This window comes from Cryptomeria japonica, chromosome 9, assembly GCF_030272615.1.
Source record: "Cryptomeria japonica chromosome 9, Sugi_1.0, whole genome shotgun sequence".
NCBI classification, from domain to species: domain Eukaryota; kingdom Viridiplantae; phylum Streptophyta; class Pinopsida; order Cupressales; family Cupressaceae; genus Cryptomeria; species Cryptomeria japonica.
This window is the reverse complement of record NC_081413.1, coordinates 749,127,018-749,199,106: the sequence shown is the minus strand read 5'-3', so window position 1 is coordinate 749,199,106 and position 72,089 is coordinate 749,127,018. Positions and strand designations below refer to the sequence as shown.

The window sequence follows — 72,089 nt, the reverse complement described above, 5'->3', positions numbered from 1 at the left end:
TCCATCTTGCAACATAAGGCTGCAGGTTCATCTTTTTAAATTCCAATTCCAAATTTAGAGCATCAGATACAGATTTGCAGCTGTAGTATCCTAGTTCAGCAGGGAAGACAACTCTAGATTCACCTTTTTCTCCCAACCTTTTATCAATGTAAGCTAGTTGCCTGCTCACCACTATAAGCACGTAGTTGTCAAAGGCATACCTAGGTAGCTTGAATGTTGACCTTTGAAACCACCTACCCGAAGGTAGGTGAACCTGGGAAATTGAATAAAGAAGCCACCATATATACTTATAAATTCCATTGCTTCATCTGACATCCTCTTGTTCACATGACCCTGGAGCTCAAAAGCAAGTTTTCTTGCGAAGGCACCATTCCATCTATCAATTCGTTCTACATGTTTTTGGTGTTGTAACAAAGGATAATAATCATATATCTTAATGCCATCCACCCATGGTTCATTTAGCAAATGAGGCCAATCTCTTGTACAAGCTAATATGTAGAAAAGGTAAGAGGAAATATAAAAACTTAGCATTCCCACAAAGTTACTCAAGCCTTCATGAAGTTTCTCAACAATCACTTGAGCCCAATTGAGCCCAATCAAGGTATCTGTCACCAGATAACAACACCTAAATGTAAAAAATACATCCAATATTCCCAGTAAAAGGAGTGTGAATTTTCCTTCAGCCTATTCAAAAGTATCACAATGTCTCGCACTTTTGTGATGAAGTGCTCTCTAGTTAGGGGCTTTGGCAGCTCTGACCCTCCTTTTTGAACTTTGGGGAGCCAATTCCTAGCAATTACACTCTTGTACATACTCTTTTTCTCTGAGAAGTAGGTGTATGAGGTCCCAATAGTCCAATCCTCATATAGTTCCTTCTATGGGATTCCTATCGCCGCCATTACTATTTCTCTATTGATACTAACTAGTGGCTCACCATCACTGGTTCTTATACATCTATTCTCTGCATCATACCTATTCATGCAAGCAATCACCAAATCTGGACATGATGCAACAAGTGGAAATGCAGCTGCTTCAACAAGACCACTTTTCACTATTTTCTCCATCATTGAACCAGTTTGAGGGTTCTTGGTCCTTTCTAGGAAATCCCCTAAATCAACGTGAGCCAAAGAAGTATCTTCTAGCTTTGGAAACATGCTCACTAGACACAAGGTCCGACCAAGCTTCAACAATACCGGCCTCATACTGCCTATCTATATTTCTAACCAAGCAATTCTAAAATAGGGAAGCATTTTATTCCAACAAGCTAAAGATTTTCTTCCTACACTGATATATCTTCAGAACTAAAGAAACACAACATAGGGGAATCGTCTGAACTTACCCATTACCACCATGAAACTAGAAACCTTCACAGGAAATTAGAGCTGAATTTACCTTTGGTGCCTCCAATTTTCTCAATTATAGCAACTGCGACCCTTACAAATTATGGAGATGAATTCATATATTCCTTTTGAACAGACGAGAAAATATCAAGGAAACCACACATGCTTCATAATGACTCACTTATGCATGTGAAGTAACAGTTAAATGACTAGAAATCTGACACCTTCTTAATTATCCATCACTTCTGCACAAACAGTTGATGCTCTCATGATTGCTTTTTCATGTTTAAAATTTTAAACTATTAGGTATTGGGAATATTCCTCTATGTTGTGCCACTTTCAGTATTACAAAAGCCTCAAAATCAGTTTTCAAGCGAAACTTATGAACCTTGAACCATCTCACGAAGAGTTCAATGGTTCAAGTTCAACCAAAAGTACAATAATGAACTAGCGGCACAAAACAATACCAGGAATGAGAAATAATTATGATTATCAAACAAAAAATTTGAACCTTTGAACCATTGAACCGAAAAGCCAAATGGTTCACGGGTTCAAAGTTCAAAACCGACTTAACACATATTGACATCCGCTCATTAAGCAACATCACATAGTTGTGACTCACAAAGACATTTTAAACCTTTTGAACATTTGAACTAAAAAAACAAATGGTTCACGGGTTCAAAGTTCAAAACACACAACAATAATGCGCTTGCTTTAGTGGAGACAAAGATCGCTGATGACCTTTGTTCTAAAATACGCCTTGAACCCTGAACCTTTGAACTATTTTTTAAAGAGTTCAACAGCTTAAGTTCAATATGAAGGAGTACAAAAAGACCCAAAAGAAATAAAGACACCATAAGGCAACCCGTGGGCTTGATCATTAAAAATGGAAAATTGTAGGGGGGGCTAACACCAGCATAAACCAATTGAAGGTGCAAAACTGGAGATATCCTTATGAAATGAAGGCGTTACTTTTAGGTGAAATTCTAGATTTGAAAATCAATCATTATCAAATCTTCATCAACATTCATCAACCATGGAAGCTTCAAGAGATGTTGGATGATAATAGAGGATTATCTACTGATGATTGTCTTGTACCTCTTCCTAAGGGAATTTGTATTATTTCATGTTATTCTCATATTTCTATGATTGAGCTTCAAATTTGGTATTTTACCATTCCTTATGTGATTTATGCATTAGTATATGTTGCATTTAATTAGACCATTTTAGGGTTTTTCTCTAACACAATTGAGTAGGACTCTAGTTTGCATTTATGCACTTTAGCTCATAGCAATCTTAGACACCCTTAAGCTTCAAGATCACACACTTTATTACAATTTCTATATCGACTATTTGTGGAGGTGGAAATCACGAAAATAGGGGGTTGACTAAGGAAAACCCCTATATAGCTACGATCCTATCCTCTTTCTATTTTTGGGTGAAACTATAGGTTCCCGATAGAGACAAGAAGATCATAAGTCATTTAGGAATGCAAAATTAGAGCACCACACCAAGCCGAGACAAAGACACCCTAGACAAGGGTATCCTAGGCAACCTTGTCCTCAAGAAATAACTTCATATTTGAAATACATGTACTTCTTTGTCTCAAGATATTAGTTCTAAGTTGGTGTGCATTAGTCGAAAGATTGAGATGCTTTGAGCGACCCTATCCATTGGAATTAGCTTTAAATTCTAGACACAAGTGTACCTATATACTTTGTGTTCATTTCTAAACCCGCTGTCAAGTTTTCCTTTATACATCAGTCAAATGTAGTGTGTCAATCTTTCATTATCTCATACTTAGATCCTAGTTCAATATCATTCCAAACTCATTCACTTTCCAAATAAATAAAGGAATAGAAGCCCTAAGGTATCAATTGAATCTCTTTGACAAGAGTTAGTCAAATAAAATCACCCCTTTTGTCACTTTGTATTCCAATGTTTTAGTGAGAGTGGGTCTTGATCCTAGTTTTTCCTTGTTTCTTTCATCCTAAACAACAAGATCCATGGAAATTAGACAAGGATGCTCAAGAACTTTCAGGCATCTAAACAAAGAGGGTATGAGAAGAGATGCAGTGGTATAAAATTTAATCAAAGATGGGTCTCCACATGGACTTGTATTGAGAGGATCTAATAAAGATTTTAATATACCTTTTGATCCCCTAAGAAATTCAAAATACAGAGAAGTCAAGGAGATGAGAGATAAAACAAGTGAAGCATCCCCAACTAAGGAAGGGATAGGAGAGGAGAATTTTATAGAGTAAATTAATGAAGGTATAATAAAAGAAAACTTATCTACATATGATAGAACCCTAGTATAATTGAAATAGAGACAAATGGTGATGCAATCTATTTGATTGAAGATCTCTTCGAGATTGTTAATTTACATTGTCTTAGTATGGGAGAGGAATACATTGGTGTAGACCCCTCAATAGAGGATGAAGTTTTGGATCCTTTGGAGGAAGGGGAAGCTAGAGAAAAAAAGGAAACCTTGTAAACCCAAGAGAAAGTGGGAGAGGAGCTTGTGATTGATTTTGTAGTGGAAAATTTGGGAATAAGCTTGAAAAAAGCAAATAAAGTATCTACAAATGGTAGAGAAAGGAATAAAGTAAGAATAAAATATCTCCAAGAGGTGGATGGAGATGCAGAGGGCTAGGTGAATATCACAAGATTCCTAAGATTAGGGAAGGGAATCACCCTTCCCAAGGAGCCATGAGGCTCATACAATGAAATGTTAAGGGCATAAACAAGCAATAATTGGTCAAGTGACAACTGGAGAGAGAAGAGGTGGATTTAGTAATGTTACAAGAAACCAAATTGAGCACTAAAGAGAGCAACCATTTTAAGAAGAAGCTAATGGAAAGGAGGTGACCCTTTGGAGACCCTAAGTGGTGCTAGTAGAGAAGATTATTGAGGGTAGATAATGGATAAGTTACAAAGTCAAAAATTTGACTTTAAATCTTCAATTTAAATTGGCAAATGCCTACATGTTATTTTTTTGCATTGGAAAAAGAGAGACTTGGACATAAATTGACCAAATATTGTCCTCTTAGCCCTTAGAATTTCACTTCATTGGTGGAGGCTTTAATGCAATCTTACACATTTTTGAAAAATAAGGAGTGGTGAAAGGAAATCTCAGTCCCAATCAAACTTTGAAGAGTGGGTTGAAAGAAGTATGCTGATGGAAATGCAATTTTTCAATGACATTTATACTTGGTCTAATAGACGAATAGGTTTTAGTAACATAACAAAAACTTTAGATAGATTCTTTTGTAAAGGGAATTTGAGAGACTTCCCATTTGGCATGGAGAGTAACATTTAACCATGGTTTTGATCAAATAATTTCCCAATTCAATTAAGTATTCTTGGAGACAAAAGGCCTTACTGATACCCTTTCAAATTCAAAAATATGTGGATGGAGCATCCATATTTGTTTAGTCTAGTTGAGAAGTGGTGGAAAGAAATTTGTGTGGATGGCTTGAAGATGTTATAGGTGGCAACAAAATTAGCATATGTCAGACAACACCTAAAGGAGTGGAATAGGCATCATTTCAAGAACATTTTTGAGTCCAAGAAAATTGTTGAAGAAGAGATGGAGAACCTCAACAATAAAGTTTTTCTTTTAGGCATGAATTAAGTGTTGCAAATATGAGTTCTTGTTGCCATTTATGGCAAACTTATTGGTTTAGATGTGTAACTTGGTTAAATTCCTTCATCCGGATGTGGTTTGATATAGTACAATTACAGTGGGATGGTAATGTAATCATGTAGATGTATGGAATATATTTTTAGTTGTGTCAAAAGGCTTATAATGTTGTATCTTAAATTTTTCAAAGCTTTGGTGTTGGTTTCTAGGATTTGTAGTTGGTGTTTAGTCAAGTATGACTATTTTGGTGCTAGTGTTTAGGAATGTGTTGCATTCATATACTTGCCAATATTTTGGTGATGTGGTTCAATTATTCGGTGTTATGGATATTTTTTGATGCTATCTTGGGCACCTGCAAGTACTCTTAGTGGTCTACATTCAAGTTTGTGCAAAGTTGTGGTAGTGTATTTTGATAATTGTATCTTTCCCATGTAACCCATAATGTTTTGGTTTGTGTGGTTGTGTGTGGATCTATGGGCGATGTTTTGGAATGGACAAGAAGGTGCACCAACTTGGTGTGATGTATCACATGTCTCATTTTCCCTTCTGCATTGTATTGGAGTTTGTTTTTGGTCTGATAGCTATGTATTTGCACATTACATCTAATTAGGCCAACCTAATTGATGTCATTGAGGTTGTGGTTGATATATAAATGATGGACTCATTATGTAAAGGGTTATAGTATTTGTGTGAGTTGTGTGAAGCATATGTAAAGCAATATAGTGGTCTAGAAATATTTCAGAGTAGTGATGAAGATAGTTTCTAATATGTTTTGAATTGTGAACTGTGAATAACATTTCAATGGATGGATTCTTTATAGTTCAACCCTATTGATGTCTTTTTATCTGGAGTATTTTATCTTGCCTTAAAAAATGTTTAGTGTGTGCAAGTATCTTTTGTATCTTTCCCTAAGGTTGTGTGCCTTAGCTTTGCAAGTTATCTCAAGGGCAGTGAGCTCCTTGGCCTCTAGCCTAAACATTGTAACTCAGTTATCCATATAGTGAGATAGTTATCACCATGGTTTTTCCCAATTTGGGTTTTCCATGTAAAAACCTTGGTGTTATTGTGTGGTTGTTTTTGTGGTTTCAATTGTTTACTTTCATGCATAAAGTATCAGTTGTTTACTTTCATGCATAAAGTATATAGAATGAATGATAAGTTAAAAGGTTAATTTAGATTAAGTTTTTGTATATGTTGATTCACCCCAATCCCTCCCTCTACACATATGATAGTGTTCAATATGAAGAGATATTTTTTCATGAGAAAAGGTTGATGGGAGAATATGAGGTGTCATTGGTAAGAGAGTTTGGAGACAAAATTTGAGAGAGGTTGAAGAACACAAATGGACACTGAGAGGGAGGGTGAATCAGTGTATTTTAAAACTTTAACTTTAGTGTGCATATTTTAAAGATGTAATGCAAACATAAAAACTCACACACAAGAGCACATCACGTAAAACCATATGTACGAGGAAAACCCAATATGGGAAAATATCGGTGAGAATAGTTGTTGGAGTCTACTGCTCCAATCCATCCTCACAATGAATAATAGATTACAATGTTTAGGGCACCAACCTAAGGACCACCAACCCCTAAAACTTTAGGGCACCAACCTAAGGACCACCAACCCCTAAAACTTTAGGGCACCAACCCCTAATTTTATGAGCATCTACTCAAAGGAGCACCTAACCCTGCTCTGGGAACCCACTCAAAGATTTGCAGTGATTGTTCAAGTTTACAATGCAATGATAAAGCCTTGTTACAAAAGAGTTTTGTAACACTTACAAATTTCTCATATCATGAGAATGAATTTCTTTGCCTTTTGAAGTTTTTCCTCTATTTCTCCCCCTTCCTCTATCTAGTTATCTTCTTCTCTCTGCTACAACATTACTCTCCAAAATGCTATGTTCTTGCTCTATTTTCTCTTGGCAGCTACACCCTCTATCTCTCTCTCAAAATAACAACACACCTCTATTCAACACTTCATATATACTCTCTACCTCTATCACACCTACCAAAGTCAAATCACATTTACAGTTACTGCTGGATTAGATCAATTTTGTACCTATCAGATTTTTCTTCTACTGCAATCTTGAATATTTTATTCAAGTTGGTTGTCTTGGAGGTCTGCAACTCAAGAGAATTTATTCTCTATCCTAAATAAGATCTCAGATCAACTGCTTGAATTAAATGCAGTATGTCTATCTTCAGATCATTCTCTGTACTTGGATTACTAAGTTTAGTAATCTTCCTCTGCCCATAATGATCTACAATCCTTCCTCAAGCCGCACACCCTGCCTACAACTCAGTCGCCATTAATGCATCTTTCATCCTCTTTGAAAAGTTTGACAACTACCATACTGAAATCCACCATCACCGACTTTTGTGTATCAAATATCTTCTTCGACTAGGCAGGGAGCTATATGTCTCCATTTCCTTTGTCCAGATCATTCGGTCAAGGTTGGTCGACCACCATGTAGATCATTTTGCCTATCGACATGTAGACATATTCTTATTTAGTGTTCAAGTCACTTGGTCAATCCTGGTCAATTGTCCACGTAGATCTTTGAGTCTATCAGCTTGTAGACATGGCCACAAAGTTGGTCACAATTTTCAATTTTCTCGACAAAATACCCTTTCATATTTTTGACAAGTGTTCTTAGGTTTTCTCTATACATGCCAAAGTCGTCAGGTCAAACTTGGTCAACACCCATGTGGACTATTGGGTTGCTCAGATCCATTGAAATTCATACTGTGGCTAACCTTCATGTTATACGCATCGCATTTATGTTCTACTCATGTGGGATAGGATTCTGTCATTCTCAATAAGCCTTCATCTTTCTTTGTTAGCCTGCACTACATTAGCATAGTCTCTTAACCCACATGGGATAAGACTTAGTCTTTTGCCTTATTTCTTTCTTATCCCATGACCTTCTCCTTATCATCGCGGCAACACACGGGATAAGCTTTGTCTTTGCTTTTCCTTATCCCGTGAGTCTCTTCTCATCCCTGCTAGGTCACACGGGATAAGCAAACCCTTCAATGCCTACTTCTCTTTTCCTTATCTCACGGGCTTCTTCAGATCCCATCTTGGTCATGCGGGATAAGCAGGCCCTTCACTTCCTTTTGTTTTTCTTATCCCGCGGGCCCACTAACATCATCCTCATCTCATGTAGGATAAGCTTCTTCAAGCAATCTCCCTTTGACTTCTTATCCCGCAAGACAATTTCTCTCCAAGTTTCACCATGCGAGATAAGGAGTCGCCTTTACTTTTGTTATCTTGCACAAAACTTGTGTAGCCTCTTACTTTATGTGAGATAAGGTTTTCTCTATTTTGTCTTCATTTTTCCTTGTCTCACGGGACCACCGCATAATCATCTGTCTTGTGCGGGATAAGGTTTTCTTCATGGCATGCTTTCACTTGTTATCCCGTGCAACATTTTGTGTGCATCTTAGCTTGTGCGGGATAAGGGAATCTGTAATCTTCCCTTTAGTTTCTTATCCCGGGTGAATTTTGTTGGTCACTTTTGATGTTGTGGGATAAGAGAGAGCATCTCTCCGCTTTAATCTCTTTTGACTATCTTATCCTGGACAACCATCGTTGATCACTTTTGATAATGCGGGATAAGAGGGACAACCTTGTTCAACAAATTTAAGTTACATCGCATGACCAACGGTGGTCACTTTTTGACAACGTGGGATAAAGTATAACACTATTCTCTTCACTTAAGTGTTATCTCGTAGGGTATTCAATGCTCGTCCAATATATTTCGGGATAAGAAGAAACATCATGTGCACCTCACAAGTGTTATCCCGTGAGGTCAACACTCTTTCTCAGGAATGCTGGGGGATAAGAGGATAGCCCGATTGATCCATCAACAATGTTATCCTGTAGGGTCATTTAACCCTCAACCAACATGTTGTGGGATAAGGGGAACACCATTTTTTTTCATCAGAGTTATCCTACACGATCTCTTCCCTACTCATGAACACAACATGGAGGCATTGATACACGTGAGCTAAATAACTGTTGCCATCTGGAAATCGACTCGTTGACTATTGCTAACATGACCGACATGTGAAGATGATGAATCTGGTTGAAACCCCTGTAGCATAACACGACGTGTTATGTGCGACTACTACCTGCATCACTACTGTAGCGTCCTAAAATTGTGACACTTGCAATTTCGACTGCATTTGGGTCTTCACAATGGCGATGCAACACTGAACCTGAATGGAGACCCCGAAACTTGTTCATGACATCAAAAACTGCATTTTTCAGCACCCTGGCCTGATCCTCCTTGCACCCTGCTGTCCCTGGAGGTGGGACCGTGGCACCCAGCGCCCTGGTCCTTCTGGACTAGGGTGCCCAGCGCCCTGGTCCCCCAGGACCATGGCGCCCAACGCCCTGGTCCCTGGCCCTATTTTGGGCTCGGTCTCTTATGGGGCTTCGGGTCTTTAAGTTTGCAAATTGGAAAATATTGTTTCCTGGTCGGCCCAAGGTCAGGAAAATCAGTCTATCAACCCTAATTGACAAGTATATAAACTACTTTTCCTCTCCTAGAAATAAAGGAAGGAAATAAGCAAGAACAAGGCATGGAAGCGATATTCAAACATTCAAACATTCAAGCATTCAAGCATTCAAGCATTCCTTCAAGCAATTGAGCATTATAAGTCTCCATTCAAGGCTAGGTGTTGCATTCAAGACAAGGATTCAACCATTCAAGAGGAGATCACATACAACATACAACATACTACATACATTACACCTTCGCATGTAAGAATACAAACATTCTTACAACAAGGTATCAACACTTGTTTACATTACAAACATTTACATTTACAGCATTCTCATTTCTTGGTTAATTCCAAAACCGGGGTTTGACCTAAAGGCAAACCCCTCATCCCTAACCCCCCAATCGTCCTCTCTTTTCTGTGTGTAGGTTGCAGGTACGCGGCTGTAATTGAAGATCTGGAATCCTTGTGCAGAGACAAACAGATCCCCTTCGTTTAGCAGATTTTTCGGAGGATCGTGTACACGTCGGGCGCCATCATCCCATAAACTTTTGCTCAAATTTGTAGAACAGCACTGTCTCAACATTTTACTACTAATTCCAGGTCCCCAGCTTCATCCCATATCCCTATCTCTGCTTATAAGCAAATCTTTCCTACTTTGCATGCATTCCTAGTTCAATCTTTCTATCTACATTCTTGACAAAAGAGGGTATCCTTGATGTCTTAACCCTTGAAACTCATATAGAATCCAATCTTGCATTGCATGGGATTGGATCTTGTGGGTTTCAACCCCTCTTTTGAATGTAAAGTCTCCCCTAAGTGAAAACCATCAACCCTAGTGACTCTCCCTTCTCTCTCCTTGGAGTTGGGGAGGGGAGAACGACTAGGGTTCGATTTTTCCGCTTTACAACTGCAACCTCCCTTAACATCCTTTTGACATCAATGAAAATAATACTAACAAAGGTATGGTTAAAGGATAAAGAAAAAAATACAAAATTCTTCCATAACAATACAAAGGACCAAAGGATAACAAACTAGATTTCAAAAAATAGTAGAGGGGATGGTTCATTTATGGAAGATGTGGAAGAGATCAGATCAATTGCAATGAACTATTTTAGAGGGTTTCTCAACAATTGGAATGACTCAAATTTGTTGGCTCAAAGGAAGATATTGGAGAACATTCCTAATTTGGTATATGAGGAATAAAATGTGATGTTGATGGTTAGATTCTCCAAAGAAGAGATCAAGGAAATGTTAAATTAGCTTCCCCCTGAAAAAGCTTTAGGCTTGGATGACTTACCAACTTCCTTCTTCCAAAAGTGTTGGGGTATTTATTTGCAAGGACATTTTCAAAGCAATTAAAGATTCAAGAGATTTAGGTAAGATCCTAAAAGAACTCAACAATACTTTTTTAGCTCTTATTCTCATGAAAGATCAAGATTCATCATTAGAAGATTGCAAACCTATTTCCCTTTAGAACACTTTTTATAAAACTCTAGCAAAAGAAGTAGCAAATAGGCTCAAGAGGATATTGATAGACACCATATTAGAAGAATGAACAAGGTTTGTTTTAGGAAAATCCATTTTAGATATAGTACTAATTACACAAGAGGCAATTCACTCAATACCAAAAAAAATTGAAAATGATAGTCAAACTTAACATTAAAAAGGTCTATGACTGAGTGGATTGATGATTTTTGCTTAAAGTAATGGAGGATTTTGGCTTTTTGAAATGTTGGCTTGATTATATTTTCAATTGGGTAGCAAGTCCCAGGTTCGTAGGGTTGATTAATGGTTCACCATAGGGTTTTTTATAAGCATCTAGGTGCATAAGGCAGAGATATCCATTGCCACTTTTCCTCTTTATCATCATGGAGGAGGCCTTAGTTAAAAATTTAAACCAAGATAGATTAAGGGGTAGTCTTGAAGGGATTAGATTGATCAACAAACTCCCACCCATTTCTCATCAACAATTTGTTGATGACACTCTACTCTTTGGGGCAACCAAGAGACAAGAGGAGAGGGTCCTTGAGGAAATACTAAATTTATACATTGTTGCTTTGGGAAAATAATTTGGGGAAAAAAAGAAGAAATTCTCTTCTTTTTCATAGCTACAAGGAAAGAGAAAGAGATCACCAGTCTTGGGTTTTAAGAAAGGTCTCCTATCATGCTCTTATCTTGGGATTCCCTTGGATAGAGGAATAAGAACAAACAAACTATGAGACAATATTTGTAAAAGAATTTTCAATAGAGTAGCCTCTTGGAAAGGTCATTGGTTGTCTTGGGCAGGAAGGATCATGATGTTAAAGGCAATAAACTCTACTATTTCCATACAACTAATATCTTGTGTTTGCTATATGTTGGAGCCAATCAAAGGATGAATCAACAAATGGAATTTTTCTTTTTTGGCAAGGAAATTAGGATAATGACAAAGTAGCATTGATAGGTTAGGAAAAAGTCTGTCAAACAAAAGCCTTAGGAGGTGTTGGGATAAGATAACAAAAGCTTCATAATTATGCTTTAGGAGTTGTGTTTATTTGGAGAATGTTTAAGGAGTCCCATTTCAAATTATCAAGAATTATTTAACACAAATATATAGAGGATTATGTGGGTTCCAACATTTTAACCACCTCTAATGCTCGTCAAGGATCTAGAATTTGGAACCTCATGCAAGAATGTAGGGCCCTAGTTTTTTATTAACTAGCTTAGGATATACATGGTGGACAATTTGCCTTGTTTGGGGAAGATTCATGCTATGGCTACACAAGCCTTGATAACACTGTGAATGTGGATGTCACAAAGAACTTCATCAAACAAATTTGGGGCCACTTTGTCAAGGTCTATTTGAATGTGGACTTGAAGGATGGCATGAGGGTATGGTCTTGGAAGGATATGGACTCTTTGAGGCTGCCTACAAGAGAGGTTGAGCAATTGAAGGAGGTCCTTGAAGAGAGATTTGTTGTCTTGTGGGATGGGTACAATAATGTTTTGTGGAATGGGTCCAAGTCTAGTCAATATAATGCAAAATATGGTTATATACTTCTTTAAAGGGAGCTAAATCAAGGAAAAATGGTAATTCCAATTGGATTATGTTGGCACAATACTTACCTGCTGAAAGATAACATCTTTACCTGGGATGCTCTCCAAAAGAATATTTTGATAATAGAGGAGTTAAAGAATATGGGCTATCAAGGCCCTTCTAGATGTGAGTTACATAGAGGCAATGAACAAAAAATAGATCACTTATTCCTTGATTGTCATTTTGTGCAAGAATGATGGTTGTGGCTTTGTGTGAAATTGGGATGGAAGATTTCCCTTCCAAGAGATATTTTGAGTTTGTTCAAATCTTGGCCTGTTTAAAAAAAAAAAGTAGCCTTCTCATGTTTGTGGGTAACTGTCCCTTCTATTCTAAGTTGGGAAGCTTGGAAAGAGATAAATATAGGGATCTTCTAGGACAAAGAAATGAAAATTGATTCTTTCCTAAATAAGGTTGAAGATTCAGTGGTAGAGGTAGTTAATAGTAGATTAAGGGATCAAACTCATAGTCTCTTTCAATGATTGGGATGCTTGTATGGAGAAGAATTGGCATGGATTGAGAAATCCCTCAATCGTAAGACCTGGATGTTTGGAAACCTAAAGACTAAGGGAGGAATTCAAATGGAAAGTGCCTCAGTTTAGGTGGGTAAAAATGAACTTTGATGGTTCCTCAAGGAGAAACCTCAAAAGATTTAGTGCAATATGTTTAATTAGAGATTGAGAAAGGTGTATAATCAATAAATTAGCCTCCCCCCTTCCAATAGGGATGAACAATGAAGCTAAATTTAAGGCCCTCATCTTGGGGCTCCAGAATTGTAGAGAAATCAATTGTAAGAAGGTCACAGTGGAGGGATTCCTCCATAGTAATAAATGTTGTGAGGAAAGGTTCAATGCCAAACTTAAGTTACAAGCCATGTTGGAAAGCTTTGGATATTGTAGGGTCATTTGAATCCTTCACAGCCAATTATGTTTATAGAGAAGCCAATGTTGAAGTAGACAAATTGGCTAACTAGGTTGTTGACGAAACTGAGTTAAGTTAAAGCTTTGTATGAGGTTGTGGCTAGTCTTTGTTGGTATAAGCCACTAGATTGGTGATTCTCTGGTGGATATTGGTGATGTCTGATGCATGACATTTCTTAGGAGTTGTCATTGATGGCAACTCAACCTATTGATCTTATCTGGTATGGAGTTTGGGATATCCAGTATGGAGTTTTTGTATGTCTGTCAGTGTTACTTTGTGAATAGTTTTGGTGAATAGTTCTCATTTCTGGTAATGTGTTTTTGGTTCCTGTAATCCGAGTTAAGTTGATTGAGTATGAGAAGTAGATTATCATGCAATATTTTCCTCCGTTGTTGATTTTTCAGCATGTTACAAGGTTTGGTATCCACTAGAATAGTAAAACAAGAATATCTTCATTACTGATGATGCATCACGTGGACCAAATTCCTTGAGGTGATTCTAGTGGTTATTTATAAAGTTCAAGGTAATTGAGTTAATGTATGGAAAGCATGTGATCATATATTTTAGATCTAAAATATTGTTTTGTGAAGATTTGATCTAACTTGAAGCTACACATTTCATATTTTTATATTATGTGAAGCCGACTTGTGGGAGATCAAATTCTCTAGTGCGGATATATAAGATTGACTTGGTTAATGCATTTGGGTGTGGATACTGTGTGTGAGATGATTTTGGAGTGATTGAGTGTAGTTTCACATGCACACCTTGAATTTTGTTCATCTGGTAATCAATAACAAGGCAGTTTAGAGTAGTTTATCAGAACAATGCAACTGATCACTTTGTTCCTAACCAAAAACTGTTATTTGGCATGGTCAGATGCTTTTATTCATTTCATTACTCATTGTAATAATTTTCTATTAGCCTGTAAGGCAGTGAGCCTTCCTCCGAGTTGTATCCCTTTTGTAATTGAGCAGTGAAATCTAGGCAGTGTACCTAAATGCATGTGCATTCCAACTCATGTAATATTGTTTTACTACTGGCCATAGTATAATAATATTGTGGGTTCAAATACTATCATGTTTTTTCCCTTTCTAGGTTTCCATGTCAAAATATTGATGTTATGGTTATGTTCTTGTTTGCTTTGTGTTTCTGCATATCAATTTCTTATTTGTGCATCCAGTTAATTAAGAATCGGATTAACAAGTTTATAAATACCGGAACACTGATTCACCCCCTCTTAGAGTTCATTGATTCCAACAATTGGTATCAAATCCTTGTGCCTCAAAAGAAGCCTAAAAGGTTGAGCAAGATCCAAAAGATTGAATCAATGGACTCCAGTTTGTTGAGATAACTTAGTGTGGGACTTGAAGATCTTGATGTAGCAATGAAGGAAAAGAATAACTTGAAAAGAAATCTAAATGCAGCTGAAGATTTCATTAAAACCTTGAAAGATTAGTTGAACAACTCTTGGGAAAAGAGAAAGGAGTTGATGGGCAAGCTAAAGGAGAAAGAAAAGTAAAGCATTGAAAATCAAGACAAGACTGATGAATGTGAGAAGTTGGCCAGGGAGAATGCAGTTTTGAAGAATGACATGCAATCTATTGTGATGAAGCTGACTAAGGAGATTGAAGACCGGAAGAAAAATGAAGAAAGCCTAAATCAATCCTTGAAGGGAAGATCTGATGAATGTTGTAGATTGACATATGAGAATGATCATTTGAAACTTGATTTGGTGTAGACAAAGAATGATGGACAATGACTTGAGAGACATATCATAATTCTTAGAGATGAGTTGACTACTGCTAATGAATACAAAGACAAGTTCAAAGCTATTTCAACTCGGTTGGATGAGATGCTAGAAAGTTAGAGACATGGAAAAAACATGCGAGAACTTGGATTTGAGAAAGGAGAATCCTCTGGTTCTGGTCAAAGCAATCATCAATAAAAGAACAAGAAACCTTCGGTAAGACAACCTAATGCCTATAAATTCAATGGTATATGCTTTACTTGCAATAAATTCAGTCATATTGCAGACCAATGCAGAAGTAGGATGAATAATGGGATGTTGAATAATGGTCCTACCTTTACCGGTCAATGTTTCAAATGCAACAATTTTGGACATAAGTCTAATATGTGCAGAATGATGATCAATTTTTAGAACAAAATATGTTTTTCATGTGGGATGTTTGGACATATATCTAACCAATGGAGGATGAGAACAAATTAGATGAAATTTAGACCTATGCAGAGAAATGTTGTGTGTCATGCATGTAACAAAGTAGGTCATATTGCAAGACATTGTAGAAGCAAGAATGCACTGGTGAACAAGAATAAATTTGATGAGAAAGGAAAAGAAAAAGTAGATAAAATGAGAGATCAACATAAGAAAATGTGGTTAAGGAAAGAAGATCATAATGTGAAGAATGGCTCCACACTTGAATCCGGTGATCGAACCTCATCCGGTAACTAGGGCTTTTTGGCCTTAGGGGGAGTTTTTCATGCAAATCAGTAAAACCCCCTTTTTGGAGATCGAGCATGTAGTTGATATCCAAAAGATTTTGTAGCAGTTTAACAATCCAATGGAAGAAATATTGAAAAACAGGGTAACTGAAAGCTTTAAGGTTGAGCATTTATTACAACTTGAACAATAGGTTAAAAGGGCACTTCAAAAGTTTGTTTCTCACAATGTGATCAAGAGAAAAGAGCATAGCTGAAGAGTGAAAGAGATTTGACAGCAAAACCAAGCTTGAAGCGATCATTCGGTGATTTCCTGCGCCAGGTTGTGAATCAAAGAGGTATTTATCTATTTACGAGCTATCGTTTAAAACCCTAGAATCATCATGGCATCTACATCCATAATTGCTACCCCTCTGGTTGTCAAGATTTCTAAAAGGGCAAGACTTGTTTTCAAGGGACATCCTTTCAAATCAGTTGAAGATGATCCAAAAGGAGCATTTTCTTCAGTTTCATACGATGTTATTCACAATGAAGATATAAGAGCATACATTCACTGCGACATTGAAGAACTTGGAAATGTAGATATGCTTACAGTCTACAACAAGCATATGGTGGATAGCCTTGGAAATCTGAAGCCAAAATACTAGATTCTTCATGACAAGGGCTTTGCTTAGTTTGTTCATTTTCCAATATTCAATGAAGCAGAATGGGTCCAGTACATTCTCAGAAGGGCTCATGATGAATTCATATGGTTGGATAGACCACATAAGATCACAAAGCAGACTATTCGGGCAGTCACATGATTGAGTGCAACCAGTAAAATCTTAGGCCTAAGAAAAGTGCAGAATGCCACTGTGGCAGTTGTTACCCATTCCAAATATGACAACCGGTCCAACCGATCCATGACAGTCAACGATATAGTTGAGAATGATGTGAGATTCGCCTCAATGTTGGTGGGCTATAAAGTATATCAATCCAATAAGAAGAACTTAGTCTTCGGTACTGCAATATTCACTGCATATCAGATGCTGAAGGAGAATAAAAGGTGTGATCTTTGTTCTATACTTCTGAGTGAATTATTGAGTAACTTGAAGAAAATAAAATAAGACAAGAAACATACTTTCAAGTATGGATCTTTAAATGTATACTTAGATCTCTATTTCTTGAATGAGATCCCTGGTATTGGAAAAGTCCAATGGCCTTATGACAAATTGGTGGTGAGCAAATTAAGAAAGAGTTGACGGGTATAGGTGACGATACAATGAGAATATCTACCTTATGGGGCTATTACAAGAACTTCCAAACCTCTATGAAAGATACATAAATAATTCCTAAGGAGATAGTTGAGAAATATGAGAAGACTATTTGTTTTATGGTTGATAAAGATCAATGCCATATGGAGGTTGTTGAGCCGAGAACAACCTGAATAATGCCCATGGGGTATGAGGTTTATTCTATCATGCTTGAAGCATATGCACAACACTTACTAAGTCAATCGGTAGATCAGAAGAAAGAAAGATTTGGAACTTTTATGGAAAAGGACCTTAACCTACATTAAAAAATCACTGAGGCCGGAAGGAAGAGGAAATTAAGAAAGGAGGTTGAGGAACTTGCAGAATAGATCGGTATTACCAGAGAAGCAGTGCAAAAGGAAAGGGAGAAGAACATTCTAAAGGAGGAAGATGCGGTTAAGAAACAAGCTAAACCGATTCCTCCCAAGCAGCCCAAGTCCAAGCCTATAAAATCTGCACTTGCCCCCAATGTGCAAAAGTTGGTACCTCCTCCACCTAAGTCTAAACCAACAATATCTATCGGTGGAGTAGAGAAAAGGAAGAAGGAAAAGCCTACAAGACAATATACTGCACCAGAAGAGGAAAAAAAGTTGGATGAAGAGGTAAGGTAAGTTAAGAAGACTGCCACCTATGCTCCTCTAACCAAGAAAGCTAAGCCTCAAATAGAGCCATCCAAAAAAGCTAGGGGAGGCAAAAAGAAAAAATCAGAGATAGAAGAAGCTCTTAAATCTGGTAAGATTGAAAGTCCATATGAAATAGTACCTCCTCTGACTTTGCAATATTTAATTGATGAGATTTTGAAGGATGGTAATTTGAAAAATCTTTTTGTATATTATGAAAATTTTGAGGATAAAGACCAACAGACAGTAGAAGAAGAAATTATAGAGTATATGGATAAATTCATAAGATCTTAATAGAATTATCTACTAGCAATTGACACTCTATTGGTTAGGTTTCATTATGTTGTCATTGATGGCAACATGATTTTGGGTCCCGACTTCATATGGTGTATCGATAGACACTTCACAGACTCTACACCGACAGGATAGAAGATTTCTTAAGTCACCGACAATGCAGGCTGACTTGGTATAGTAAAGGTTATCGGTATTGGAGGCTGACACATATTCGATCTGGCATCGACAACTTGTTTTAATGTTTATTCATTTTTATTATATGACCGACATGTAATCTGTTATTGTGTATATCTTTGTAAGCCGACGTAAGGCATAAATTTGTATAGGGTATATAGGGAGATTGATTAGATCATTTTGATATAATAAGGAATAAGGATAGAGACATGGTGATGGATATGTAATTGTAATATGATGCGAAATCATTCTGAGAGACTATGTATGTGAGGAATTCATTGTAAGGGTAATTCGAGTCCTGAGGTTTAGGGTTTAACTAGAACAAATAGAGCTTAAACCAGAACTGTATTCTAGCATAAAAGATGCTATCTTAGCAGTTCACTATTCTCTGGATTGTTGTCTGGATTGTTATGTACTCAGTGAGGCTCCTATTGTGATGAGCAGTGTGCTCTAGGTTGTAAGCCTTCCTACAAGTGCAAGCCCATCATATATTATAATATCTCTTCATATGGCCAGTGAATTGATATTGTGGGTCACAAATCCCACAGTGGTTTTTCCTCTTTGAGGTTTTCCATGTATAAATCTATGTGTTATGGTTCTAGTTTATATGTTTGGCTTATTGGTTGCATTACTTCTTTCAATTCTGTTTATACCAGTATACTGGTTGGTGAATGAATGTTTTGTTAAGGCTAAAATCTTACATTCTAGTATAACACTGATTCACCCACACCCCCCCCCTCTTAGTGTTATTGGTTTCCAACAATTGGTATCAAAGCCTTGTGCCTCAGAGGAAGTTTAACAGCTTGAGGAAGATCCCGAAACTGGAATCATTGAATATGGCTTCGGAGAAGCAGCTTGGGATGGCACTTGAAGATTATGATGCTGAAAGATTGAAGAAATTAAAGCTACAAGATGAGTTTAACTTTTCTAAAGAATTTATTCTTGTCCTACAAGAGAGGCTATCATCTATTCAAGCTAGGAGGAAGGAACTTTTGCAAAATTAAGATGATGAAGAGAAAATTGAACTGAAGGAACAATGTCAGAAATTGGGTCAAGAGAACATGGTTATGAAGAATAAAATGCAAGCTATGACTATGAGGATGTCTAAGGAGATTGAGGACAGAAAGAAAAAGAAATAAAATCTTGTTGTATCCCTAAAGAAACAAATTTGAAGAATGTGGTAGGTTGGTTCATGAAAATGATATGTTGAGAACTGATTTGGTACAATCTCAGAGCAATAGGACAGAGCTTGAGAGACAAATGTCAATACTAAGAGATGATTTAACTATTGCAAGTGAGTACAAAGAAAAATTCAAGATCAGCTCAACATAGCTTGATGAGTTACTGAAGAGACAGAGGCAGATTGGAGATTCCAGTGGACTTGGATTTGAGAAAGAACAGAGTTTCAGTATTGCTAATGAAGATCAAAGCCATAAGACACCGATAAGACAATTCAATGCTTATAATTCAATGGTAGATGTTTTATTTGCAATAAATTTGGACACATGGCTAGGCAATGTAGAAACAGAGCAAATCAGAACCCTGATTCTGCTCCCGGTAAATGTTCTAAATGCAATAAAGTTGGTCATAAGACAAAAGACTATAAAATGAACGTAAAATGCTATGCTTGTGGAAAATTTGGACATAGGGCTAATCAGTGGAGGTCAAGCAATTTCACCAGTTTTAGCAAGGCAATTCAGAAGAACAATGTTACATGTTATGCATGCAATGAAGTTGGACATATTGCTAAGTTTTGTAGAAGCAGAAATCCACCGGTTGGCAATGGAGGATCAAATGATAAAGGAAAAGAGAAGGTTAATGAAATCTGACAAGATCATACTCAAAGATGGGTGAGGAAGACTGAAGAGAAATCATCAAATGGGAATGTCTCGATTACCTATCTGGCAGAAGAGGCTGCTCCTGCACCAGCAGTGAGCTCATCCGGTAACTAAGGCAGATGCCTTAGGGTAGGAAAAATTTCATGGAAGATAATGCATATGCCCCTGGAGGAGATTCTGGAAGATGTTCCAGATATTGGAGAGGATTATCCGACATTGATATGTTCAGAGTGAGATCCGATATCTTTCACTGGCAGTCATTTATGTCAACAAAAGATTAGGGTTTTTCTTTCAAAGGATAAAAGGTCGATTACACTTCATTGTTATTCACCCAACATTTAGAGTGATTCAAAGCGACATAGTGCAATCAGAAGCTATTCAGAGGCGATCAAATTTCTTCTTGAGCAATCACGCTGGTGTATGGAAGGATTTGTTGAAGGTTTTCACTGACAACAATCTAAAGGTATTTTTCTTGAATCATGGAAGCGGGATCATCTTTTACTCCTATTTTTGTTGCAAATCCAACTGTAGTAGAGGTTAAGGACCGCCCCAGGCCAATTTTCAAATGTTATCCACATGTGGCTACCAAGGATGATTCGGTTGGAGAGTTTTCTTGCGTTCCGAAGGGAGTGGTATATGTAGAAGATGTTAGGGCAAACATTCATTATCATATAGAGGACTTAGGCACTTCGAAGATCAAGGGGGTGTATATGAATGAACTCATGGGAGAATCTGGTAAAATCAAACCGGCATATCAACACATCAAAGATCTAGGGTTCATAGATATTTTGGATATTCCGGAGTTCGAGGATGAAGTAGTCAGATATGTACTAAGAAGAGTACATGGGGAATTCATATGACTGGACATACCCTATAAAATTACTAAGAAAGCCATCCAGGCAATTATTGGTTTGCCATTGGCAGGGCAACATCTGGATAAGAAAGTGTCAAATGACTTTGGGAGGAAGATCACCGATGCTACATCAGACAAGAGATCGATGAAGGTGAGCACTATCACCGACATCGACATCAAATTTGGAAGCATGGTTATAGGCTACAAGGTAACTCAGTCTAACCGACTAAATTCAATTTCCAGTTCATGCATTTTCGATGCATATAAGATGATGAGAGAAAATATCAAGTTAGATCTTTGTGACTGGATGCTTGAAGAATTATTGATTAACTTAGGGAAAATTAAAGGTGAGAAGAAGGGCACCTTCCGGTATGGAAACCTGTTAGATTGCATAATGCTATACTTTTTGAATGATACTCCCGGTTTTGGAAGGAAGCAATGGGCTTTTGACATCCTGGTAGGAAGATAACTAAAGCAATCAATTGTTGCATTGGGAAGTCTGGGAGATGATAAGGTATGGGGTTACTTTATGGCTTTTCAAAAATCTATGAGGTCTAGGATTAGAATACCTAAGCACATAGAAGAGAAATACTCTACGGATATTTGTTTTATGGTGAAGAAGGATGTGAGGTAGTTGCACATATTCTTGATGCATATGCTAAAATGCTAATTGATGTAGAAATTGATGAGGCAGAGAAACCCTGTAGAGCTGCACAACAGAAGACTCTTGAGGTTGAAACTGAGTTCAACCGGAAGAGAATGGAAAAAAAGAGAAGGAAAGACAATTAAGTTTGTACAAGAGGTTTCAAAGGACATTAAAACACTCATTGATGTTGTCTCAGAGAAAGGAAGAAAGAGGAAGGATCCATTAGTTCACATTGAACCTATGACTATAGATTTTGAGTCTAAGGATGACACACCATTAGCATTCAAAAGGGTTGTGATGAAGAAACCGGAAGAACCTAAAGTGGAAGAAAAGAAAAAACTGGTTAGGAAGGTTACCATCAAATTACTGGTACAAAAGCAGGCACCTAAGGCCACAACATCTGTTGCATCCAATACTGCTAGAAGGAGGAAGAAGAGTGACATTGATTTGCAACTAGAAATTGATAATGTGAATATTATACCACCTATGATGTGCTGAAATTATTGATGAAAGTACTAAGGATGGGATGCTGAAAAATGTTAAGTTTTATTATGATACATTAGAAGTTGATGAACAAAGAGAAGTTGAGGAAGCATTTCTATTGTACTTAGATATTTATAAGAAAACATTAATAGAAATAGAAGATCAAATACTGACAGAGTTATATAACATGTTAGATGCTAGAAGGTTATCTGCAATGCAAGAAGACAAACATATTAAGATGCAAGAACTTTTAACTATCTGTGTTGCTATAACTCCAGATGAGATGGAAAAGATAATTGAGGCTACAAATAGGAAGGAATTCAATAGCAACCATAGAATAAATACCCTAATGTTAGGAAGGATGAATGAGATACTAAAGGAAATTCACAAGGCTTGGATTAAATTTTTGGGAGAGCACAAAGGATTCTTTACTTTACCGGAGACAAAAATAGAAACTATAGATACACTGGTTGAAGGGAAAGGAAAAGGGATTATGGGTACTCCACCCTCAGTTTTGAAGAATATCAGGATAGTGGAAATTGAGCCACTGGTTAACTCAAATGAACAGACAAATACTGAAACACCGGTTAATACAGAGAACATTGTACAAGCTACTAACATTGAGAACACTTGTCCTCCGGATACTAATGTACGGGTTGAGGATACTGTTCCTAGAGAGGAACTAGCAGTTGCACAGACTGCACCAAATGCTGAAGCCACCGGTGCAAGTGAGGAGGCAATAAAAGTTAAATCACTAGAGAAAACAAGGGAATCTGGTAGGGAACCAGTTGTTGGCACATTATTATTGACAATTGACACTTCTCTAGTGGAAAAGAAAACCATCACAAAGATGAGTCCCACAAAACTAATGATGATGGTTGCTCAGAAACTGATGAAGGGGGGAACCACAGACAAAGGGATTATAGATCAATCCATAACAGTTTTGCATAGATTGGTCTTGGATTGTAAGATTAAAAATGAAGTGAGCCCTTCCGGAAATCTTAAGGTAATAATTGAACACATATCAAAAGAGTTTCAATCCTTACAACAGATCTCTAACCGACAAGCACTTGAAAAATTCACTTTGGCTAAGAGAGACGCTTTTGATCAGATCATTGAGAGAGAGAAGAAAAATATTGAGAAGCTAATTTTGATAGAAAATTATTTAAAACAATATGTTGCAATACTGAGATACTTACAACAAAAGTAGATGAAAAGATAAAAGAGATACAGGAGAAAATTGCTAGTATTGCTAACTCTTTTGATGGACTAATTTCAGTGACAACATCTATTGATGGACAAATTGTGAATTTGGAGAACCAAATTTCTGCTCTTGAAAAGGAAAGAGATAAGATCATTCGGAGAGCCAGAAGTCTCAGAGGTTTGGTGAGTCCAAGATTGGATTCACTTGGTGTACACAAGAAGGAATGCATGGATATGTTGGGAAATCCCACACCAACATATGTTAATGAGAAAGAATCACTTGCATATTTACTGAGTGGACTTGTATCTATCTCCAACATATTCAAAACCAGATGGGATACTTATATGGAGTTACTGGAGAAAGCTTACCTGGAAATCTTGAAACTGGTCAAGCTCCAGTAAGACATTTTTGGAGGTATTCAATGTACAATACTTATTCTTTGACATATTTTTTTTGGGCATTGATGTCAAAGGGGGAGTAGTATACATGTGAAAAATAATGAACAGTTGCATACATTAGGGGGAGTTACAGAGTTTTTGGAATATTGGAGTACTTTGCATATTCAGCTCAGGGGGAGCAGGGCAGGATGAAATTGACAGTTGAAACCATGACCATTTTTCACATGAGTGATGCCATCAATGCCAAAGGGGGAGATTGTTGGCAATTGACACTCTATTGGTTAAGTTTAATTATGTTGTCATTGATGGCAACATGATTTTGGGTTCCGACTTCATATGGTGTACTGACAGGCACTTCACAGACTCTACACCGACACCAACACTGACACCGACACCGACAGGATAGAAGATTTCTTAAGTCACCAACAATGTAGGCCGACTTGGTATAGTAAAGGTTATCAGTATTAGAGGCCGACGCATCTTGGATCTAGCATCGACAACTTGTTTTAATGTTTATTCATTTTTTATTATATGGCCAACATGTAATCTGTTATTGTGTATATCTTTGTAAGCCGACATAAGGCATAAATTTGTATATGGTATATAGGGGAGATTGATTAGACATTTTGACATAATAAGGAATAAGGATAGAGACATGGTGATGGATATGTAAGTGTAATATGATGCGAAATCATTCTGAGAGACTATGTATGTGAGGAATTTATTGTAAGGGTTATTTTGGTACTAAGGTTTAGGGTTTTAACTAGAACAGATGGAGCTTAAACTGAAATTGTATTCTAGCATAAAAGATGTTATCTTAGTAGTTAACTATTCTTCGGATTGTTGTTTGGATTGTTATGTAGTCAGCGAGGCTCCTATTGTGATGAGCAGTGTGCTCTAGGCTGTAAGCCTTCCTGCGAGTGCAGGCCCATCATATATTGTAATATCTCTTCATATGGACAGTGAATTGATATTGTGCGTCACAAATCCCACCGTGGTTTTTCCTCTTTGAGGTTTTCCACGTATAAATCTGTGTGTTATGGTTCTCATTTATATGTTTGGCTTATTGGTTGCATTACTTCTTTCAATTCTGTTTATACTAGTATACCGGTTGGTGAATGAATGTTTTGTTAAGGCTAAAATATTATATTCTGGTATAACATTGATTCACCCCCCCTCTCTGTGTTATTGGTTTCCAACATTATCATCTATGATCCCCAAGAGCTTGTACAACATCTTGGATGCCCGAAGACACACTGCCATAATAGAAGATGAAAGATTGAAAGAATTAACATTAGTAAATCTATGTCTTAAAATAACTAGAGAAGAAATAAATAAGATTTTGGGACTTGCAAAGGAAAACTTCCGAAGCAAGCATAGAGTAAATAAAATAATGATCATAAGGGTATATGAAGTAGTGAAAGATACTGAAGGTATTTTGAGGAAAATTTTGAAAGAAAATGGCTATCAAGTTATTCCGGAGAAGAATGATACCCAATTAGAAGGACATTCAAGTAAAGACACTTCGAATCCGACAATCCATGTACAAACAGAAGTTCCACAGGATCAACTAACTGTACAAATTGATCAGGTTGAATAGTATGCTTCAGTTGATGCCTTCAAAAGTCAAGCAGTTGATAACTCCAACGATGCTACTTAGGATCCTCCTAAGATAGAAATAATTGCTGAGATGATAGAAAAGGATTTAGGTGAAGTGGGAAAGACTACAAATGATGACAAAGTTGATGAGAAAGGTGAAGAGGATGAAAAGGATAAAAAATGTAGAACCTGTGAAGGAGAAGAGTGAAGAGCAAATTGTTGAGCCTTCGACAACCATGACCAAAGCTACTGTCCCTGATAAGGGAAATAAGATTGTAGTTGAAGATGATCTTTCTCATGGTGTAGTAGATCTAAGCACCTTATCCCCTCTTCAAGCATTAAAGTTGGCCACTCTTGCGCTGATCAAGGCCAGTGAGGACTTACTCAAGTCCGTTTCGGAAGAGAAAGATGTAATATCTTTGGCCACTATAGTTTTGGAAAACGTTTTGATTGACCTTAAGCAGATTTTAAATGACTCAATCTTCAATAAGCTTAAGGATATGTTAAATAAAGTAGAGTTTGATTTTGTATCATTAGAGAAAGCGACAAATATAAAGTTTTTCAATAATCCAATGAGATGAGGCTTCAAACATATTTGAAGACAATTGAAACTGATGGAGAAGTTTTTGTTGGAATGCACTGATATCGACAATAAACTGAGAGGGGGGTTGAATCAATTTACTCAAAAGTACAACAATTAATTCAATTATAAACCTTATACTGGAGCACAACACAATGAAATATATATCATGAAAACACAACACACATAACACCAATATTTTGACGTGGAAAACCCGGAAAGGGAAAACCCACGTGTCATGCCCAAAATTTAGGGCAAGAACGAGATAAATTTAAAAAAACAAAAAAAAAACACAACTTAAAACATTAAATTAGCAAATATGGAATGCACTAACAAGTGTGGCTTATTTATGTGTGAGTGGATTCTAACCACTAACTCAAGTAAGTGATACTAATTTTAAATCAAATATGGAACACTTAAAAGAAGTATTTATTATCTCATCGATTTTAAATCAATAAATTAATTTAGTCAATTTAATTGACGTAGATTTAATGATTCCTCAAAAGTCTATAATGTTTAAAATTCATTCAAATCAATAATTAAAATGTGCTTAGATTGAATCGACTGAAGGGTCGAACTAAATCCACAACGAATATTTTCCTATAGAGTATAATCTCATCAAAATCTTTATTTAGGTGGACAGGAAAATATACTTTCCCTTAGCTAAAACCCTACTTTATTAATAAGTTTCTAAAAGATTAAACTTCCTAAGTAATTTAAAATTTAAACATTTTTTTTTTTTTTAAATTTATAATAGCTCCATATGTTTATTAAAACATATATAAGTTATAATCGCTTAATAAAATATTTAATCTACATTTTATCCTAACCAATCATAGTTATAAACTCTATATATATTCTTATATATATAAAGGTATATTTATAAATATAACTAAATATGCCTTTATATTATTATAAAATAACCTTGCAAAACCCTAAACTAGCAATATATATATTACAAAATACTCTACAATTTATAATCTATTTTTTTTCTCTTATTCCACCCTAACCCTACCCGGGCTAGGGTTTTACTTATCTCGTTGTATGTAGGGCAGAGGTCTCCATGCGGGAGTAGCAGCGGTCGAGCACAAGGGAGGGGTGGATTTCGTGTGCCGCCGCCGTTGTGTGTTCACACAGTGGCGACTGCGGGGCTGTCCACTGCGTGACCACATAGTGGCAGCCACGGGGTCGTCCACTATGTGACCACACAGTGGCGGCCACGGGGCCATCCACTGTGTGTACACACAGTGGATAGCCCTTCGGCTCCTCCCCCAAAACCCCCCCCCTCTATGCCCATTTTCGTTTTATTATATTTTTTTTTTGTTTTTAAATATTTCTTTTATAATATATTATTTCAGTATATATATATATATATATATATATATATATATATATATATATATATATATATATATATATATATATATATATATATATATATATATATATATATATATATATATATATTACATATACAAAATCTCCCCTTTTTTTTAAAAGGATAACTGTAGTATTTGTATATATATATATATATATTACATATACAAAATCTCCCCTTTTTTTTAAAAGGATAACTGTAGTATTTGTCTATATATATATATATATATATATAGGTGCATCTGAATCCCAGACTAACTCTGCCATACCAAAATAGATTTATTACAATGTATATATTTATATTTTTTTTTAAAAGGTAGATAGTCCATTTAATTCTAGATGTTAATTTCTGCAAAACAAGTAAAATGTCGGAATTAAATTAATTTATACAACACTATTTTTAGACTAGAAAATATTGAAATAAAACTTAGAGATGTTCATACTATTTTTTTTTTTATTTGTCTTCTTCAATTAATTCTCTAGCAGAATTAAATAAATTTGTACAACAACTATATAATAAGGTATTATTTAAAATAGATTGACCATTTAACTTTAGATTTGATTTTCTGTAACCAATTAATTTACAGAATTCAATAAATTAACCAGCATCTATATGAATGACAACAATTAAATGTTTTATTATTTAATTTTAACCTTAGAGGTAGATATAATATTTTTTTATTTTTTTTTCTGCAAATAATTTAAATAACAGATTTAAACAAACTAAGTTTAACATTTCCATGTATAGATCAGATGTTTTATTACCAACCTACTATATGCATGCAAATCTAATTTCCCAATTCCTTTCTAATAATTTGTTTTATATGCGTAACGGAAATAAACAATTTACTTTCTTTTCAAAATATTCAATACACAACAAATGTTATTATTATTTTTTTAGAACCATAGAAAATTAAAACCAAAAATTACTTATTCCTTTTCTGCAGTATAGCGTAATATAATATTTCATTTCTTTAAAGTACATTTAAAATACGATATAATCTTCAATGCAAATGGATCTCTCATTTCTATTAAATGAGGAACTTAAAAATATTTGATACATTTCTTTTCGAAAAATAGATACGACATAATTTCCTATTACATTGCTGCAACTTAAAAACATAATTTTTCCATTCCCAAATCTTTTCTATAAAAACAATAAAACCGGCAACCTCTTCTTGACCTCTTTCCTTTCTTCCAACAACCTGCAAATAAAACATAGGCTATCACCATGGAGTGCTCACCTCCCAGCCTAGGCTAACTAGTAGCCACCCCCAAGCTCGAAGAACCAAGCCCTAGACAGGTAACACATGCAAACACAAAAGACAAGGGAAAACACAATCTCAAACACAATCCTAGCCCAAGCTACACTGCACCACACATTTGTGATGTCTTTTCAAGGGTGGTAGTGGACCAAGTACCCTTAGGAGACTGCAAGTAGGGTAAAACATATAGCCACCTCATGGCAAACCAAAACATATAGCCACCTCATGGCAAACCAAATACCTCAAGTATAACAACCCCACATTCCTTATGCCCCCCAAGGCATTCATGCCTTATTTCCCTCCTTATGACCCCCAATGCATAAACAAGCCATGCAGCAAGGGTCACATAAAATCCCTTGTGATCACTCTCATAATGAGAGCCTCTCACTCGAGGGTTGTCACTTCTACCACCCGCAAGACCATCCTCTCTCCCAAGAGTAGGAGGTCTTGATTACTCCCAAAACACATACATTGCATAAGCACCAAACACCAAATAAATTTCCAAGAGATACATGCAAGAAAACTAGTCTTTTACACAAACATTTCTTTCAAAACAACATGCAATAAGAAGACGTTACAAGAAAGGTAGAACCAACCTTAAACTGCCCAAAGGTATGCTAGTTTTGTTGAGGATGAGCAACCCAATTCCACAAGTCTTTTATTTCTAGACTTAGCCAAATTCTAAATCCCAAATCTATCTTTTTCTTTTCAAAAATTCTTTTGTCTCCAAAAATGGAGAGTGGGTGATTACCCACTAATTTTCTAATTCTTGCTTAAGAAGCCCTTTGTGAGAGTCCTCACAAGTTTCTAAAAACTGAAACGGAAGGTAAGGTAAAATGGGAAAGGGAACTCTCATTCGAAAAGGAAGGTTCACAACTCAGTTCAAGTCTTCTAATTTCAATTTTCGCACAACTTAGAAAAGTCACTTTTTAGGGTGTCTAAAAGGTCACATGGGAGTATAAACTTGCCTAAAATTATCCCTAACCCTTAGGTATACCTTATGGGCTTTAGGAAACCCTATTAAACTACCTCTAGGTGTCCATTCAACCCTTTTTTAACCCCTCTGAAGTTTATTTTCGGGTCAAACCTATGTTGACCATCCCAAAGATTCTTTACTCAAGGCTTTTATGGAATCACATTGCATTAATTGAAAAAGCTATAGTTAAACAATTCCCTCCAAGAGACAAATTTTAAAACTCAAACATAAATCCACACATGTGTCAAGTGACACAAAGAAAATACTACAAAATTATACATGAAATCATGTCTCTTGTTGGATTTAAATAAATCAACTTAAATAACATTTAACACACATGCATCATTTACTATTACGAATAAAATACGACACAAACGGGGTGTTGTCTCTCCAAATAGACAGACCCTGGTTTTACGAACATACATAGGTCTAGGTTTGGTTCTCCATAATATTTCCATGGTCACATGGATAATCTTTCATACGCAACTCAATTACACATTAGTAATTTCAAATAACCTCATATAATATTAAAACACATGAATTAGAATTCACATCAAACACTCAGCATACACTTTACATTTGAACAAATCAATATATCTTACATCCAAATAAATCCACATAAGCAATTATCATAATCTCATAATTTTGATCCATACATACACATACATCCTATTTCTATTATCATAGTAAAATCCTGCAATTCCAATAGCAGCATTTATCATCTCAAATTTATCCTATTCTAGAATCATATTGAGTACTATATCATAAAGCATATAAATGAGGCATCAGCATTCATCAATGTTATCCAATTCATGGAAATCATATAAGTTCTAAATCCAGACATAGCTGACATACGTTAGATCAAGATTATCCAATCAATGGATCTTTTAGGATTTCAAATTCATAACACATCAAAATGTACACCACAAGGTGAAATATCTCTATAACTTGGTTCAACTTCTTTTCTCACAAATCTATCGGTCTAACACAGTCCATTCTATTGTAGTATATAGCATTTATTAATAGGGTCAAACATGTTCAACTAAGTTAATCAAAGCTTGGTTTGGGGAAGGCCTTACACCAAGGTGGGAAATCCTACCCACAATCGGATGAATATTCTGCAGTAGTATTATGAATAATTATAGTGGGGTATTGGTCATCACAAAGGGAAGTCTCATTGACTTACATAAACATCAGACTACAATCCAAAAAGAAATGAACTGTGAAAGTAGCATATACTAATGCCTGATATAGTTCTGGTTAAGCATTGATGTCTGCTTTGCAATACAAAACCTTTCCAACCTTCACTGGAATGATATAAATCTATTTGCACATAGTCCTTTCTCTGATAATGCAGACATAACCACCCATAATACTCGATCTTGAAACTACATGAACAAGTCACCTATAAATACAAATCATCAACCTTATTGACAAGGTCGACTAAACCCTAAACCCATAAACCCATAATTACAAAAATTACATCACACGATACCACCAGACCAATATTATGATTTACATTACATAGCTTGGACCTAAATCAAATAACCAAATAATTATATCCGTCGGGGATTCCGCAAAGACCAAAATCCAACACGCTTCACTTGCCGGTAGAAACCCTCAGTGAAAGTTTAACCAGATCCAAATAGGACCACCATAATAACAAGCCATCCAATGCAAAGTCACCAAATGCTCAGGATATGATCAAGAAGTACCAACAACATGAAAGAAACTGTTTCCATAAGCTGGATCCAAAATCCATTGACCAAGTCACTAAAACAACATATCGATAAAGCTAACTGGGAACACCAAAAGCTGGCAAAGCCAAGAACGAGGCGGTAAAGGCAAATACCAAAAGTGATAACCAAATTAAGAAACCACCAGAATATAGAAAGCATGACACCATCAAAATAAGCATCAAAACCGATTCCAGAGATCTGATCATACCAGATCAGAATCACAACCAAAACCAAGAAGATTACCAAGACTAACCGGGATTCAATGTTAAAATCAATGAAAACACTTAACCAAATCCAGCATATTGCCAACAGTTTTGAAGACTGCGGTGAAGAGTGTAGAGGATGCATTAGGTGAAGGCAGAAAATATTTAAATTATGTCTATTTTTGCCTATGTTTACTGCAAATATTGATAAGAAAATAAGAGATTTTGAAGGGAGGCTAGCTAGTATTGGTCATTCATTTTCCCCATTCAGTTTTTCCTTGTTCCCTTGAAGCCCAAATAATGGATTTTACTGACAAAATAAAGGGCTTGAATTAAAAAAAGAGCAACTTTTTAGCTGAGTGGGAGAACTGAAAAGTCTGATTACTCCCCGGATGGACATCTTACTCGGAGCTCAACAGGATGCAGTCAGTACCTTAGGTAAATAGGTGCCATCTGATCTCAAAGGAGTTGAAGTGCATGCATATATGTTTAGTTCTCTGATTAATGTCTTAGATTGTTTCTTGAGAGGATGAAATGGGTACTTACAGTCCTTGAAGGTTACCTATGCAGACATTTTTAAATTCATGTAAAATATTGCATTCATTTGTACATAAGTTTTGGCGGATCCCTACCCTTTTCAATTGATGTCAAAGGGGGAGAGAATTGGGAGAGTGTAGTGATAAATGATGCTTATTCTTAGGGGGAGTTAGTTGGAGTCAATTGAGTGTACAAATTTTAGAGTGTCAGATTGTTTGCAGTTTTTGGAGCTTTGGAACACTTAGCATTTTTCACAGTGTTGCCATCAATGCCAAAGGGGGAGATTGTTGGCATAAGACACTAGATCGATGATTCTCTAGTGAAGATTGGTGATGTCTAATGCATGATATTTCTTCAGAGTTATCATTGATGGCAACTCAACCTATTGATCTTATCTGGTATGGAGTTTTTGTATAAGTGTCAGTGATACTCTGTGAATAGTTCTCATTTTCGGTAATGTGTTTTTGCTTCCTATAATCTGAGTTTAGTTGATTGAGTATGAGAAGCAGATTATCATGCAATATTTTCCTTTGGTGTTGATTCTTCAGCATGTTTGAAGGTCTAGTATTTGGTAGAATATTAAAATAGGAATATCTTCATTACTGATGATGCATCATGTGGACAAGATTCCTTGAGGTGATTTTGGTGGTTGATTAGTAAGTTTGAGGTAATTAAGATGACTTATGGGAAGCATTTGATAATATATTTTAGATCCGGAATATTGTTTTGTGAAGATATGAGTTGACCTGAAGCTACACATTTCATATTTTGATATTTTGTGAAGCCGATTTGTAGGAGATCAAATTTGCTAGTGCAGATATATAAGATCAACTTGGTTAATTGATGGGATGGGGTTTGGGATAGACTAGCCTAGTCTATGCTCTTGGATCCTTTCCTTGGATCACCAGGTGTTCTAACCACATCCTAGGGTCTCTAGGACCCCCCATTCTTGTGGAATCCTCTGACCTTTCCCAGTCCACCCACCAACAAGTTGAAAAACTACTCCTAAGGTCTCACCTTCTCATGAGATTCAAGAAACCCTTACTTAGGCCAATAAGGGTTAGGCTTGTTCCACACCTTCCTAGGTCTTAGCAAGGTTAGGTAAGGTCTAATTCATGATTTTTCCACCCATTCATGTGCCCCCAAGAGGTTTCAAGCTTCCAACTCTTTACCGATTTCACTATTTTGTGTTTTGCCTACAAAATAGGGCTACAAGGATTATGACCAATTAGGCCTCCTACCCAGTCCTTTAGGGCTCCCTCTCACAAATGATGTGCTTGCTTGTGAAAATTCCCAAAATACTTGCTATTAATTTGGCAAGGACTCAAGGATTTTTTAGGTTTTAGGCCTCCAAGTGTCCGTACACTGCCCTAGGTAGATTTTAAGGTTTTTAAGGGTTTTTAGGAGGGTTTTTAGGCTTGCCAAGGTCACAGTGTAGGTTTGATGCTTTTTCCACCTTGTTTGGATTGGTGGAAGCTCCTTCTTCACACCAATGGTGCTTCACTCACCCCTCTACAACTCCTCTAGAGGGTACCTCCTCCTCTGACCTCCCTTGCTCTCCAAGACCTCTGCAACTTGACCCATTCCTAGTTGGGCACTATCCAGTCTCTCCTAGGAGTGGGTCTTCAAATGGCCTCCTTTCATTTTCAGGGCCCTTCTTGCATTGAACTATGGTACAAGGTCTGTACTCTAATTCCCCATGGTTTCATGGTGATTGTATAATGGGGAATGGAGTTATGAGCCCATTGACACAAACCAGTCCAAAACTGGACAGAGAAAAGACAATTTACAAAATATTTACAAACACACCTCACTTACAAATCAAAACCTATTCTAAATGCTCACAATGGAAGTAGATACACCATACAAGACAATCCACACATTTTTTCTTGCAAATCAATCCTTTAATGTTCTTTCTTTACTCCATTTGTGCCGACTGGCAACAAAATTGCAGTCACAGTCAAGTCACTTTGCTTGGGCTGTACAATATCTGACATCCAACCCATTAACTTAGGGTTTGCAACTACTTATATTAAATTTTCCTTGGTACGTGTGCCCACATTAGGTTTTTCCATGCTACATTAAATATTTTGACCTCATGGTGAAAAAGTTGCTTGACAACTTTCAAAAGTTGTCGTGCAACTTTTGAGCAACTTTCCCAATGTTGCTTTTCTTGACTCCTAGACCCACATTGGGCAAACCTAAGGACACCACCATGCTAAAAAGGACCCCTAAACACCTCAAAGGCACACATACCCTCTATTTCCAAGAAATTCTCAATTTTGACTCATGACCCTAAGACCTCAACTAGGACCCTAACTTGGACCAATGAGCACATGGCTCTTTATTTTATATACAATGGCTTCATAAAGAAGCAAGAACACAATCAAACACAAATGGTGGGAGTCCTTTGAAGGGTGATCTTGCACCAATAATGCATTTGGGTGTAGATATTAAATGTGAGATGATTTTGGAGCGATTGAGTGCAGTTTCATGTGTACACCTTGAATTTTGCTGATCTGGTAATCAGTAACACAACAGAACAGAGCAATTTATTCCTAACAGCGCAATGGATCACTTTGTGCCTAACTGGAGTTGTTATTTGGCATGGTTTGATGCTTTTATTCATTTCATTACTCATTGTAATCATTTCCTATTAGCCTGTAAGGCTGTGAGGCTTCCTTCGGTTTGTAGCCCTTTTGTAATTGAGTAGTGAGCTCTAGGCAATGTGCCTGAATGCATGTGCATTCCAACTCATGTAATATTGTTTTACTACTGGCCATAGTATAATAATATTGTGGGTTCAAATCCCACTATGGTTTTTCCCTTTCTAGGTTTCCATGTAAAATATTGGTGTTATGGTTATGTGCTTATTTTCTTTATGTTTCTGTATTTCAGTTTCTTATTTGTGCATCTGGTTAATTAAGAATCAGATTAACAATTTTATAAATAGCAAAACATTGATTCAGCCCCCCACTTAGTGTTCGTTGATTCCAACAGACTTCTATGATGGAGAGTTTTGCTTCATCCTTGACAATGGGAAGTGGTTTAGAAAATTGTAAAGAAAGAGAACATCTATTTTTGAGGAGATCTTTCTCAAATAGCACACATTCCCAAGGTGTCTCAAACAAGGCTTGTAGAAGAATTTGAGGCATCTTTTTAGAGACGAGTTTTTCTCTTTGATTGATGAAGATGGTGGATGAGGCCCTACTGCTCAATCGACATTAGCAGTGAATGCCTCAATCGCAAGGTTTTTTTGTTTGTCTAATGAATAGTTGGTTGCTTTCCTCATTTTGTTTTGGAGGCAGTAATGTTGAAGATAATTTTTTTTAGATTAGTAGGATTTGAATGACATTTAATAACCCTTTTTGTTGATGATAGACAAGAGGGGGGATTGTCTAGGTTGTTTGTACTGCATTGATGAATTTTGAAGGGAATTTGTCTTTGAAATTAATGAGGTATGAATGTAGTCTATATAGTGATGCTACACTACCATAAGTTATATAAATTATTCTTCATAGGAGCTTTGAGATGGAAATCCTCATAAGGCTGACTTAAATGAGACACTAGATGGCTTTTTTGGGTTTCATTTCCAACAACAATCTGATTTTTGTGTTTAAGGTGATTCAAAAGCCCAAGACTGTGGTGATTAGACTCATTCTAGGTCGGGATTTTTTGCATTCTAAAGAGTGGTATAGGGTCAATTCTAACCTTGCTTCTCATTTTGTAGTTGTTTTGCTGGACATCAATGAACCAAAAGTTGTAATCCTTACATTGGCCAGAATTCTAGAAAGGGAGGAATACTTGGGCAAAGTCGAGGATCTCATCATTTTTGCATAGCCAAGGGTTGGGATTTCTCCCCCTTGAGATCCTCAAGAACTATTGGAGTTGGGTGTTGTGGTGGAGAGAATCTCGTTTGTCTTGGACCTTGAGATGACACAAGTATAGAGAAGAGAGGAGATGTTATTTCCTCAATAAGTTGTATTTCATGGAATCGGTGGAGAATTGGGAGTGGATTGGGGACTTTTTTGACTTTGCTAATTGATGCAGGAGCATCCTTGGTCGATGAGCAATCTTGCATCAACCAAAAATATTTCCTTTCAGTTATGTTCTTGTTTAGTTCATTGTGCAGTTTTTTGTGTTCTTACTGGTTGGTACAGGTAGTTGCTTGCTTTTCATTGCAGATCCTATTTTCAGTTTCCAAGCTGGTTCATGTGCTTAATTCTATATTTTCAGTCCATTTGGGTTCTTTTCCGGTTAGTTATCACTTCTGATTGACTATTTATGGGGTCTGGGACAGTTCTTGTGCTTACCGATTGGTTTTCCTTCATTATCGGAGCGATTTTTGGCGTGTGGATCTATTTTGGGTCTTGTCTGATTTTCTTTGGCATGTGGCCGACCTTCCTGTTGAACTGCACCTCTTGGTTATTATTTTTCTTTAATTCTTAGGGCCGATCTAGTTACACGTTTCATTTTCCTACATTGGTAAATATAATCTTATGAGGCTGACCCATATATGTTTCAGTGGGTATAAATATGTTATTATGTAATCATTTGTAGGGGTAGAGGAAGTAGAATTGAGAATAAGGATTGAGATTCTCATTTAGTGATCCCATGGATTCTTAAAGTTCTGATTGGATTGTATCTGGCTAATAGTTTGCATGTAACCGATTAACTACCGGATATTCTCAGATGATTGTATGATGATAACCGGTTGGTTGTTGGAAGTTCTAAAGATAATATGATCTATTTCTATAATCTTGTTGTGTTTTCTTGTTGCTTTCGTTGTGTTACTCTTGCTGCATAAGCTGGTTGATTCTCTTTGAGGGTTTTACCGGTTATGGTTGCATCACTAATGAGGTGGTGGTAGGGTGAAGTGGGGTTGATAGGCTTCTTTTGGTCTACGTATATTGGTCTCAACATGGTTTTGTGATTGATGGAATGTATTTCTAATAGAAGAGAATCCAAGTGCCTCATTTTGACAAAGATAACAGTGTGTCCTAGTGTTGGGTTGGTAGGGTTAGTTTTTGAATATTTGTAAGGCCCCAATTTTGGGGGGACTCTGCATGGTCTTGTCTTTTGGCTCCCAATGTTGGGTCCAAAAGGGGAATGTGATATTGTAATTGTTGGTGGCCTTGCACTACCTTAATCTATAGTAGTGTTCAAGAGTCATTGGTATTAAAATGCTCATTTGTGATGTCTATTGAACATTATTTTTTGTATTTTTCACTTTTTGATCAATACAATCCTATACTTACAAATCATTTTTTTATTTTTGTATTTAAAATTTATTGATTTTATGATTTACTCACTATTATTCCATTGAGCTAATTGAATAAAATTCATATTAGAAGTATTTTTCATGTATTCTAAAAGTTCAAATATGTAACAATTTAATTGAAATTCTTTATACATAGAATAATAAATCCAATACAAAATATGGTAATATATTATATATCAATTTTTTTTATCATTTATATTTATATATTCTATTAAATTTAATATACAAAATACTAAAATTTATAAGATCACTCTCTTCACCACAAATTGTTACACAGAGAGGCATAAAGTTGTAGTCATCCGTCTAATTTTTATTTGTACATAGATTAAATCTCGCAAATAATTTTAATCGTCACCGTTGGAAATATTATGATTTATTTTTGCATTAAAAAATGTAAACAAAAGAAAACTCTCAACAAAATAAAACTTGAACATTAATGACAAATTAGAAATCTTAGCCCTTTATATTAGCATTGTTTTTAGGAAAGTGGAAATAACAATATCCTTTGAATTTGGATAAAAATCCACCATTAATCATTTGATGTTTCATTTTTATGTGTTTCTTTCCTAAATCTATGGGAAAGAAAAGTGTTTCACTTAGGGGAAAAGGCGGACCCGACTTTGCAATTTGACGTGGCATGCATGCTCGAGGGTTTGCCAAGGGGTCACCCCCAGTGTGTGGAGGAGGTGGTAAGGCCTTTTCCACGATGGTAAGAGCCCTCACTCTTTCTTGTTTTCCATTTGTTTCTGTATTTATTTTGTTTGTGTACTCTGTGAGTTTTGGTCAGGCTGTCTGTGTGGCCGTTTGTGATCTTTGATGGGAGATGCCTCAGATGGGATGATAGTTATTATTGAGCGGTCGGATGCCTCATAGGACGAGGCTAAGAAAATTAATGCCAAATCCTTTAAGGAGGTCATTATTGACTTGACCTTCCATATTCTTGAAAAGAAAAATTCATTTTGATGAGTTCCTCTGAGTCTGAGAATGATGGCAGGGGTCGAAGACGAAGTAAGTGCCCTAACCCTCCCTTGCCGACTCTATCTATCATGCCTAATGAATTAATGAAAAACTCCATAGACATGGAAAATAATAGGTTAAAAGATATTTCTATCTTCTTTGCGGCAGTGGATGTAGATAAATGCCCTGCCAGAAAATTCATGGATGACTAGCTTAAAAATGTTTGGAATAAAAAATTAGGTTTTAACATTTCATTTTGTTGTATGATTCAAAAAGGCTTATTTGTTATTTTTTTCAAAGATAATAAATCTTAGGCAGAGGTCATCAAAAAACAGTTCTAGGCTATGGGTAAATGAACTTTTTGAGATCTTAATTAGACCCATGATGTGGTTAGTGAATAAATTCTTGCCTTATCTTGCCCTAGGTGGATACAAATTAAAAATATGTCACCTATCTTGTGAAAATTTATCCTGCAGATTGTTGAGCCTATTGGCAGAATTATTAGGATGGATAATTCATCAAGTCTTGTCCCTCATTTGGATGTCAGAGTTTTGGTTTCTATTAAAGTTGGTCGTGATATCCCTAGATTCATCGATATTAAGCTTGATGAGGTACCCATTTCCTGCCTTATTGAAACACTAGGAGAGATTAATGTGTATTTTTTATGAAGAAGAGAAGGGCACATTAGAAGAAATTGCCCAAATCTATCATCTAGGAGAGGGGTTTCAAAAAACCCTAATGGTGGTAATATGTTCGTCGAGTAGGGTAACAAGGACCCTCCCCCACCAACTTTTAAACCCAGGGAATCCCCTCCATTGATGGATAAGCTTGACTCCTTGAGGAAACTGATTAACAAGGTTGTGTCTTATCCTCCCAAAGAACCTCATGTGCTTGAAAACTCTGTGGAATTTGGTGCATTCAATTTAGACCCCCCTCCTCACTCTGTTATCTTTGAAGCCATATCTCAACTTGAGGAGCCACAAAAAGATGACTTAAATATGGTGGTGCATAAGTCCAATAAGAACATAAAAAAGAATGCCCAACAGTTGGCCCTAAAGAAGATTAGGGATTCTATGAGAAACAAAGGTTACCCTACCTCGGTGCCCATGGATGATGATGATTTAGATACTTCACCTGAGATTAAATTTGCTGGTAAGAGTAATAAGAAATCCCTTGTTAATTATATTATTCATGAATTTGAAGACCTAGACTGTGCCACCAATGAGCTAGGTGGGGTTGGGAACTCATCCCCCTTGATGATCCAGAGTCCATTAAGGTCTCCAATAAATTTGACATTCTAGTTGAAAATCAGCCCTTGAATGCAGGCTCGGTTGATTACCGAGAGGTTGTGGATACCCAAGGGGATGAGGGAATTCCCCTTCCCCCAACCCTTCAATGATACGACATTTACCTCCTTGGTGATTAACAATGGCTCTAATGTAGACAAAGATTTTTTTGAGATCATTTCTACTGACCCCTCTGTTGGCAAAGCTAGCCCTAACAATATTCCCACCTTGTCCATCCTGGGCATCTCTGGTGTTGATGCTTGTCAGGATGATGCCACAAATGGCATCCATGAGTCCGAGGTGGAGACTGAGTGGCCTCCAACATCTCGGTCACAAGTGGGGATTTTGACCATGGTGAGGACTCAATGTATGATGGCGAGCCTAAAGGCGAGGAGGATGAGGAGCTCGATGGTAATGATCCCAATACTCGCCCTAGGTGGAAAAGAGGAAGGCCTATAGGTTCCAAGAATAAGGTCTCTCCTCTTCATAAGAAGCTTGATGGGAAGATTGACTTCTCCAAATGTTTTTGCAGTTCCAGGACTACTAAGGAGTCCAAGTAAGATCCCCTGTGTATGATGAAGTGCATATCTTGGAACATCTAGCGAATTGAATCCCCTGACAGAAAACACATCATTAGGAGATTCCTCAACCAGCATAGGGATGTTGATTTTGTAATGTTGCAAGAGGTAAAATTTGTCAACTTCACCTTAGATGTGAATCTCAACTTTATCTAGAGGGATGCAATTAAAATTATTACTAAGCATGATAAAGGGAAAGGAGGAACTGTGTTATTAGTCAATGTTGAATGGCGGGCCTCTATAATTAATTTTGGCTATTCTCCATGCAATAGAGCAACTTGGGTCTCCCTCAAGGTTGACAATTCTACTTTTGGTATCTTCACGGTGTATGCACCTAATGACTATAGAGAGAGATCGGATATTTGGAAGTGGTTGTGTTCTCTTCCCGACATCCCTTTGATTTTGGTGGGGAATTCAATATGATTGAGAATCAAGAAGACAAGTTGGTTGGAGTTGGCTTGGATTGGAAAGGAAGTGAGAGGCTGCACTGGGAGAGGATGAAGAACCTGAGGAGACTATTTGACCCCCTAGAAGGATTGAAGCAAGCATATAAGGAGATTTGGTTCACTTGGTGCAACTATCAGAAAGGCCACAAAAGGATCTATTGTAGACTTGACGAGTTTTATGCCAATAAGGACTTTTTCACCTTTTTTCTTGACAGTCAAGGCAACTCTATGGCAGTTTGGCCATACTCTTTGGCAGACCACCATTCAATTATTGACCGCATTTGTCTGAGGGATAGCACACCCTGTATAGTTGCTGGTAATGAGAAATTCATGTTGAAAAATAAATAGTTGCAAGATTAGGATGTCCTTGTTGCTATATTCATTATCAGATAGATCAACAAGTGGAACAATGGCCCCCATTCTAACATCAGGAGATGGATCAAGAATGTTAATAGTTGGTAATGTTTGTTAAAAACTATTAGCAAGAAAAAAACAAAAGATTTTAGATATTTAGAGAGGATCCTCTCGGACAACTTACATAATGCTGAAGAGATGGTCCAAAAGGACCCCAGTAACATAAATCTCTCCCATTTTGTCTCTTAGGCCAAAGATAACTTGAGGAGACTTCAACACACAAAGGTGGTAGGGGCGATGACTAGAGCCAAGGTTCAATGGCTGCAACATGGTGACAAAGGCTCTAAGTTATTTTTCAATATCCCAAGACAAAAATAGTATAGAGAAAATATTGATAGACTTTGGGTTGATGGTAAAGATAGTGGTGAATGTGGATGATATTAAGAATGAATTCTTGCTCTTCTACCAAAATCTTTTCTCTTATGAGGATTCCCCCTCCTCTCATGAAGCAAGGGAGAAATGCAAATATCTTATCCCTAAGCTTATATCCAATGAGGATGGACAAAAACTTAAAATACCCATCATAGTGGATGAGATAAAAAAGGCCATCAACACCCTTAAGGATGATAAGGCCCCAGGTCTTGATGGACTCCTTGTTGAATTCTATAAGGCTAATATTGACTAGATTGGTGATGATCTTCTGGACATTTATGATGAGGCCCTAGATCGAGGCTCTCTAAACCCTGATATCAATAGGGGTATGATTAAGCTGCTCCCCAAAGATGGGGATAAATCTTTGATTAAGAATTGGCGTCCCATTACCCTTTTGAATGTTTCATACAAGATTCTGGAGAAAATCCTGGCTCTCAGACTTGAAGATATACTGCTTAAGTTCATCTGTTCCACTCAAATTGGTTTCATTAAAGGTAGATATATCTAAGAGAATCTTATTACTAGTTGGGAGGCCATGGAATGGGTTAAGGCTTCTAATCAAAAGGTTGCTATGTTTCTGCTAGATTTTGAGAAAGCTTACGACATAGTGGAATGGGGATTCATCATCATGATGCTTGAAGCCTTTGGTTTCCCCAAAGAGTTTTTCTAGTTTGTTCAGGTACTCCTCAAGGATGCCTCTGCTCAAGTTGAAGTTAATGGACCCATATCTCAAACATTCAAGCTAGGCAGATCCATTAGACATGAATGCCCTTTGGTTCTTGCCCAATTTATTATTGCCTCTGATGCACTATTTTATTTTTTGAGGGAGGGAAACCTCTCACCCAAGGTCAGAGGGATTACCCTCTCAAAAAAATATAACCTACTTAACATTCAGTTTGCCGATGATACTTCTTTGTTCCTAGAGCTGTCTAAAAACAATATGGACTCTTTGATCTTGGTGCAAGAGCGCCTAGTTTTGCTTATACTCTCAATTTTTAGTATTTTCATGCTTAAGTATTTGTAAGTCTTTTAATAGGTTGTGTTTAGTCATTTCATAAGTTTTTGATCTCATTTTGTGCTTGAGAGATCAATTTTTGCTTCTTAGGGCTGGAATTGTCAATTTTGTGCTTCTAGGCCAAATAAGGGCTAAAAAGTGGAAAATTGCCTTATAGACCTAGAAATGGTTGGGAAATATTTGAAACATGTTTTTTGAGTGTTTTAAAACATTCCTTAGTGTCTAGGAGGGATAGATAAGTTAGGTTGCTAAAAAATGTCATTTGGAGCAACAAAAGTTGTTTTCTTGTTTGGAAAAGTTGTCAAAGTTGTCATTTTTAAGACAAGGTTGTAAAAGAAAACCTCCTATAGCTGTTTGTCCATAAATGAACTCTTAAATTAATCATTTTTCTATAAATATGCCTCCCTCTTCTTTGTATAGGGTTGGCAATTGTATTTTGAAAGACACTCTCAATTGGAAATATGAAAAATTCTGGCTTTTAATGGTTGTTGAACTCATTTTCTTGTGGCAGTCTGTACTGGATAGTTTCCTTCCATACTGTACTTGCTGAAGATTTATTTCAATGTACATTCAAGTCATTTGATGTAATAGTTTCATTGGTTTTGCATTTGGAAGTTGATTGTATAAAATAGTTTTATTTTTGCTCCTTGGCTGCCCTGTCAAGGGTTTTGGCCTCCAAAATGCATCAACTTGTCTAAATCCAGGTTGAGGATCCCATGGATGGACTTGACAAGTTTTATTTCTCATTTACAGTGTAAATAATTCATGTTTTGGCCAAGGTTGTGCAAAGGAAGTGTTTTTGAGTTCATACTAGGCAAGTTGGAGATGGACTTGGCTAGTAAAATTGCATAAAGACTCAAACAAAGTTTGTGCTCAAAGGTTAATTGGGTGAAAAAACTTAAGATAGAGGTGTGCACGAATCTCCTTGTAATTTTAGAGACACGTGAAGCTCTAAAAAGTGTTTGTGTTACCTTGAAATTGAGTGAAGTTGCAGCTGTCAACAAGTACCCAGTTTTGGGGAATTTAATATCTTTTTGAATCCAAGTTGATTGATGACCATATCCATGATTCAGAATCTTGTAAAAGGTGCTAACAATGTTTTTTGGAGTTAATACATGCATTTTTGAAGTTATCCTTGAAGTTCTACCCCTCCAAAGTGCAGGAAAAACAATGATTTGATAGTGACAGTGCTTAAAAAAGTCATTTTTCTACCTTTTTCAGTTTGCATAGAAAGTGTTTGTTGTAATGTCATGCAAGGAAGTGATGGAGAGTTATTATAATTGATGTCACAGAGGTTCTATAAGAATTTGGAGGCTTGATTTATGGTTTAGAAGTGACATCCTTTGTTACATGAGCAAAACCCTCTCAAAACCCTATTTTTTGACCCAAAAATGTGGACAATCACTATACCATCCTCTCAGGAGCTAAAACCATAAAAATCCTTGATTTTAGACCTTGTTGATACCTCCCAAGTTAGGTTTTATGGTTGTGCTGGCCAACATTGCACTATACAAGCAAAAATCACCCAATTAGGTATAGGAGTTGAGAAAATACAACACCACAGGAGCCTCAGGGAGTAGTGGCGGCCGGGGAGGCGGTGCTGTCGGGAAGCAGCAGCCAGGGAAGCCAGTGGCTAAGCGCGGCGATGGGCAGAGGGGCAACCGGGAAGTGGCAACCGCAAGGAGGAGCCGGCGGGGGCCGGGAGCCGGCAGCGGCCGGGAAGAACCTACTGTGGGGGTTGGAAAGGGCAGCCGGTGGGGGCCGGAGGGGCCACCGGCGGGAGCCGCAAAGGCCGGACTAACAGGTCTGACAAGCCTGTCAGTTCGGTACCCTGCGGTACCCCCAAACCCCCAAAAAAAATTTCCCAAAAAAATTTTTTCCCCCTTTTTTTTTTTTTCAATAAATTTTTTTTTAAAAACAAATTTTGGCCTACATGCTGTAAAAAAGGCAAATTTTTTATTTTTTTGAAAAAAAAATTCTCGATCAGCGTGCCAAGGCTGTACGACTTGGATCTAAGAAAAAAAATGCTCCCAGAGGCTCAGGAACCAAAATAGGTCAAATTTTATATGACCATAGGGGTTTTCGGGCCTTCTGAGCACGATAGTGAGGTCCATTTAGGCCCAAAGTACTCACAAAAAAGGTCAAACCCTAGGTACACAAAAAATTCCTGAAACCCCAGATCTGCTTCCAAAGCCAAAAATCTCTATGAGGGAGAAGCTAAAACCTAAAACAGCTACTGAAAGCAATAAAGATGGGTCCCGGAAACAAGGCCTGATCAAGTGCCCAAATATAATGAAATCTCTATGAACTGGAGAAATAGAGAAAACCACATGGGAACAAAACTCTACTCCAAAAAGAGATGGAAAAGAATATCATTGAAGCATGAAGACCCTGCAAACTCTGTCGAAGAATAACTACTGATCTGAAGAACATCCATTGAACTAGAACATGACCAGGTAGAGAAGACTGTAATCTGCATGAGTGCCCTCAAATGACACTACTCGAATCAGGAGGCAAACAAGGCAAAACAACTGAAATCAAAGATACAGATGGCATGAGAAACCAAAGCCTGAAGAGCTGATCAATCGAACCATGGAAGCATTAGAACCAACAGGATAAACCTCCCCATAATGCAGAAGTGGGAGAGGGACAGGAACACTGAAAAGGACAGCCAAAAACAACTGCATGACGAAGAACCAAGAACATCAAAGGTGCTAAGACACATCATCATGAGGCAAATGTCATGGAAGGAACACTCACTTGACAAAGGAAGATGGCAAACAAAGGCAAACATCAACCCCCTCATGGCACTTGATCAATAGTGCATGTACAACAAGACACAAGATATGCAAGATTCCAAGTAAACAATGCATGATGGCACTTTATCTCAGTGCGTTTGCATAATTACAAGCTACAATGATAAGAAGACTGGAAATAGAAACGAGAATCAAAACAGAAACACCCTACTCAGAAAAGAGATCCCAAGACCTGAAACAACCACGATATCTACCAGAGTGCTTAAAAGAAAAAAACTGAATAAAATATGCATGGAGTAGAATCTGGAAAAAAAAACTCATATTTCTGGAAAGTACACAGAACACGCTTTCCAAAAATATAAAGTTTTCAAAAAACGGAGGTCAGATGCTCATTCTACGTCTCCTAGAGTGCAAAAAAGAGACCTCACTTTGACTATAAAAAAACATAGTCAAATAGAAAAATTGGAAAAAATTACCAACACCATGAGGTCGACCTCGGAACTAGCTTTCTGACGCCTATTCGTTCTCGAAAAAATGACTCCGTATGCCCAAGATAGGGCCAAAAAACCAAACCCCCCCTGAAAAAGCCAAAAAAGGGGGTTTGGTTGCTTGTTGGTGGTCCGGTGGCCAGGGAGCGGAGCTCCGGTGGCGCACTGGTGGCGGTCGGGTGGAGATCCGGTTGTTGGGCGGCGGCCCGGTGGTAGAGCGGTGGTCGGCCAGAAAAAAGGGTCGGGGAGCCGGAGCGGCGACCGGGGATTGAGCGGCAGGGGCCAGGGCGGAGGCCGCAGGATGAGTGGCAAGCCGGGGCCGCAGGCAGGCGGCGGCGAAAGGCGGTGGGTGTAGGGAGTAGTGGCGGCCGAGGAGGTGGTGCTGTCGGGAAGCGGTGGCCGGGGAAGCCAGCGGCTGAGTGCAGCAGCGGGCGGAGGGGCAGCCGGGAAGCGACAGCCGCAAGGAGGAGCCGGCAAGGGCCGGGAGCCGGCAGGGGCCGGGAAGAACCTACTGCGGGGGCCGGAAAGGGCAGCCGGTGGGGGCCGGAGGGGCCACCAGCGGGGGCCGCAGAGGCCGGACTGACAGGTCTGACAGGCCTGTCAATCTGGTACCCTGCGGTACCCCCAAACCCCCAAAAAAAAAAAAAATTCTTAAAAAGAAACAAACCCCCTTTTTTTTCGCCTTTTTTTTTTCAATAAATTTTTTAAAAAAAATTTTTTTGACCTGCATGCCATAAAAAGGCAAATTTTTTATTTTTATGAAATTTTTTTCTCGATCTATGTGCCAAGGTCGTACGACTTGGATCTGAGAAAAAAATGCTCCCAGAGGCTCAAGAACCAAAATAGGTCAAATTTTATATGACCATAGGGGTTTTCGGGCCTTCTGAGCACAATGGTGAGGTCTGTTTAGGCCCAAAGTGCTCAGAAAAAATCTCAAACCCTAGGTACATAAAAAATTCCAGAAACCCCAGATTTGCTTCCAAAGCAAAAATTCTCAAAACAAGAATAGGCAACTGCAGATCCAAGCTCTAATACCATATAGGAGTTGAGAAAATACAACACCATAGGAGCCTGAAGATCTTTTGCAAGCTGAATAACCTATTACAAGGAGAAGCAATGAAGCAAAATCTGAAGAACATACAAAACACAAAGAATATGCTCAAAAAGAGAGAGCTCAATATTCACAAAAATATGTAATGTGATTCTTACAATGAAAAGAAAGAACTCAACCTTTAATAGGTCAAGAAACCCTAAAAAGGGAAAACCTAGGTTTGCACATAATAATTAATTAAAATAATTAATTATATGCACCTAAAGTTAGCTTAAGTGTAAAAGAGATAAAGGGGACTTAAATAATTAAACAAAGAATGTTTAATTAATCAAGTAAATACCTGAATACTCTAACATTAGGCCTCCACGGGCTAGTAGCCTTTCTACCCTTTTTTTTAACAAAAAGTTGAACCTGATTGCCTAAATGAAGTTAGATCCTTCCAAACTCTTGAAGGATGGTTGAAATACTCACGATGAGCCTAATGAAATCAATAATGATAGTTAAGACATCAACTTGGAGTTTGGACCTATGATGGAGGAACTGAGTAACTTGAGGAAGCAAACTAGAACAAAGTTGCATAACACACAATGGGATGGTTGTTTGAGAAGAGGTGTGGGTGTTGAAGTTTGTCATTGCAAAAACTAATTGAAAATAAAGAAAAAAAGCATATCCTTGGGTCCACTTGACAAATTAAACCAATTTAAGCTTATTGAGTTCTCATTCAATCTCCCTATCAGATCTCTAAGCTCAAAGTTCTTGGTGAGGCCGAGCTGGAGCCAAATTTTCACAATCTAAATCCACTCTTCTAGGGTGGGTCAAAGAACACCCACCTAATTGGTTGTGTCACTATGGTTATCAATGGGGAGGACCTAACAAGCAGGTAAGATACTTGGGGATCACCTTCTCTATTTCCCCTTACCTAAAAGAGATGTGGTTGTGGATTAGAAACAAGATTAAGGGAAAGTTGAACAAATGGGATAAGCATTATCTCTCCTTGGCTGGGAGGTTTCAGGTTTGTTAGAAGATCTTTTCCTCTTACAACATCTACTATGCTTCAGTGTGGATGTTTATCAATTATCAGGTCAATGAGATTCACAAATTCATAAGGAGATTCATATGGTCTGATGGGAAAGGTAATAGGAAGATGCACTCTATCAAATGGGAATGGTGCTGCATGGAGAAGAAAGTTGGTGGGCTGGGGTTGGAGGATCTTAGAATCCAAAGAATTTCTCTAATTGCGAAGTGGGATTTTCATGCCTTAGATGGAAATGAACCTTGGAAAGTGCTTGTTAGGAACAAAATCAGTATGGCGGTGCCTAAGGAGGTCAAGTCTTGGAAATCTCTCCCCCTCTATGATCTAGTTGTTGGAAGCTTTCCCATCTTTACAACAGGCTCACTTGTTTTCAAATCCATTTGGAAAGCGTGGGAATATGTTAGGTGTTGGATGTCTAATAGTAAGGTCAGTATTAATGACCTCATTAGTGAAGAAAGATCTCTTTGGTGGAACCTTTTCCATAATTCTAAGCCCCTTTCTCTCACTCAAGGTTGCTCGGCCAAAGGTTGGGCTAGCAAAGGTATTTGTTGTTTTAATGATATTATTACTATAGACACATAAATCTATTCACTTAATTAAATGAATATTTAGTATTTATTTGATTATTTAAACCATCAATCAACAATTAATTAAATTAATATTTAATTAATTCATCTTGAACCTCTTCTCCTATTAATTAAATAAATTATTCAATTTATTTAAATTAATTCATTAAACCACTTTTTAATAATTAATTAAATGAATAAAGCACATTTGTTTAATTAACCCCTCTCCACATTTAAAATAAATAAATATTTATTTAAATCTCTAAATCCCACCCCACTTGCATTTTCCTACAAATGCAAGTTGCACCAATAAATAAATTTAATTTCTAAATAAAATCCTATTTTCTCTCACCCACCAAACCCACTTGCCTCCTAAACCCCTTCTAGATTCTTCTAATCCATTCCAATTTAGCCTAATCCCCCTCCCTAATTATTGTCACATTCCTAAGCAAAGAGAAGTCACTTCTCAAAGCCTCCAAAGTCTTTGAAATGTATTAAAGGCTTTTTATCATTTAACAAGTTAACCCCCAAAGTCTTCCAAACCATTTATGACTCTTACATAACCATTTATGACTCTTACATAACCATTAATGGTTAAACTCAACTCACCCACATGGTTGGAGGCTTTTCCTCTAATTCAACCCTCATTTAACTCATAGGTCTCTTCAAGCATTCATTGCTTTGACCATGGTTATCCCCATTAACTCTTGCACAAGAGTTTATCCATTGGATAAAAGCAATTACCCTTGGATAAAAACTTTGTTCACTAACTCAAGCCTAACCAAACCCTCCCAAGGTAACCTTCATGTCATCTCAAGCATTTAATGCTTCTTCTCTCTCCTCTCAATCCATCTCATGTTAACATTTGCCATCATGGGATTGGGTTGAAATCCATCACATGGATCAAAAACCCATCAATCCTGGCCCTTACTAAGATTATTCAATCTTGACCATCCATTGCCCTATTTCCCCTATAAATAGAGCTCTTATTCTTCATTTTCAAAAGAAGAAGTCTTTGTGCATCAAACTTATAGTCATTTTTAAGAGAGCATTTAGAAGCATTAGACTTGTTGTTATTTTACTAAAATTTACATAGACTAATTAGGTGCTTTCTCATAGTAACTTATTTACACTTGCATAAGCATTTGTTTTCATTTTTACAACCATCTTGAATCTTCATATGGCATCCATGAATAGTGCAAAAAGATGATAGCTACACTCACGTGGGACTTGGAGAGGAGAGGAACAAGGGAGGAGTATCTATTGAGCATTTTGGGGAGCATCTTGGGGGGTCTTCTTTTCCTTTTTCATTTATGTATGCTTCTTATTGTGTGCTTATTATCTCTCTTGATATGCATGTTTAGGTTTTTAAGTTTATTTGTGTTTCATTTTGGTTGTGACTAACATATTAACGTTTGAATTGTGCCTCATGCCCCTTTTAGCGTGCATCATTTGGTGAACCCAACGTGAATTGAACACGCAACCTTCTGAATCTTTCAGTCTGACTTTTTTTCATGATTTTCTTATAATTTTCACACATAGGTTGTGCTTTAGCGCTTTTGTTTTGTGTTTTGGCGCCCTTGTCAGAAGATTTTTAGCGCTTTGGTTCGAGTTTTAGCGCTTTCGCTATAGTTTTAGCGCTTTAGTTAGAGTTTTAGCGCTTTCGTTCATTTATTAACGTTGTTGTGATAATCTAGCGCTTTTGCACTCTCTGTCTGTCAGTTTTTTTTAATTCTGTCAAACCTTTTAAATTAGCGCTTTTGTTAATAGTTTAGTGTTGTTGTTATTTATTTTTGCACTTTTGTAACTACTTCGGTGTTGTTGTCCAAAGTAGCACTTCTATGTTCTCACAGAGTAGCGCTTTTGTAATAGAGAACTCAAAAAAAATTGTAACTGAAAAAAAAAATTAAACTTAGGCTTGTGGAAGCCCACCAAAAGATTGGACATTTCATTAACTTTTCTTCTTGGAGGTCACTAACAATTTCTTGCAGGATTGGAGTTAGAATTAGGAGTTTGATTTCTTTCTATCTTTTCAAGTTGGGTAAAAAGAATTCATTTTCCTTTGGTTTAAAAAAAATCTCATCTTTCATTTTGGGCTAAAAATAAACTACATTTTCATTTGGGCATAAAAAGAATCCCATTGTAAGGTAAAAAACACAACAAATCAAACACTTTTCTTTCTTGCAAGTCAGGGAAAAACATTTCAATTTGGGCTTAAAAAGAACAAACAATCTTTCATTTTCTTGCAATGATAAAATTCACAATCAACCTTTTATTTGCAAGTTAAAAAGAACAAACAACTTGTCCATTGATTTGCAAAAGCAATTTTCTTTTAAGCAAACGTGCTTTCATTTTGTTGACCAGGATTTCACTTTCCTAGTTAGAAAACAAATTGCTTTGTAGAACAAAAAGAACATCAGGTCTGTTGGAGCTACATCTCCAAATAGCAAATAGATCATATTGCAATAAAAGGTTAAAAATAACAAGAGTTTTTTTGTGTTCGGCATGCTTGTGCAAATCTGTAGAGTGGTCCCATTTCTAACACACACTATCCTCTCCCTTGGCTCTTGTGGTCCTAGGTGCAAGAGAAAAGTGTTAGTAACGCTCTAAATTTTCTATTTTTAAGAGAGGCATGCCAAGAGACACATCACTCTTGGGAACGAACTTGCACTGTAAATCCTTCGAGCTGCTATAAAATTCAGGTGAGGGCGAAAGTTGTAGCTTTGGGTGTAGTTGTTCCTACAGTGTAACTTGTTGAAAGGACGTATGGGCCCAACCACAAGTTACAAGGCTCTTAAGTGAGTCACTGCAGAATGAACTTATGTCCAAATACATTGAACATTACTAGACACCTCTTATTTTAGCAACCCACCCGTTCTATTGATTGAGGATATTTGTGAAAAGTTCAGTGCAAGAGCATAGATGGTTTTGTTCCCAAGATACTCACCATACATATTTCCTTGAGTAGAAACAAGGATTTTTTAAAGGCTACTTGTAGCTTGATGAAAGTGGTGACTCCCCCATCATAGGGATCATCTATTTGTTATGCTCACACAAGACTTAGTATATCACATCCTTACCTACCACAACAGGATACATAAGGTATGTAGTCCCAAAGTCGAAGAAATATCAAGATTTGGGCTGAAAATATCGCAACTGGCCATGACCTTAGGGATAAAAAGCGTTTGAGTCGTCTTCGTCTTGTTTCAGACTAGTAAAAATTTGGGTCGACTTTAGGCTTTGGGAACATAAAATACATATATAAAGAGTCAAAAAAGTTCATGATTGGGTTGATTTAGACCCACACTTGTTGTGCCTTTATTGAAAAGGGGCAAGATTATTGTGCTTGTGTGTTTGTTGTGTTTTCTTGTCAAAGGATTCAAAACAATTGAAACAAAGTATCCATCCAACAAAATCTATATCAACATTGAAAAATCTATCTCAACAAGTAAAACAAAGTATTAGTTTGTATGACCATCACTCATATCTTCAGAAAAATGAGTCTTCATCAAAAGACCAAATTGAATAAGAGACAAATTGGTTCAAAAACTTTAATCAAGAAAAGGAAATTTTTCTATATCAATAGACAACTCTTTCTCTCACATAGAGTATTCTTGCATCATATGCACTTGTACCTTCAGGGCAAATCCAATGAATTTGACAAAGAGCCTTTGAGCAATAGAGATTTCACTCAGTATAGAGCTTTTGATTATCACAAGAACAAAGGGGGAAAGATCAATCCTTCTTTCTTTCCTCAATTTTGTATCACATACAACGAAGCTCGAGGGGAACCACCAACCCCTATAAGAGAGGAAGAAGTAGAAACCCCCTTCATAACGGAAGAATTTTATTGAGACACATATACTATCCACTTTCACATCCAAACATCACAAAATCACTCAACTCTCAACACAAATAGGTCTTGTCCTTAGTCCTATCAGAGATATTGCTTAAACAAACAAACATATCATTTTAGAGTGTCTCTACATCTAGGATCAATCATCCTAAGAGGCATTTCTATACATCTAGGTAGGTTAAAACTAGTTTATGAGTGCATCCTCACATTACTAGGTAGCTTGGATTGTAACACATCTCAAACCTTGCTATACCTCATCGCATCAAATTGTTAAAACGCACAAGAGCAATTCACAAAGAACTCTGTTGACATCCAACCTTCAGTATTAGAGATCTATCTTCCACTAAACATTTCACAAAAACTTTTTTTCCATCAAACATTTCATCACCACCTCATAATCATTTTTACAAACATCAACTTTTTAAAAACATGGCTCAAACAAGATCAATGAGAAATCGACAACTAGAAATTGAATAGGAGGAAGAAAACCTCAACGATTTTCATGAGGCCTTTGGAGGAGGCACTAATGATGAAGATCCCAACACTCCAACTCCAGAAGATATAGAAAGAGCACAACATAATCCAAAATTCAACAAACTCTTTAATGAAATTATTAGAAACAATGCAAATGCTCATTTCTTGAGACTTGCTCAAGAGGGTGCCAAACTTCCCTCCAATTTTGATACAACACAATTATGACAAACATCTAAGCAAAATAGCCATCACAATGGTGGAGGAGGTAGAGAATACTTCTGCTATGATCCTAATCATCAATAGAATCCTCCACCTCCTCCTCCTCCTTCAGAAATAGACATGTTGAGGCAACACGCAGAAAATCTCGCCCAACAACTAAATAGTGGTGTGAAGACCAATCGATTCTCACTTAATGACATTTATCCCTATCCTTTTAATAGGAACATGCTTATGCCACCTTTTTCATGAGGGTTCGAAACACCCAAATAAAAAAATATAGAGGCAAAGGAGATCCTAGGGACCATGTACGAGAATTTCACTCAGCATGTTTAGAGGTGGCTTATGAAGACACATATCTAATGCACCTCTTTCCTCAAAGTTTGGGAGACACAACCACACAATGGTTTTCACAATTGCCAGGTGGCATTAGAAAATTTGAAGAACTGGTCCAAAAATTCATCGCTCACCATGCACACAACATAGAATGTGACATCACCATGGCAGATTTGTGCAACACAAAACAAAAAACTGGGGAGTTGTTCTCGAATTTCCTACAATGGTGGAGACAATTGTCTAGCAGACGCTCCTTCATCTACCTAAGCAAGAATTAGTGGAAATCTTCATTTCCAACTTAAATGATGAAATTTAATTTCATTTGGACATGAAGGGCACAAAATCCTTTGAAGAAATGATAGCTCAAGGGATCAAATGTAAAAGAGCCCTCATCAAAAAGGGACTTATCAAAATTTATAATGAAAACAAAGATGGTCCTCGTTCACATTATAATAGTGACAAACCAAAATTTTGGAACAAAAACAAGAATGTTGTCAATGATGGGATAGTGGACGCAAGAACAGTAAAAATTGCACAACATGTGGTCAGGTTTGCAGGACAAAATCCCCCTCCTAACAACAACACCATCATTAATCCAGAAATTCAAGGTTGCAATACACATCAAGAGGAACCAAAACAAAAGAAACAAAACTACAAGACAAAATGCACATATACACCCTTAGGGGAACCTATCGAGACGATCTTATGCCAATTAATATCCTCTAGTCTTGTGACCTTACTAAAAACATCCAATTATGAGCCTCAAGTCAAGCCTCCATGGTGGCGAGATCATGAACATTGTGAATTTCACCAAGGAAGAGGGCATAAAACAAGCAATTGCCATCAGCTAAAAGATCTTGTTCAGGATCTTATTGATAGAGGAGAAATTGAAATTGAAGGACATGACCCTAAAACATCCAATGATGATCACTTAATGTTCAAGAATCCACTTCCATCACATGATCAAAGGGGTCCTTCCACCTTAGGGAGAAACATAGATACCACAAGAAATTACACACAAGCTGCATACAATTATATTGTGAATCACCTTTATGATGCGAATGAACAAGTTGCAACTCTTACCATAAAAGATCCAAATCCTACATGCAACGTTGTTACGCATCTAAGCAAGATTACTGTTCTTGCGACACCCCTCCCCAAGCAATATAATATTGTAGAGAAATTGGATAAGATGCCAACCCTCATCTCCATATTAGAGTTTTTACGTTTATCCCCCTCACATAAAACAATCTTAGACCAAGCTCTCCAAGAAGCGTCTGTCCCCGCCCACCTCAACACAGATCAGTTTCAAGCCATGGTTGGTAGTATAAAGTCATCACCATGTCTTAATTTTACCGAAAGTGACAACACATCCTTCCAAAAACCGCATAATGCCTCCCTCCATATTGAAGGATTCGTAAACCAACATAAAATCAAGCGAGTCTTGATTGACAATGGAGTCGGCTTAACCATATGCACCTTCCAGTTAGTCACAATATTGGGTTATGCAGTAGAATAAGTGGATGTCGGAAAAAAGATAACCATCAAAGCATATGATGATGCAAAATGTTCTTCCAGAGGAGCATTATATTACCCATCAGGGTTGGACCAGTGGTGAAGCATATCGTTTGCTAAGTTCTTGATGGGGGACACCTAGTTTGCCCAACACTTCACCTAGTTGGTGTTGTTCAATTCCACCAACTCACCAGGCCTAATTGCTCTCCAAGCCTCCAAGTCCTTCTCAGTATCTTCTAGGGCTTGACTCTTTACCTTTCCAAGGTGTTTTCTTCAAGTGTTTTGGCTAGGAACCCTACCAATTTCACAGTGCTTCCCATGTGCTCAATTATGGCTTCTTGGCTTCAAGTTGTCAAAATGACCTCCTACCATTGTGAGATGATGCAAAGGTGTGGAGGTGTATTCATTCATGTTTTGGATGCATTTAGGGTCCATTTGAGGTTTTCCATCAATAGGTTTCTTACTGATTCCAAAATCTTGCCTAGAAAAGGGCTACAAGGAATTAGCCCAATTAGGCCTCCTAAAACCAATTTTTTAGGGCTTGAGTGAAAACGGTCCAAAAGACCCCAGAACAATTTTGTATTTCCTTCAATGGTTCATCTAACCTCAAGTTATTTTTGTGGTTTTATCTTCTTGTTCCACCATTCAATGTGCTAACCCCAAAATGAGGGTTTTGGAGGGTATCTAAGCATTCTAGGTGGTAGTGATAGGTCAAGTTGGGGTTTGTGCACAAAATAAAATTTTCAAGGCTCCTCCTTGCATTGGAAACTCTGTCCCAAATCCTTGGACCCCTTCAAAAACTTATAAAGTGATTTGACATCCACCCCTGCACTTGGCACTCCATTTTTACCTTATTTCCTCTAGTCGGGTTGTTCCTAGACTCACCTAGAATAAGGTGACAATCATATCAAATCTCTTCTCCAGCACTTGCACCTGCATATGTACACTATACAAATGATTTCCCTCCATGTCCCAACAAGCCATGGTGGCAGCACATGTGGAACTCATGGGGCAACCATATTTACAAGAAAACTGCTATATACAAGCCAAAACTTGTTGCTTGCAAACTAAAGCAAGAAAAAACTAATGAACAGTATCTACAAAGCTCTAAATTGAACCAAAACCACAATAAAACACAAGATAAACTCAATCCATTGCTGAATCAATAGATTCAATCCATCTTTAATTACAAAATGAGTAAAATCAAGCCAAAACGTTGCCAACTAGTTTGAAAATGAGTAGTTTCAGATTGTTAAGCTTGCAAAACACATTCACCAACCTTGGTAACCATGAAAGAGAGGGTTATTATATATTTACCACATGTGGAGTCATCCTAGGGCATTGAACAATCCCTAACTCCATCGCTAACCATTTCAGGACAAAAGTTGTCATGACAACTTTTTGCAACTTTGCAATTTTTGCACTTTTGGTCTTTCCAACCTATAAGACCTATTCCAAGTCATCACAAATGACTTTTAAGACTTTTCTAATACTAATTTAACCCTCCCTAATGCATGTACCATGTTTTGACACTTTTGACCACCAAAAAGATCAATTACCTACTCAAACTCACTATTTACACAAAAATGCAAACCTAAGAAGTATGAACACAACCTAGCCCTACATTGACTCAAATTATAACTCTTGGAACCTCCTGGAGTCCTTATTCACCACTAACTTGGCTAGGGTCAGTACAAGCAAAAATTAAAAAAACTAAACAATCTAAGTCTTAGGTGCTCCTGCACCATTCTACCAAACAAAAGAAGATCATGCCACCTTCTTAGGAATCAGATTCTGGTCAATTCCAAGATTCTTAAACTCTGTCTCCATCACCCATGTAGCTTCAGTATCATCCATACCCTACCATTTGATTAGGTGCTCCCAATAGGCTTGATGCCTTGTCTTCTTTGCGATCCTTGAACTCAACACCTTCTTGGCCTTTGGATTTGGTTTGGCTGGTAACTGAAGGTTGTTCACATCATCTGAAACCTCTAAGTGACTATGATCTGAACCTTGAACTGGTCCCTTGTATGCAACTAAGCCTATTATGTTGAAAACCGGTGACAATCCTATGTCACTAGGTAGATCCACCTTGTATGCATTTTCTCCATACTTGGCTAGAATGGCACATGGACCTATCCTTCTCATTTGCAGCTTGTTTGGCACTCCTTGTTGTAGCATTTATTTATTTAAGAGCACCATGACAAGATCCCCCACTTGAAATTGTAGGTTCTTCCTCTTTTCATCAACTTTTTGTTTGAGTTTTCTTGTGTTCTCCATCAATTCTTGTTTAACTGATTCATGGACCTCCTTCATTGATTGAGCAAAGTCCTCTGCATATCCACTTCTTGTTGCTCCACTTCCTATGTCTCTCAACTCCAAAATACCTCTTGGGTGCATGTTGTTCATAAAAAATGATTAACCCAAGTACACCTGCAATCCTTCTATGAAATGGCCAATTTCAGTCTACAAAACACATCAGGGTTTGGACAACATAGCATAGGACCCTAATTGATCCTCCTGCACTTCAGGTTCTGCTAGACCTAAGGGGGGACACCTTTTTTATGCATTAAATACAATGATTACAGACACATGATTGCATCAACAATAAGCAGAGAGATCATTCCACAAACCCACCAAATTTAGAAACACATTACATATTGGCTAAATCTGTATAAACCATAGATGAAAAAGAGCTTGGAATGAAAGAAAACAACCCCTAAACACAAACAAAAAATATTTGTCTTTAAAATTGAATTAATCTGAAACTATCCCCAAATCTGTAAGACCAGTGCCTTGTTCATTGGGCAACAAAGTCACACACAGAACTACAAATGTGCATCCATAGCTACAAGTTTGTTTTCCTTACATGATATCCCTACATTAATACCTTATACTAATGCATTACTCAATTTATTCACAAAATCATCAGATCTGGGACACATTCCATTGTTTATGACTAATTATAGAATTTAAACTCTTCACTAAAGAATGCCTACAAACAATCATACAATCTCCTTGACATGACAAAGTATAGCCTCCTTGAGGGTTTAATTCATAACAATGAAATATATGCACAGAGACAATATTGTGGGAAATTTACTCATGCCTAGCACAAGTAAGACCTGCAACTAAGAAACCACATCTACAACACTGCACTTCAACTTCTATACCCTGAAAAGATCCATAGAATTTTACACATTTGGGTCAAGCAATTCAGAACTGGAAGCCATGAAATCTGGAGCACTTCCTCCAAAATTCTGGAACCCTTACAATTGAGAATAATTGGGAATACGAAGAGGGAGGGAAAAGATCAGATCTCATCAGAATTTGCCAAGTATCTTCTTTCTCCAACTGAAATTCATTTTCTTCCTCTTTCCCATGGAAACTTCTTTCAAAATATCCCACATTTGTTGAAACTAACTCCATAACTGCATTCCTCATCTCGAGAGCTTTCCGGCAATATATAATACTTGCCATTTCGACCAAAAATAAGCCTCTGAGCGAATTAATCCACTTTAGGTGCACCATCATTTAAATTTTCGAATTTCTCCTATAGTTGAAACTATATCATTTAACTTTGATTTTCACTCCATTTTTGGTCTGACGCCCTGCCACATGGCAGCCTTTGATTTGTTGATAGGCTCCACTGGGTGCCACCTTGGATGACACATCATCAATCCGCCACCTCACTGCCTCATGTACGCCACCCGTCCGCTTGCTTGTCAGCCACCTCAGCGACACCTCAGCGAGACCTCCACCTGGACCTGCCACCTGTCTTTCGCCATTTCATCATGGCTAACGAACATGCATCTTTCCTTCGTGAATCCACGCGCACCATTGGATCTTGCCAAACATGCTCGATCTTTAACACTTCATTTTTCGCACATGTTTTTCGCTATTTCGCGAGGCTTATCTAGTGATCATCTCCGCTTTGCGAAACAACGCGCTTCGTAGGATCCTTTGCAACTTGCTTGCTGGTTAAGCCATCCGTTCTCTGCAAAACTCACCTACCTCAGGATCTGTGCCTGCGTGGAGTCCACCTGGTCAACAATCGGCCTCATTGGTCACCTCAGGAAGCACGCCCACGCGCGTGGGGTCCGCCTAGTCGCCCAGCCAACACCTTGTGCCAAAAGCCTCGAAGGCTTTGACACTATGGTAGTGTGGAGTCTTTCTTTTAAATACCAACAAACTTCATTGCCCAACCAATGTGGGATAATGGGTTTTACCCAGAAATGCATCCTTTTGAAGTTTCTAAGACCCAGTGTGCAGCAACACAACCCTTGGCAATTCAGTTTGCTTGGAACTTCCACTAATGCCTTTCGGCTCCATGCTATAGGGAATGAAGATTGGCATTTCATTTTGTTTATGCTTTTTAAAAACCTTCCAAACTCCTCCATACACATTTTGCGCAGGGAGATGAATCTCACGTGTAGCAGAGAGGACTGGCAAAGGGCGTGGATTTGGCATTTACACCTGCCAATCAAATTTGCATTGAAAGTTAAAAGTTTATTGATCCTGCAATACCCGCCAACCACGCAGAGGACTATTCTAGTAGAGGAAGACGCTGAATTGGGCTTGCAATTTTTTTTTTTTAACTTCATTCATATTCTCCTCACTCTCCACGCAGGAACTACAGCTGTAACTTGCATTTGTACAATAGTTTCTGATTGCACCATGCCACGCAGGAGGGTTGAACCGACGTTTGCATTTTGCCTCCAGGGCTTTTATTAAACAAAAGATGTTTCCAGCTGCCTTGTTATACTCAGAAAATGCTACCAGAGGGCGTGGAACTTGGCTTTTATGTCTGACAGATGCATTGCTTGAAATTTTAGTGCCTCTCTTTCCCAACTTACCTCACGGTAGGGGGACAATGCATTAAATTGATGGAGTATAGCGATACACATTCTCATTGCATTTTGCTTGATTTAATGCCTCCAAATAGCCACAGAGGAGATTTGGTTTTGAGTTTGTTTGTTTGAAACATTTTCTGCAATTTAATACCATACCATGTGTCATGGAGGATGTTGGCAAGGGAGCTCCACCATTTCTTCAACTCACCCACCATTCACGCATGATGCCTGCCAATGTGCATTTGATGTAGTTTTATTATTGTAATCCTTTTCAAACACCACGTGCCAAGAGGATAATTTGATTTGATTGAGGAATTTGATTTGAAGCCTGGCAATCACATTTGCTGAAAATTTTATTGCTGAAGCTTTATTGTCTCCCCTTCTCAAGAAAGGAATAACAAAACTATTCACTTTACAAACCATTCATGATCATATCTTTATAAGTTTTCATTGTCCCATTGGTGAATTGTGGTCAAGCCAGTATGGAGACGCATATATTGCTAGGAAAAAGAACATTTCGCCATTAAAATTAATGCACGGGCATGAGCCAGGTCGGGCCCCAAAGTGGGTCCGACTAAAAAAAAATTTTGTTTTCATGCAACTGACCTCTGAAATGCCTCACAAACCTTAAAACTACCTCTGGAATTGATCGGCACCATTTTCGAATCATCAAACTGAGTTTCGCGACTTTCAGGCGCTTGCACCACATTTTCGCATTTAATCGCGAAGACGTAATTTTCAAACTGGTCAAAACACCTTTATGGACCACGCCATCTGACAGGGATGTACTTTGATATACAAGAATGAACTCTACCAAACGGTTTCTCCAGACGAATCCTGAGTGAAGAGATTTTAATTGTCAAAAATGACCAACTGGCTTTGTCGGTACTGCGAACCTGATGAAGTCAATGCGCAGGCAACACATGATGTCTTTCTTAAAAATATCAAACGATCTCCGTAGACCCTCAAATCTAAGACATAGGTACCTTGAAGTACATATCAAAAATTAGAATTCTTAGTTTGACCCAAATTCTGACTGGGTGCAAATGGTGTGCTCATGAAAATAGCATTTTTAACTGATACGACAAGGAAAGTACGGATAACTGAAATAGATGGCTCAAGAAACCCTTCTGAAAACCGATCAAACGGATTAGCAGGAGCTTGAAATTTGAAACATAGCTCATCATTTATATCAAAAATAGCCTAGAAAAAACACTCTAACATGACACTCATTAAGGCAACTTTTACACTTATGCAAAACAGGGCTCCGACTAGCAGTTGAAACAAAGACTTGTCAAACCATGCAAAATGCAAAAGGATTGAGCTTTGAAAACTGAGCAAATGGATTCATAAGGACTTAAAAATTTACATGTTGACTCACATTTATGCATACAATTCAATCCATTTTGAAAATCTTCATGATGATTAACAGGGCAAAAGATATAAGCACTCAAAGTAGACTACTCAATAAAATATGCATTTGCACCTAAAATGCACTTTCAGCTCACCCCTTGAAATGGGTACCTGATAAACTTATCCAAACTGAATTCTGAAAGTTGAAACACACTGCATAGGTCAAATGAAAGGTGTAGGACAAGTTTCCAAAGCCTTACCTTTTGAAAATCAACTGGCTCCATTTTACCCTCTCTCTAACTAGGCCACTTGATTGAGATTAGGTGCCTTTTTGAAAATGCAATATCAAAATTTTGAAATGGGGCTCAAAACTTGACTCAAATTTAATGAGTCCCAATAGTGGCTCTGACTGGGGATGGTTGATTACAAGATCAACACAAGAATTCAGAATCAAAGGTTAAGCAAACCACCCAAAAATGGATCACTCTCTTCTCTTGTCTTCTCAAAAGAAAAGGGCTCCTTATTCAACCCAAACACCAGGGCACTTTATTGAAAACCACACAACTGAAGCAAAGCAACTATACAAGATATACAAACATACTAACAACTGAATATAAGCTGCTCCACTTACTTCAACATTTACCTTTGTCAAAAATCTGATTCTCATCACTTGACATCATGATCCAAACAAAGAAACCTTTCAATAACAACTGAGCATAATCCTTATAATCAACCTCTTTCATCTCATTACTATAACAGTTGGTGTGCATACCTTTGGCCTGGTTTTGAGATTTGTAATCACACACTACTTCAACAAAAGTAAAACCATGAGACAACTCACTATAGAGGCCTTCCCACAAGCTGCAATACACTTCACTATCCTAGTCAACTCTATCATTTGCAAAGGTATCATCATGTTGAACTTCAAAAATAAAGCGTTCAATCTCTCAACATTGTAATTCTCATCAACACTCACCTTGTTATCATTTAAATTCATAGAATTGGGGGCATTACTAACCAATTGATGCAAACAAGGAACATAAATATCACGATCCAGATGTGATACTTCCCCATGTTGATCACATTTTATACTATCCTTGTTCATCAAACTCAACACATCTACATCCTCAATATCCCAATCATGGAAAAGAATGCATACCTCTGGCTAAAGCAAATCCTCAGGTAAGTCTTCTTCATTCAGACTTATATCCATTTGAAAAACTTCCATTTGTGGTCTGAAGTAGTCATCACACAACCCATGCCTCTTATCTTCATCATGAAGTAAATTTTTGCAACACATGCTACTGTTGTTTGGAAATACATCAGCATTACAAACTTGTTCAACACAAGGGGAAACTTCAGCATTTTTCATAAAGAAATCAGCACCATGAACATTAATATCAAAATCAAAGAACTGCATATCTGGTTCAAGCATATTATCAACATTCACATCCTCTTCATAGTATGTCAAATTTTGAAAACATTCAAATACAGGTTCACTTAAATCTGAAAATAAAACATTATCCGCACTGTCACATATATTTTTATCTTCAAAAATACTTTCGTTTTCAGATTCATGACTGAAGTATATAACTTGGTCTCCTCTTATATCATCTTCACAAGATGAATAATAAGAATTCTCATAACCATCATCAGCTGCATGACTGGCATTCATTTGCTGATTATAAGAAGATGAAAAACTTGTATCAAAACCACTCATATTCTGAAATTGATCTTCATTGTTCATTTGTATACCTTCAAGGTGCTGAAAATCGAACTCAGTGTCCTCATAATCAACAGCACCACTCCATTCTGAAACACATTCATCACTGGGTATACTTGCATTGAAAACACTATCAACATCATCCGCAATTTCATTTTCAGCTTTATCAGACTTAAACAAAATCTGATTTACATCATATTGCACATTTTCACTTACATAATCAGCAACACTTGGTGATCCTTCAGTATTTGGTATTTCAACATCAAATATATCAACAACATGTAAAGATCGATGGTCATCATCCTCATTAATTTCATTATTATTACCCTTGGGAGATACATGATTTACTTGATAATTTGTAGTCACGTAATCAACATAACTGGCATACAAATCAAATGGTACATATCCTTTATACAAATCTACCTCTGTATCAGCATTATCACAATATTTCCCACTGATCATTCCATCATTACTGTGAGAGACAACTGGCATTGACAGCAGAGATTCTTGACTCTCATTTAACTTTGATTCACATGCATCAACAAAACCATTTATAACATCAGAGCTTAACATTTTTGGACAAGGAATGATTTGTTCAGCCTCACATGGTATCTCACCATTGAAGGTGCTTTGACAAGAAACAACAACAGACACAATCCTCTTGGATATCCCAAATTTCAAATTATTCTCAATGTCCCTAGCTATATTAAAAGCTTCATACAAGGTTTTGGGTTCTTTGTTTCTTAATAAGAAACCCATCTTCTCGTCAAATGCACTCATATAAATCTCCAACCATACTTTATCATCAAACTTATACTTATTGGAAATTTTGGACAATGTTTGTGAAAACCTGATATTAAATGTTGGTACCAATTCATCTTCCCTGATTTGTATGTACGTGAATTCTTTCAACATGTCATAATCACTCACCTTTTCAGCAAATTGGTCTCTGAAATCTGAAATCAATTCCTCCCATGAGGAAATACAATTTGTCGGCAAGAAGAGAGAACCAATCCCTTGCATCCTCTTTCAGTGATTGAACAAATAACTTCATGCACACATCTTCTTGACAAATTTCATACTCTCCCATCAAATCTGAAAATATCTTCAAATGTTGACATGCTGATTCTGATTTCTTCCCACTGAATATTGGCAAATACTTTCTAATTTTTGTGGGTATGGGATTTGGGTAACCCGGAACATCTTTGAAATTTAGAGCAGCATAATACTTCACACTGAAACTTTTCCTATTACATGGTTTTTTCTACCTCACTAAGCATGGTCATATGTGAATAAGATTGGGGCTGAGCTAATTGGCTGCACATTGTGACTTCTCAAACTTCATACACAACCCCACCAAAAATTCAACAACTTCTAAATATGTCAAGCTACAGATTTATCTTTTCATTTTTTTGACATAAAACTCATGGATACTTGCATATCATAGGAAAACATATAAGATCCTGAAACTTAACAACACTTTGAATATGCAAATATTTTTTATCTTCTTCCCTTTCAACAAAGTGCAAAACACTAGATAGGGAAACTATTTTGCTCTTTCAAATTTTCAGAAGAGATGTCTTGTAATTGAAACTTCTGAAAATACCTAGGTGTTTGCATCTGTAGGACTTGTAGATTTGATAATTAACTTCCACTTTCAGCATGGTCTTTTACCTCAGAGTCCCCACCTCTTGCATAGAGGACATTTTGAACAACAAAATGCCATTCAACACAAATTTAATTCTCTATTGTCTCCTTCAATCTCGCTGCAATAAACACTCTTCCAGGCTATTTAACACATACGGATTTGGGAAATCAACACCAAATCTATGTGTATCTTTCTATTGCACTTTTCTTCTCAAGCTTTTATGATGAAAGCACCATGTATGAGCATACAACTAATTTAATCATCTGCATCTTAATATGACTCATCAGATTATCTACTAATCTTGTGAAAATCTTGGAATACAAACTTCCTACAAGCACCAGTATAGAGATTAGAGTCGCCACCCAATTATGACATTGGGAAGAATTCATAAACAACTGTAAGGACCTCTTACAACTCTCAACAATGTATATTTTCTCTAATTCTTCAGAAGAAACTTTCTCTGATAGCAGACAACACCATTACAACCACAGAACATAATACTAAATTCCTCAACCATAAAAGACATTTTCAACTCTGTGCATACACAATGGACTGACTAACTGGATGAAATTAGACAATTTCTATTCAGCTTCCCCAGCAGAGTCGCCATTTTTGTTGTTCATAAAAAATGATTAACCCAAGTACACCTGCAATGCTTCTATGAAACGGCCAATTTTAGTCTACAAAACACATCAGGGCTTGGACAACATAACATAGGACCCTAATTGATCCTTCTGCACTTCAAGTTCTGCTAGACCTAGGGGGACACCCTTTTGATGTATTAAATACAATGATTACAGACACATGACTGCATCAACAATAAGCAGAGAGATCATTCCACAAACCTACCAAATTTAGAAACACATTATAGATTAGCTAAATCTGTATAAACCACATATGAAAAAGAGCTTGGAATGAAAGAAAAAAACCCCTAAACAAAAAGGGAAAAAGATTTGTCTTTAAAATTGAATTAATCGTAAACTATCCCCAAATCTGCAAGACCGGTGCCTTGTTCATTGGGCAACAGAGTCACACACAAAACTGCAAATGTGCATCCATAGCTACAAGTTTGTTTTCCTTACAGGATATCCCTGCATTAATACCTTATACTAATGCATTACTCAATTTATTCACAAAATCATCAAATCTAGGACACATTCCATTGTTTATGACTGATTATAGAATTTAAACTCTTCACTAAAGAATGCCTACAAACAATCATACAATCTCCTTGACATGAAAAATTATAGCCTCCTTGAGGATTCAATTCATAACAATGAAATATATGCACAGAGACAATATTGTGGGAAATTTACTCATGCCTGACACAAGTAAGACCCGCAACTAAGAAACCACATCTATAACACTACACTTCGACCTCTATACCCTGAAAAGATCCATAGAATTTTACACATTTGGGCCCAGCAATTCAGAACTGGAAGCCATGAAATCTAGAGCACTTCCTCCAAAATTTTGGAACCCTTACAATTGAGAAGAATTGGGAATAAGAAGAGGAGGGAAAAAAATCAGATCTCATCAGAATTTGCCAAGTATCTTCTTTCCCCAACTGAAATTCATTTTCTTCCTCTTTCCCATGGAAACTTCTCTCAAAATATCCCATATTTGTTGAAACTAACTCCATAAGTACATTCCTCATCTTGAGAGATTTCCGGCAATATATAATACTTGCCATTTCAGCCAAAAATAAGCCTCTATGTGAATTAATCCACTTTAGGTGCATCATCATTTAAATTTTCGAATTTCTCCTATAGTTGTAACTATATCATTTAACTTTGATTTTCACTCCATTTTTGGTCTGAAGCCCTGCCATGTGGCAACCTCTGATTCATCGATAGGGTCCACTGGGTGCCACCTTGGATGACACCTCATCAATCCACCACCTCACTGCCTCATGTATGCCACCCGTCTGCTTGCTTGTCAACCACCTCATCACCACCTCAGCGACACCTCAGCGGGACTCGCGAGCTGGACCTCCACTTGGACTTGCCACCTGTCTTTCGCCATTTTGCAATGGCTAACAAACATGCATCTTTCCTTCGCGAACCCACGCGCACCGTTGGATCTCGCCGAACATGCTCGAACTTTAACACTTTGTTTTTCGCACATGCTTTACACTATTTCGCGAGGCTTAACTGGTAATCATCTGCACTTCACAAAACAACACGCTTCCTAGGATCTTCTGCAACTTGCTCGTTGGTTAAGCCATTCATTCTCTGCAAAACTTGTCTGCCTTGGGATCTGTGCATGTGTGGGGTCCACCTGGTCAACACTCGACCTCCTTGGTTGCCTCGAGAAAAAAGCCCACATGCGTGGGGTCCACCTAGTCACCCAGTCAACACCTTGTGCCAAAAGCCTCCAAGGCTTTGATGCTATGGTAGTGTGGAGTCTTTCTTTTAAATACCAACAAACTTCATCGCCCAACCAATGTGGGATAATGGGTTTTACCCAGAAATGCATCCTTTTGAAGTTTCTAAGACCCAGTGTGCAGCAACATGACCCTTGGCAATTGAGTTTGTTTGGAACTTCCACTAATGCCTTTCCGCTCCATGCTATAGGGAATGAAGATTGGCATTTCATTTCGTTTATGCTTTTTTTAAACCTTCCAAACTCCTCCATACACATTTTGTGCAGGCAGATGAATCGCACGTGCAGCAGAGAGGACTGGCAAAGGGCGTGGATTTGGCATTTACATCTGCCAATCGGATTTGCATTGAAAGTTAAAATTTTATTGATCCTGCAATACCCTCCAACCACGCAGAGGACTATTCTGGCAGAGGACATTGAATTGGGCTTGCGGAATTATTTTTTTAACTTCATTCATATTCTCCTCACTCTCCACGTAGGAACTACACCTGCAACTTGCATTTGTACAATAGTTGTTGATTGCACCATGCCACGCAGGAGGGTTGAACCGGTGTTTGCATTTTGCCTAGAGGGTTTTTATTAAACAAAAGATGTTTCTAGTTGCCACGTTATACTTAGAAAATGCTATTCACTTTATAAACCATTCATGATCATATCTTTATAAGTTTTCATTGTCCCATTAGTGAATTGCAGTCGAGTCGGTATGGAGACGCATATATTGCCAGGAAAAAGAACATTTCGCCATTAAAATTAATGCACGGGCATGAGCCAGGTCGGGCCCCAAAGTGGGTCCGACTAAATTTTTTTTTCATTTTCATGCAACTGACCTCTGAAATGCCTCACAAACCTTAAAAATACCTCTGGAATTGATCGGCACCATTTTCAGATCATCAAACTGAGTTTCGCGACTTTCAGGCACCTGCACCACATTTTCGCATTTAATCACAAAGACGTAATTTTCAAACCGGTCAAAACACCTTTATGGACCACGCCATTTGACAAGCATGTACTCTGATATACAAGAATGAACTCTACCAAACGGTTTCTCCAGACGAATCCTGAGTGAAGAGATTTTAATTGTCAAAAATGACCAACTGGCTTTGTCAGTACTGCGAACCTGATGAAGTCAATGCACAGGCAACACATGATGCCTTTCTTAAAAATATCAAATGATCTCCATAGACCCTCAAATCTGAGACATAGGTACCTTGAAGTACATATCAAAAATTAGAATTCTCAATTCGACCAAAATTCTGACTGGGTGCAAATGGTGCACTCATGAAAATATCATTTTTAACTGATACGACAAGGAAAGTACGGATAATTGAAATAGATGGCTCAAGAAACCCTTCCGAAAACCGATCAAACGGATTGGCAGGAGCTTGAAATTTGAAACATAGCTCGTCATTTATACCAAAAATAGCCTGGAAAAAACATTCTGACATGACACTCACTGAGGCAACGTTTACACTTATGCAAAACAGGGCTCCGACTAGTAGCCGAAATAGAGACTTGTCAAACCATGCAAACTGCAAAAGGATTGAGCTTTGAAAACTGAGCAAATGGATTCATAAGGACTTAAAAATTTACATGTTGACTCACATTTATGCATACAATTCAATCCATTTTGAAAATATTCATGATGATCAACGGGGCAAAAGATATAAGCACTCAAAGTAGACTACTCAATAAAATCTGCATTTGCACCTAAAATGCACTTTCAGCTCACCCCTTTAAATGGGTACCTAATAAACTTATCCAAACTAAATTCTGAAAGTTGCAACACACTGCATAGGTCAAATAAAAGGTGTAGGACAAGTTTCCAAAGCCTTACCTTTTGAAAATCAACTGGCTCCATTTTACCCTCTCTCTAACTAGGCCACCTGGATGAGATTAGGTGCCTTTCTAAAAATGCAATATCAAGATTTCAAAATGGGGCTCAAAAATTGACTCAAATTTAATGAGTCCCAACAGTGTACACCATAGACCACTTCAAAAGGGCTCTTGTTGGTAGTCCTATTTATGGTGTCATTATATGCATATTCACCTTGTGAGAGTACTTGATCCCATGTTTGACCATATTCCTTAGTAAGGCACCTTAACAAGTTTCCCAAGCTTCTATTCACCACTTCGGTTTACCCATCTGTTTGAGGATGGTAGGCTGATCCAAAAGAGAGGTTGGTGCCAATATTTTTCCATAGTGTCTTCCAAAAGTGACTCATGAACTTTGAGTCCCTATCTGAAACAATGCTCATGGGTAAACCATGTATCCTCACCACCTCTTTGAAGAATAATTGAGCAATTTGGCATGCAGCATGAGTAGTCTTGCAAGGCACAAAGTAAGCCATTTTGCTAAATCTGTCCACAATGACATAAATGTTGTCATATCCCTGCCTTGTCCTTGGTAAACCTACTACAAAATCCATGCTAATGCATTCCCAAGGTCTATTTGGTATGGGAAGAGGTTGGTATAAATTGGCATTTGTAGAAGTACCCTTGGCCTTTTGGCAAACTATGCAAGTCTCCACATATTTATTCACATCTTGATTCATCCTTGGCCAATAATTATATCTTTGAACCAACTATTGAGTCTTATTGACTCCAAAATGTCCACTAAGGCTGCAATTATGTTTCTCTTGAATAAGGTTTTCTCTCATTGAGCCTCTAGGCACACAAAGTTTCCCACCTTTGAATAATAGTTCATTTTGCAAAGTAAAATCAGAATACTGACTATGGAAGTGATTTTGATACTCCTTACACACTTTGTAGGCATTTGAGAAGTCTTCATCCTCCGGGTACAAGTCTCTAAAACCGTTCACACCTATGCTTCTCAATTGGATTTCTTGGACTATCAAAAGTCTTCTACTTAATGCATCAGCTACCTGGTTTAACTGTCCTTTCTTGTGCTTAATGGTGAATGTATAGGCCTGCATATACTCCACCCATTTCATGTGTTTATGACTGAGTTTAGGAAACTCAATGCTTGGTTGTTCGTATAGACCACAAATTCTTTAGGGAGGAGATAGTGTCTCCACTTCCTCAATGCCTGCACTAAAGCATACAACTCAAGATCATAAGAGGAGTACTTTCTCTTGGCATCACTTAGCTTCTCACTATGGAAAGATATTGGTCTTTCGTCTTGGCTTAGGACAACACCTATTGCAACATTGCTTGCATCACATTCTACAATGAAAAGTTTCTCAAAACTAGGCAACACTAGCACCGGTTGAGTAGCTATCTTCTCCTTCAAGGTTTCAAAACCTTTGTTTTCTGCTTCACCCCACTGAAACTTTTTCTTTACTCCACCTCTAATGGTATCTAGCATTGGTGCACATATAGCACTGAATTGCCTAATGAACTTCCTGTAGTACTGAGCTAGTCCATGGAAGCTTCTCACTTTTGTTGTTGTCTTAGGAGTAGGCCAATTTACAATGGCTTCAACCCTGCTTGGATCCATCTTGAGGTTTCCTTGAGACAACAAAAACCCAAGGTAAACCAACTCCTTCTTGACAAACTCACACTTATCCAAATTCATGGTTAGCTTTTCATCATACAATCTTTGTAATACATCTTGCAAATGATTTATGTGATATTCCCTATCTTTACTGAAAATGAGAATATCATCAAGGTATACAACCACAAATTTACCTATGAAGTCCCTCATCACCTCATTCATGAGTCTCATGAAGGTGCTTGGAGCATTGGATAAGCCAAATGGCATTACAAGCCACTCATAAAGACCCTCAGTAGCCTTAAATGTAGTTTTCCATTCATCACCCTCCTTAATCCTAATTTGATGATAGCCACTCTTAAGGTCAATCTTGTTAAAGTACTTGGCTTCCCCTAAACAATCCATTAGGTCTTCTATTCTAAGAATAGGGAACTTATATATGATGGTGATCCTATTTATGGCTCTAGAATTAGTACACAATATCCAAGTACCACCTTTCTTTGGTGCTAACACAGTAGGGACAACACAAGGGCTAATACTTTTCCTAATTAGGCCTTGGTCTAAGAGCTCTTGGATTTACTTGGCAATTTCAACATTTTGTTGAGGAGTCATTTTATAAGCTGCCTTATTAGGCAAGGATGCTCCACGAATGAAGTCTATTTGATGGATTATGGTTCTTTTAGGAGGTAAGGTGGTTGGTTTTCCTTCACTTACTATGCCTTTGAATTTCTTCAACAAATCTTGCACCTCTAATGGCAAATCTTGCTACTCTTTCTTGTCTTCTTCTTTGGGCTTCATCACAAGTGCAAACCCTATACCTTCGCCTTCCTCAAGTGTCTTTAAGAACTATTTTTCACTCACCAAAAGAACATTAGGACCTACTGCCCTCTTTTCATCTTCTTCAATGATAGACTGAATCTTTAATGTGACTCCATCTTTCTTGAATGAGTATGCATTCTTGGCTTCATCATGGATAGCTTGTTTATCAAATTGCCATGGTCTTCCTAATAGAAGATGGCATGCATCCATGGGTAGGACATCCCATAACACCTTGTCCTTATACCTTCCAATGGTAAAATCCACTCATGCTTACTCATTGACTAGGACATGTTGGCCTTTGTTCAACCAAGTGACTCTATAGGGATTTTTGTGAGGTATCCTTTGCAATTTGAGCTTGCTCATTGCCTCTTCTGACACAATGTTGTCTGTAGACCCTGAATCAATGATCACTTTGCACACTTTGTTCATAATCTTGCATTTGATCCTAAATAAGGACCTTCTTTGGCTTGGCTCTTCCCTAACCGGTTCTTTGATCAACATTCTCCTTATCATGAAGTTGTCACCTACCTCTGACTCTAAGGCAACCTCTGAAGTCTTTCTGCTTGAAGACTCTTCTTGAAGATAGCTCACTCTTCTTTCACCACCATGTGTTGATGATCCCTTCTCTAGACACCTATATGTTGGACAACCAAGTTGGTTAGAATGGTAACACTTCATTATTGCAAAGTATGAGGAACCTCTACCTTGGCCACTAGATCTTCCTCTTAAACCACTATTGGATCCCCTTCCTCTACTGAATCCTCCTTTACTACTGCCACTATCTTGTTGCTCAGTGAGTTTAGACTCTCCTTGTGTTCTTTGTTCAAAACTTCTTCCTCCAAAGCCTCCTCTATGGCCTCTATTGTCTTTTCCTCTACCCCTGCCCCTATTGTTGCTCGAGTCATGTCTTCTTCTTAGTTTTTCCTCCACCTTAACGGCAAGTTGATAGGCTTGATGGACTGTTTTTGGGCTCATTAGACTGATTTCTTCTTGGATGTTCCACCATAGACCATTTAGGTACCTAGAAACCTTGAGACTCTCTTCTTCCACCGCATGAGATCTAAGGCTAAGTTTGTGAAACTCCTCTGTATAGCTATTGACATCAAGATCTTTTTGTCTTAAGTTTTTCCTCTTCCTATGAATTTGCACTTCATAGTCATCAGGGAGATAGACTTCTTTGATTTT

At 37.5% G+C, this 72,089-nt stretch overlaps 2 protein-coding genes across 2 annotated transcripts; both read left to right on the top strand.

Annotated features, from left to right (window-relative positions):
- Positions 1-16,856: 16,856 nt before the first annotated feature.
- On the top strand, positions 16,857-25,356 carry LOC131858628 (uncharacterized). Its single transcript, XM_059211924.1, has 3 exons — positions 16,857-16,999; positions 17,590-17,853; positions 25,080-25,356. Exons 1-3 carry the CDS (start codon positions 16,857-16,859, stop codon positions 25,354-25,356), a joined length of 684 nt encoding a protein of 227 aa, XP_059067907.1.
- Positions 25,357-25,519: 163 nt separating this feature from the next.
- On the top strand, positions 25,520-66,991 carry LOC131858627 (uncharacterized). Its single transcript, XM_059211923.1, has 4 exons — positions 25,520-25,765; positions 43,921-44,217; positions 45,842-46,243; positions 66,902-66,991. Exons 1-4 carry the CDS (start codon positions 25,520-25,522, stop codon positions 66,989-66,991), a joined length of 1,035 nt encoding a protein of 344 aa, XP_059067906.1.
- The last annotated feature ends 5,098 nt before the right edge of the window (positions 66,992-72,089 follow it).

Coding starts and splice junctions, on each gene's coding strand:
- LOC131858627 (XM_059211923.1), top strand. CDS start 25,520: ATGAAAAGGATAAAAAATGTAGAACCTGTGAAGGAGAAGAGTGAAGAG. Junction 44,218..45,841: donor TGTCAGTTCGGTACCCTGCG/GTACCCCCAAAC, acceptor GCCCGGTGGTAG/AGCGGTGGTCGGCCAGAAAA. Junction 46,244..66,901: donor TGTCAATCTGGTACCCTGCG/GTACCCCCAAAC, acceptor CATTTTGTGCAG/GCAGATGAATCGCACGTGCA.
- LOC131858628 (XM_059211924.1), top strand. CDS start 16,857: ATGACAGTCAACGATATAGTTGAGAATGATGTGAGATTCGCCTCAATG. Junction 17,000..17,589: donor ATGCTGAAGGAGAATAAAAG/GTGTGATCTTTG, acceptor CGGTATTACCAG/AGAAGCAGTGCAAAAGGAAA. Junction 17,854..25,079: donor AAGTTGGATGAAGAGGTAAG/GTAAGTTAAGAA, acceptor TAAAATAACTAG/AGAAGAAATAAATAAGATTT.